We start from the raw sequence: 72,089 nt of genomic DNA, 5'->3' as shown, positions 1-72,089 counted from the left end.
ATGGAATAAAGAAGCTGCAAAGACAAAACTCAACACTATGAAGAATCCAAACCAATCAATAATCTAGGAACTTGCAACTACCCACGACACCCAAGAAAGCGGAGGAGAAGATGACGATGAGAAAACAACATAACACGTTGATTAGGGCTCTATTTTTATGTATTTTTCATACTTATGCAAATGACTTCGAGATATCTATCCCAAATATACTTTGTTAGTTTTCATAACTAGTTTGGAGGAGGTCAAGTTTTTAGGGAGACCTCCTCTATTCTAAAGACTATAAATTAGATTAAGATAGATGGAGTAAGGGTTAGATTTTGGTTAGAATTTTGTTAGTTTACTTAGTTTTCTTTCTAGTTTTAGAAGTTTTGTTTTGTTGAAGGAAGTCATCAGACTTCAAAAATCTGAAATCGAAAAGGACTTAGAGATGTATTGTTGTGTCTTTGTCGCATAATATATATATATATAAGATCACGTTGTTTTTGGGAGAAGGAAAACCTTTGAGTTTTGAATCTATGTAGTGATATATCTTTGCATGTATTGATCTAATCAAACGACAATGATCGCCTTTCCAATGTAGAATATTATTAATATTCTGGGAATCCTTCCTGTGAGATTTTAAAAGATATGTGTTTGAAAAGAGATTTTATTTCTCTCATCTATTTTTATTGCTGAACTGTTAAACTGGTGATTTGAACTTTGTTTTGATCATTTTTGTTTCTCATGTTGAAGCATTTTGAAGAGCAATTTTTCTCTGAAATATGTATGAACCATTAGCCTCTCATCTAAGAATGAAGTAGGTAGCCTTACATCCTTTCAGGTTAAAAGCATACCAATCAAAATTAATTAGATTATTCCCTAAATAACTAATGGAGGGAGCTGTACCTATCAAAAAATCAGAGGGAAGTAGTATATTCTACACTTACCCAACTGTTTAGTCAAACTTTGTCTTTTAAATAAGGCGACAGAGTGTGAAATTAATTAATTTGAAGAAAGGCAAAAATTTGTTCACTAGCAGATTTTTGACGACTCTGCTGGGGAGACGTTGAACATTCAATAGATCAAGGTGCTACGAGCATGTTAGAATTGAACTCATAATCAACAATATCCATAGGTTTGATTTGTCTAAGACAAATTTCCATAACTCAGGAATATTGCTGAGGTCGAAAGAATTGTTTATAGATCTTAGAAACCCTAGGGACGACAACACTGGATTCTCGTCCTTATACCAGATCACAAAGGAGAGAAGGAGCAACTGATAGTTATTTTGAAGAATTTCAAGGGTTATCATTTGCCACAAATTTCACTCCCAAGAGGAACGCTAAAAGTAGACCTTCCTCTCCTATCAGAACCACTTCTATACCTTCCTCTTCTAGCCACTAGCAAGCACTAACGCTTACTGGAGTTCAAGCCACTCCTCTTGTAACTATTTATCCTATTGTCATTATGGCCCAACCATGGGGTGCCGCAATTGGACCTCTTGCCCTCGAAGCCCATAATCCACTTCCAAAAGGAGCAAGGGATGTTTTACCTAAGTTTAATGGGGATGGAAAAGTCATGGTTGTAGAACACTTGAATTCTTTTAATGTAGCTACTAGGATATTGGCAGTACAGCATGAGGATGTGGTTGTCAAGCTTTTTGCTCAAATCCTTACCGAGGGGGCAGCAAATTGGTTTAGTCATCTGCAAGCGAGATCTATAACTGATTGGCAAACAATGAAATCTACTTTTGAGAAACAGTTCAAGAACACTGATGACGAGCACTCACTATTGGCTCAACTTACACAAATGAAAATTGAGATTCATGAACCAATGAGGGACTATGTAGCCAAGTATAATAAGATTATCCATAAAATTCCTCACGCTAAAAGACCAACTGCTGACAATCAACAATGTTTCTATTTAAACTTTATGCCTCCTGATGTTGGTTTCCATCTCAGAAGAAGTAGGCCAGCCGATCTTGATACGACACAAAATCAGGCTATAGAACTCGAAGATGACCTAATAACAGCTAGGAAATGGAGAAAGGATGTGTGAATTCCTCAAGGTCAACCCCAAGCTTCCACCTCTTCAACTAACCCAATTGTTCAAAGGCTAGTCAATGACATGATTGATTTAAAGAGGCAGATACCAAAACTTGGAGTTTCCTACCCACATCCATACCAAGATATAAGCAGAAAACAACCAAACCAGTATAATTATGGATGATCTTTGCAATTTCCTGCTGCCTCACAATGATTGCAAATAGAGGCCCCTCCTGATAGAGTGCTATGTGATTTTTTCACCTCATTACAGATCATGATGGGAGTTCTTGTCCTGATATGATAAGGCACGTTCAAATGAAAAACACAAAGGATGAACTAGGTGAGTTCACTGAAGTAGAGAAAATTCAAGAGGTACCTGGCGACTCTGGATCATTCTACCTTCAATATGAGTCAGATTCAGAAAGAGGTGGTAATATTTTAGCAACCCTTGAAGATCCTGCATGTGCAATCCTTACAAGAAATCAATGTGCCTCTCAACCTACTCCTTTTGCAAGCTCTTCTGGAGCTAATTTCAAAGGAAAATACCCCACAAGTAATGAATTTTCCTCTCATACTAAGACTCCCAAAGTTAAGATTTTACAAAGAAATCTTGAAAGTAAAAATGATTCTTCTTCTTTCTCCTCCTTTGATATCATTGAATATTGTAAAGCTTCAACTGTTCAACTTTCTACTGCTGAATATTTGAAACTGAACCCGAAGGAACTAGACAAACTGGTCAAGTATGTGAAAGGATATTCTTCTTCAAAGTCCTCTATACATAAATCTGTGGGTGATAGTGATTTGTTTACTACTGAGAAACCTATGTCTGTTCTGTGCCCTTCTACTAATTTGGTTAATCCCTATGCTTTTCACAATGTTGAAGATAGGCTTGACATTGAGGTTCTGAAACCTGAACCTTTTTACATATCCCTTCTCCTGAATGGTCAGAAGCTTAGCAATTGTATAATAGATTCAAGAGCATCAGATAACATAATGCCTTCATTTGTTGCTAGGTCTTTAGGTTTAACACTCACTAAGACATTTGGGAGATTTTTTTCAATGGATGGGAAGTAGGTACCTCTTATTGGACAGGTAAAAGATGCTCAGGCAGTGCTAGCAACATGTCTTGATAAAAGGGTAAAATTGACTATTTTGGTTGCTAACATTCCTGCAAGTTATGGGATACTCTTAAGTATAACTTTTTGTAAAGAGCTCAGAGGTGAAATTAAGATGGACTGGTCAGAAGCTATCATTCCTCTTGGGAAACAGAAAATCAAACTTGAACTCGAACTGAAAAATAAATACACAGTCTTTCCCTCTGATAATCCCAAAGCCCAGATTCTCTTCCAAGAATGTGAATTTGTAAACTATCTCATCCTTGCAACTAATAAAAAAAGAATTTGAAGAAGCAATTGATGAGAATGGTGAATTGTGGCAAATGGAATTTGATGGAAGTTGCGCCAACTCTGGCTTTGGAGAAGGAGTAGTTTTGCTATCCCCTGATGGTAACATTTTTCCTTTTTCTTTCAAGTTGGATTTCAAGAATACTAATAATACCGCAGAGTATGAGGCATTACTGTTAGAATTAAATGAAGACAAGTGTAAGGGTATTAAACTGCTCAAGGTTAAAGGAGATGCAGAGCTGATTGTCAAACAGGTAAGAAATGTCTATTCAGTTGAGAATGATAGATTGAAACATTACAAAATAGGGTTTGGGATGAGATAAAAAATTTTGATGCTTTCTCAATTGAAGCTATACCAAGGGATCAAACACTAGGGCAGATTCGTTGGCCATTTCAGCTTCTCTTTTGTTACCACACCCAGACTTTAAGGATGATTCTTATAGGATTGAAATGATCTATAGGCCTAGTGTCCCTGATAATGTAAACCATTGGCAAGTATTTGATACTAATGCTCAAATCAAAGACTTTCTGGAGTGCACTCGTTCATTTTCCCAATCATATTTTGAAGGTTCCGAAGATAGTTGCAAGGAATTTAGCCCAGATCTAGGTATTGATTCTGAAAAGAATTTCATTCATCTTAAAAGGAACACAATTTTGAAAGGGCTAGTGACTCTGGAGAGGTTTTTCACCTGAAATTATGTGTACATAGGCAAGAGAGCTCCTAAGGATGGTGAGAAAGAAAGTTGTGAAAAGATTAATCTTGGTGATGAATCTAATCCTAAAATGGCAAAAATTGGCAAATGTTTCTCTTCTGAGGAAAAATGGATACTTAGTGGGCTACTAAAGGAGTACATTGATGTATTCTCTTGGTCCTATGAAGATTTCAAGGAGTTTAGGAATGGGCATTTTCAACATCAAATTCTGTTGAAGCCTGGTGTTTCTCCTTTCGGACAAAAATTGAGAAATTTGAATCCCATGACGGCATACACAATTTTTAAAGAGGTAGATAAAATGCTTAAATCCAGAATTATATATCCAATTCAGCACTCTACTTGGGTAGCCAATATTGTGCTTGTGAGGAAGAAGAATGAGGAAAATCAGATTTGTGTAGATTTTCGCAATCTGAATCAGACAAGTCTTAAGGATAACTATGCTTTACCCAATATGGATCATATTTTGCAGACAATATCTGGGTCAGAAATGATGTCAATGTTAGATAGTTTTTCTGGTTACAATCAAATTAGCGTTGCAGAGAATGAGCAACACAAGACAACATTCATCACTCCATGGGGAACATTTGCATATAATCGTATGTCATTTGGTTTGATAAATGTCGGAGCAACTTTTCAAAGGGCCATGGATTCTTCTTTTAGGTATTTTCGTGACAGAATTATTGTTGTTTACCTAGACAACTTGACAATGTTTTCTAAAGAGAGGAAGAATCATCTCAAAGATCTGAGGGTAGTTCTGCAACGTTGTCGAGAACATGGAATCTCCTTGAACCCAAAGAAGTCAGTTTTATCTATAACTGAGGGCAAATTAATGGGGCATATTGTTTTAAAAGAAGGTGTCAAAATTGATCCTGAGAGAGTCAATGTAATTCAACATCTCAGCTTACCTTCAAACCGGACTAGAGTAAGGTCTTTATTTGGCCAGGTGAATTTCCTAAGATGGTTTGTACCTGAATTTGCAGAAACTACCAAGCATATCATCAGCTTGTTGAGTGAAAGGCATCCTTTCAAATAGACTGAAGAAGCCAAAGAAGCTTTTGAAAGAATCAAGAGTTCAGTTGCTAATGCATCAACTCTCATCAACCTGAATTTCAAAAAGGATTTCATTATATACTATTATGCCTCAGAGCATACGATGTCGGGAATAATGTTACAAGTAGATGAATTGGGGATTGAAGCACCTATAGCATTCATGAGTGTTCCTCTCAAGAAGCATGAGCTGAGGTATTCACTATTAGAGAAACAAGCCATTGCTGTAGTTAAAGATGTGAAACAATTTCGGTACTACATTTTGCACTCTCATTTTGTGGTTTTTGTTCCAGATTCTGCAGTGAAAAGCATTTTAACTCAGCAAGAAGTTGGACTTAATAAAAGAGCAACATGGGTGACAAAAATTTCAGGAATATGATCTAGACATTCACCCTCCAAGGATGGCTAAAGGACAAGGCTTATGTAAATTAATAGCAAAAAATAAGATGGAAACATAAAATGAGTTACCATTGACCCTATTTATTGGGTTATAAGATATGTTGTTTTCTGATGTAGCCTACTATTTGACTTACGACAGCTGCCCAAGTCATTTGTCAGCCAAGGAGCAAAGGAATCTTAAGTTAAAGGTAGCTAAGTATGTTATTTAGAAAGATGTTCTATATAAAAAGGGTTTGGATGGTACTTATTTAAGGTGCATGGATAAGCCTCAACAACAAAAGCTTCTAGAAGTTTATCATGATGAAGCTTGCGGTAGGCATTTCTCATCCTTTGTGACTACCTTTAAGATTCTAAGAAATTTCTTTTATTGCCCTGGTATGTTTCAGGATGCATATGTTCATGTTAAGGGGTGTGAAAAGGGCCAACTCTTTTCTGGGAAACCACATTTAGTCACTCTACCTTTAAGGCCTGTAGTAATAGATGAACCCTTCAAATAATGGGGTATTGATTTCATTGGGCAAATAAATCCTCATTCCAGTGTTGGTCATATGTACATTTTGACACCAACTGATTGTTTTACCAAGTGGGTGGAGGCTATTCCCACTAAAAAGGCAAATTCAAAGGTCGTGTGTAACTTTCTGAAGGATAGCATTTTGGTCCATTTTGGGGTCTCTCAAAAGATTGTTGTAGACAATGCATCGTATTTCTCCTCCAAAGAACTAACTATGTTTTTCTATGAACACCAAATTTCTTTCTCACATTCCTCTGATTACTTTCCACAAGGTAATGGATTGGCAGAATCAAGCAACAAGAACCTGATAGCCATTATGAAGAAGCTGGTTGATGAAAATGCTCAAAATTGGCATAAGAAAGTATATGAAGCCTTATGGGTGTACAAAATTACACCTAAAAGAGCCATCGGAATGGAACCTTTTGACCTTGTGTATGGGATTGGCGAGAAACTTTCTTTACCCTTGGAATTGTCGGCAGCCAAACTTCAAACAGTAATCGAAGATTATTTTTTCTAGAATGCTCTAGAGAAGAGGGTTATGTATCTAATGAAGTTGGAAGAAGAAAGAGAGATGTTGGTGGATAGAATTACGGAGCATCAAAATAGAGTGAAGAAGATCTTTGACATGAGAGCTCGGCCAAGAGGTTTCATTAAAGGAGATGAAGTACTATTATGGGATAAAAGGAAAAAACCAAAAGGTGCCCACGATAAATTTGACTCATTATGGAAAGGCCCATTCAAGATTTGTGAAGTGGTGGGACAAAATGCTTTTAGACTCAACTATTTCGATGGAACGGTTATGCCTTATACCTACAATGGGCAAGATCTCAAGCTTTACAAAATGTGAAACATGTGATGAGGAATTCCTCTATATAGTAGTTTAGGTGTTTTGTTTTGTGTCTATTTAGGTGTGAGTCTTCTTTTGTTCCCCTATCTATTTTTGGCTATGCGAAACAAGAGATTTAGAGTCCTTTGCATTTTCCTTCACAAAATACAATCCCTAGTCAGAGCCAATGTTACTATGTCATTTATCTTTCATAACAGGATTAAATCACCCCATAACATTTTATTTGAAGTCCTTGTCTTCCTTAGAATTCCTTGATTAAAATCCTTAATCTGTTTGTAGATTGTCTTTAAATCTGAAATGCCAAGTTTTAATGATTAGTTTGAACCCCGTGAACTCATTGAACCATTTTGAAGTAGGTTCATAAGGTTCATTTTGGTTCGATAGGTTCTTAGGTGTCTAGGAGGTTTTCATTCTAACATAAACTCAAAGTGTTTTGTAGTGGTTCTTTTATTGATCATGTTCGGTGATGTGTTATATCATCTCTCTCCAGGCGGTGAACTCCTTGAACCTAGTTCAAAGGGTTCGGGGGTGTTCAAAATGTTCAATACAGTTCAAAAGGTCAACAACACTTAACATAGTTAATCCTTTCAGAAGAGAGTTTTCCTGGGCACGTTGTATGCCTTGAACTACTTGAACCCCAGTGAAGTCCATTCAGAATGTTCATGAGTGTTCAAATCCGGTGGGTCCCATGAGCTAAAAGATTTGATGGTGCACTTATTGCCAAGTATGAGGAAGGGTGAACCATATCTCGGGTGATGTCAACATTTAAGTTTTCGAGGCAAGTAATCATTTTGGGAACTAGTGGTTACTTCAAAAATGCCACCATGCATTCAATGCGTGTGTGCGATGTCCAATCCACAAGCTTAGCACATTTAAACTGATGATTGGAATTAATTCACTTAATAAGTACATATAATTGCTTTTTCTAAAAGGTATGAAGGGATTAATCCTCTCAAAATTTGTTCTTCATTGCTACAGAGTCACTTTTCTTGGATAGAAGGTTTGTTTGCTGGTAGTCATTAGATTGCTCTCATCTATGAAGGTGAGTTTGTTTCATGTCCTCTCCAGTGATTTTTACTTTCTTTTCCTCTCTCATAGAGGTGGCAGCCTTCCCCCCAGCTATCCCTTTCCCAGAACTAGTTAGAGGATGTATTGCTAGGTACGATCCAGTTTCTGAAACCATCAGGAGAGATAATGGTGAAACCCTCCTTGCCATTAACCGTGAGGTAATTTACTCTATTTTCAAACTACATGATTACTAGTTCCTTTACTTTTCTCCCGCCCAATTAATCAATGAGTTCAATGTAGATTAAACTGAGCACCAAAATAATGTAGGAAAATATTGGTTGAAGGTTCCCCAAAGGGGTGGTTCCAGATTGCCCAAGAATCCTAACAAGAACCATATGCTCCCTCACATTCATGATGTCAAGTTACTGTTGCATTGAGTCAGAGGCTCAGTGGAAGCCTATAGTTTTGGCAACTGGATTTATTGCTATATACAGCTAGTATTAGAAGGAAAGCAATACCTCGATTGGGTAGAGTTGATTGCCGATTCCATGAAGGAGCAGCTGAGTATGGCCAAATAGTTTAAGCAGAATTTCTTCATGTCCTCATATCTTATATATTGTTTGGCATGTGTTAAGGAGATAGTAGGAATACCTAGGCAACTCACTGAGGAAGAGGTCTCTGTATATGATTTTTACCCTATGTTACAAAAGGATAATTCCTTGCAAGACTTTAGGAGGGTACATAATGCCTTCTTGGGAGATTTGTGTTATGAATTAAAGAACATGAAAACCAAGAGGATGTCTAACGATGCACAGGCATTGGTGAAGAGATTTGGTAGCTTCTTTATCCAGTTCCCTCGCTTTTGCTACATAGGAGTAGTCGGTTTTGAGGAAGAGCCTTTCAAGCTTCCTTATTTTTTTTCAGATTATTTTGTTTTGGCAAAGATTTGTAGGTAGCTGGCTATCGTGATTAAGAGGGCTCAGCCCAGGGATAGATGGGAGGATCATTTTCCTATTTAGTTGGGGATTTTATCCTCCAGTTCAATGTCAGATTCTTTGATCATTGGAGCGGACTTGAAAAACTTCAATTTCTCACTATACAACGAAAGAAAAGGATTTGATAATAAGGGTTTCTCCCGAAGTCTTGGTCTAATGACGTATCTCCCAATTCCACAATCAGAGGACTTCTGGGAGGATTGTACTGATGAACTCAAGGTGTTAAAAAGGGTAGACATGAGAATGGTGTTGGAGCAAGTTGTTTCATTGTAGGTAAAGCTTGACATAAATGGGCTTGAAGAAGATTATCTAGAACTCTTTGAATGTGGATACTTAGTCCAAGCTGAGACCAAAGTGTCCTATATCAACTAGAATAGAGAAGAAGAGGATGATATACAAATAAAAACAAAAATGGTTTTGGAGAGAACCACATAATGGGTTGGAAGGAAGAGAGGAGCGAAATTAAGCACCAAGTCTAAATCTGCAAGAAATAGTGAGGTCACTCTGCATTCACCAAAGTGTTTTTCTAATCTTGCTTCTATGCATACTCATGTAGGTAAGGATAAAAATCCATCTCACATTAAGCACAAGCCTAATCTAGCTCTGGACTTCCTTGCTCCTCAACATACCAGGTCATGAAGTGTTGCACAGAAAAGAATGGATCAAACCAAGGATTCAGAGGCGAAGGATAAAACTCTTGATGCTTAGATATTTAATGTTGAAGATCTTGATCGTGACATTGTTAACACCATGGATTCCCATGTGGTTACTATAGCCATGATGCCACCCTCTAAAGTGATCGGGGGAATAACCAGTTCAAGTGCGACTCCTAAGTGGCTGACCACTTTGGTAAACAAAAAATGGAGTTTCATTCCCATGACCATTCCAATTCAGGACATGGTAGTTAAGTACACAGAGAAGGGCCCCAAGCCAAAAAGGTTCAAAATAACTGCTCGACTAGATAGCGATAAAGGAATTGGAAAGTGGGTTGCCAAGATTGCCTCATACAAGCCCAAGGATGAAGATAAGGAGGTCAGTGCAGAGGATTTTGAGATCACCAAGGTGGAGCTTTGGAACATGAGTAGGGATTCGGATAATCATTTCTTTTAGGTATCAGTTAAGAAAATGTTGACCAGGTCAAAAAAAGATGGGCAGGAGAAGAGATAGCTAAAATGACATATAAACATTCTCGCTCAATTCATTGATAGCATCAGTTGCTTTGGAGAACTTCCCATATCCCACACTATAGAGAACTTTGATCCTCCTTCACTAGAAAATAAAAAGATGACAAGTTAGGTTCAACAAGCTAAAAGCATTGTAGAGGTTGTGGAGAGATGGATTGAAGGAGTAATTAAAGATGGGGAAAAATCTATCACAAGCTCCCAAAAGTTATGTGATGAGATACAAAACCTCATTGCAGAAATTTAGAACCATATTTCACCATGGGAGAAAGAGGAACATAAATGGGAGAATGTCCTGCCAATGCTCACTAAAATAAAAGAGTATGGAGCTACCAAATTCCTGATAGAGCATTCAATCAAGTTGGTAACAGTTGAATGCCAACTCTTCATATTGAACAAGACCATAATGTGGTGGGTACTCAACTTCAAATCTGTGATTTCCTATGCCAAGACTTTTGTGTATGAACTTCAGGACCTCCAATGCAGTTTAGTTAATGACAACAAAGTGGTTAATCCTGACCATGATTGGCAATTGGGGATTTGCGGGTTGAACACACAAGATGCGATAAAGGCTTTCAGGCTAACATGGAGAAAATTAAAGCCAAAGGAAATTTCACCCCTGAAGATATAACACAAGTTGCCTAGATCAAGTCCATGATGTTTGTCGGTAACGATCATTTATCGAAGCATACCGAAAAGATGGTGAATCACATATGGAACAAAGATGCTACAAAGGAAAAACTCAAGGCTATGAAGAATCTGAACCAATCAATAATCCAGGAACTTGCAACTACCCATGACACATAGGAAAGTGCAGGAGAAGATGACGATGGGAAAGGAGCATAACACATTGATTAGGGCTCTATTTTTATGTATTTTTCATGCTTATGCAAATGACTTTGGGACATCTATCCCAAATATACTTTGTTAGTTTTCATAACTGATTTGGAGGAGGTTGAGTTTTCAAGAAGAGCTCCTATATTCTAAAGACTACAAATTAGATTAAGATAGATGGAATAAGGGTTAGATTTTGGTTAGAATTTTGTTAGTTTACTTAGTTTTCTTTCTGGTTTTAGAAGTTATATTTTGTTGAAGGAAGTTATCAGACTTCAAAAATCTAAAATTGAAAAGGAATTAGAGATGTATTGTTGTGTCTTTGCCGCATTATATATATATATATATATATATATATAAAATTTCACGTTGTTTTTGGGAGAAGGAAAACCTTTGAGTTTTGAATCTGTGTAGTGATATATCTTTGCATGTATTAATCTAATCAAACCATAGTGATCACCTTTCTAATGCAGAATATTATTATTATTCTAGGACTCCTTCCTGTGAGATTTTAAAAGATATGTGTTTGAAAAGAGATTTTATTTCTCTCATCTATTTTTATTGCTGAACTGTTAAACTAGTGATTCAAACTTTGTTTTGATCGTTTCCATTTCTCATGTTGAAGCATTTTGAAGAGTAATTTTTCTCTGAAATACGTATGAATCATTAGCCTCTCATCTAAGAATGAAGCAGGTAGCCTTACATGCTTTTAGGTTAAAAGCATACCAATCAAAATTAATTAGATTATTCCCTGAATAACTAATGGAGGGAGCTGTACCTATCAAAAATTCAGAGGGAAGTAGTATATTCTACAGTTACCCAACTATTTAGTCAAACTTTGTCTTTTAAAGAATGCATCAAAGTGTGAAATTAATTAATTTGAAGAAAGACAAAAATCTGTTCACTAACAAAACCCATCTGGTTTCTCTATATACACTTCCTCTTCAAGTATTCCATTCAGGAATGCAGATTTCACATCCATCTGATACACTTTGAATCCCTTGAAGGCTTTATATGCAAGTAGCATTCGAACTCCTTCTAATTTAGCTACTAGAGAAAAGGTTTCTCCATAGTCTTCTCCTTCTTCTTGAGCATATCCCTTACATACCAATCTTCCTTTGTTTCTTACCACCATGCCATGTTCATTCAGCTTGTTTCTAAAAACCCATTTGGTTCGAATAACATTTTTATGCTTAGGTCTGGGTACCAAAGACCATGTACCATTCTTTTCTATCTGGTCAAGTTCCTCTTCCATAGCCTTAATATAGTCTTCATCTTTGTGTGCCTCTTTAAATTTTTTGGGCTCAAATTCAGAAATCATGCAAGAATTCTCTCTGACCTTTCTTCTTGTAAGTATTCATGCATCCTTATCCCCTATGATCTACTTTGGATCATGATGCAACTTTACATACCTAGGAATGCTCTTAACTGATTCCTCCTGCTTTTCCTCTTCATCCTCATCTTCATCAGCATCTACTGCTATAGGAGCACTATTACTTGTACTTGGTTGTTTTGTAACCGGTTCCCAAAAGGTTACATCTGGTTCATCTATCGCTCACTCACTATTGGTTTCCTCAGGTTTCTCAGAGGTTTCATCAACTCTAACATTGATACTTTCAACAATTCTCTAAGTCCTATTGTTAAAGCACTTGAGAGCTTTTCTCTTGGTGGAATACCCTAGGAATATTCCCTCATCACATTTTGCATCAAACTTGCTCTAGTATTCACTTCTCTTGATATAAAACTTGCTACCAAACATTCTAAAGTATCTTACTACTAGAGTCTTATGCATCCAATACTCATAAGGAGTTTTATCCTTACCTTTCTTGATGAGTACCCAGTTCATAGGGTAGATTGTAGTGCTCACCGCTTCTATCCAAAAAGTGTGAGCAACCTGCCCTTGAATCAACATCATTATGGCTGCTTCAACTATAGTTAGGTTTTTTCTTTCTACCAGGCCATTCCACTATGGAGTCCAGGGGGTAGACAATTGCCTCTTAATTCCATTCTCTTCACAGTACTTATTGAATTCTCCAGAGGTGAACTCACCTCCTTGGTTGGTTCTAAGGCATTTGATTCTCTTACTACTTTCCTTTTCAACTAGTGCTCTGAAGACTTTAAACTTTCCAAAACCTTCAGACTCGTCTTTCAACAATGTGACCCACATCATTCTTGATCAATCATTAGTAAGATTCATAAAGTATCTATCTCCCTGAACACTCCTAGTTTTCATAGGACCACACAAATCAGTATGCACAAGATCAAGTAAATTATCTACTATGAAAGATTTACCTTTGAAGGTTGAGGAAGACATTTTCCCCAGTTGACATTCTCTGCACAAAGGATTCTCTAGTTTGTTCAGCACAAGCAATCCTCTAACTGCCTTGATCTTTCTAGACTTCACAATATTATCAAAATTTACATGGCAGAGTCTCCTATGCCATATCCAACTGTCATCAAACTTAGCCATTAGACATTGACTGATATTTGTATTTAACTGAAATAAGCTACTTTTGGTCTGCATACTGGTGGCCATCAATTCACCACTCTTTGCTTTTATTTTGCACACTCCATCTTTGAATTATAGAGTGAGTCCTTTATCATTCAACTGAGCAACAGTCAAAAGGTTATTCCTAAGACCTGCTGCCCAATACACATTATCAACACTTCTTTTTCCATTTAGAGAGATGGACCCTTTGCCTTTTACCATACATGGTGCATCATTACCAAATTAAACTACACCTCCACCATACTCTTCCAGAGATAGAAACTTTTTCCGATCACTAGTCATGTGGTGAGAACATCCACTATCAATAATCCACTCATTATAATTATCAAAGTGGAAGACAAGATCCTTTTTGTCTGAGACATCTTCCTTAATGGCTACAAACACTATAGAATTTTCACTTTCTTCATCTTCTGATACATCATCAGTGACACCTTCATCGACTGCAACGAGATAGTTTCTCCTATTTCCTCCTTTGAAATTTTTAAACTTCTCTGTTGTGTCCTTATTATCACTGTTGGGATAGTTGACAATAATGTGGCCTATCCTATTGCAAGAAAAATATTTCAAAGGGAGATTACCTCTTTATTTTCTAGCTCCCTTATGAAGTCTCTTGGCAAGAAGAGCTTCAAATTCCATCAGGATTTCCTCATCATCCATATCCTTTCTTTGTCTAGGTTCACAACTAGTACTAGCTTCTTTTCCCTTTCTAGATAGTGCAACAAATGCCCTAAAGGCTAATTCAATCTTCTGAGCATTTCCATCATAATTGTTTATCTCATACGCAATCAAGTTAGCAATGATGGAATCTAGGGATACCTTTGTCTTGTCAATATATCTCAACTCCTGAATAGCAGCAACCCTTATTGGATAGACTGGTAATAAGGATCTCAAAACTTTGCTAGCAACGGTGGAATCATCCATTGTACCTCCTGCACTCTTGATGTCTCCAACAATAATTTTAATTCTTATCCCATATTGTTGAATGGTCTCTCCTTCAACCATCCACATGTCTTCAAATTTTCCTCTAAGGCTTTCTTCCTTAGCTTGCTTCACATGCTCATCACTGTCATAGATAGACTCCAGAGTATCCCATACATCTTTGGGATTGTCTTTATCCTAAACATCTATAAACTCCATATCAGATAGACTACTGATAAGAGCTTCCATGACTTGCCCATTCTCCTAAATTTCTCTTCTTTGATCATCAGTGAGAGTACCAGTAGGGACAACATAAGTATTATCAACATAGTTCTAGTGTTGAACACCCATAATTTTAATGTAGATCTTCATTCTGTCCTTCCATATCTTAAGTTATCTCTATTGAACTTAAGACCTTCCCTCTTCATCATTAGAATAGGATCTTTTCCTCAAGCAGTTAAGCTTACAACATAGAGGACCTCGAGGACGCTCTGATACCAATTGATGAATAATGATGAATAGTAAATAACCAACATATACAGAGAGGGGGGGGGGGGTGAATCAGTATAGACAAAAACTTCTCCAACAACCTTAACTGGTAAACAATATCACTGATCTAAATCAAGGCACTATCAGTAAAACATAGTATGACTACAAGAGACATAAACTGGTAACATCTAGTTCATCTCAAAACCTAATATCTCAACTCAACTTCACCCATATGCTTAAGCAAGTAAAACATTAGAGATACAATGACCATTAGATCAACATGGTTTACCACTTAACAGAAAACACTAAAACATCACATGTAAAACCATCACACATAACACACTAATTTTTCATGTGGAAACCCAACTGGGAAAAACCACAGTGGGGATGAATACCCACAAGTTGTTCTTGAACTCTTTTGAAGTCCGCTTTGTTAGAAGCCTAGTTCGGTTAAGGACTTTACATTAGGTTCTACTAGGAACCGATCCTGCTAGGGATCACCCAATTAAGGGATGGCTATATACCCGGTTAGAGGTTAAAACCCTATTAAAAGTTACCTTGTTAGAGGATTTGAAGAACTCAATGATTTTGAGTCACCCTGTTAAAGGATTTACAAAAATCCTTTTAAAGGTACATGGTAAAGGGATTTTCCAACTGCTGAAATGGTTAGAAGTCAACAGGTAATACACTGATTTGATAACAACACTCAATGCCAAGGTAGATCCACTTTAGTTCCTTTACATCTGCAATCACACTCTATAGATCTCTACTCACTGCTCTGGTCTGGCAAGAATCACTTCACATACATTCATTTGCCAATAACTTCAAATGAAAATCATCATCGACCTTATAGACAATAATTATGTCAGTGGCAAAAACCTAAAACCCTAAGCATCTAGGTTAACAATACAATCAGTCCAATCTTGGTTGTTTAAACACATTACATAGGGTAAAACAATCTTGAACAAATCTCAAGACATTCTGCATCATTCGTTATTTATTGCTTCTGGAAGTTGATAACACATCATGCGCTCTCTACCATTTACTAAGATTTTGCACATTCCTGAGGTAGATAGAATCAATCTTCTTCATGCAAGATCCTCAAGGAAATTCTTCATGTGCAGAAGGTTAACATGGCAACATGATCTGATCTTCATTTCAATTCTAACTCATCACAAGATATCATTAGTCGAATCACATAGACTTGGAATGCATCAACCAGAAACCCTGAAGCTAAGACTTCTAAATGGTAGTCATATCAAATGAAACCCATATACAAACTTTGCATATACCAATTCGCACTTCAACATACCGGTTCACCTTATACCATCATACCAGTTCTCTTGCCAGTTTTCTTACTTTAATATATCGGTTCATACTTCAGCATAGTGACATCAATGACAAATACAATATCATCATATCATCAAACTCTGAACATATGCCAACAATCTCCCCCTTTGGCATTGATGGCAATACACAAAGATATCTCTACATCGTCTTCCATAATACATCTTCAATACTGCAGATATCTTCTCTGCTTCACATCTTCTCCCCCTTTGACAACAATGCCAAAGTGGAGGCAGAAGCATCCATGATCTACTATGTTGTTCCCCCTGAGGAGTAGCATCCTTTAATACATGAATCCTAAAGATATTTGAGAAAGAAATACTTGACTGATGTGGAGCACATACCTTTAGTTCACCTCTTGAAGGGGCATCACCCTCAATTCACCTCTTAAATAGGTAAATATAGCCTTTTGTAGAGGCTTGGTGAATATATCTGGTAACTGCTCTTTACTAGAAACATGTTCCAATACAACCTCTTTGTACTAAACTTTCTCCCTCCAGAAATGATACTTGAGCTCAAAGTGCTTGGTTCTAGCATGCAATACTGGATTCTTGGAAATATTAATTGCACTTGTGTTATCACAAAATATACTCACCAGTTCAGATATGGGGACTTTGAAACAACTTAATACATGCTTCATCCAAATTGTCTGAGTATAGTTTATAAATTTTGCTACATATTCTGCTTCTGTTGTAGACTAAGAGATACAACTCTGCTTCTTGCTCAACCATGAGACTAGTCTACCCCCGAGAAAGAATGCACCACCAGTTGTTCTCTTCCGGTCATCCACATTACTAGCCCAATAAGCATCAGTAAACACTTTGTGATTGAAATCATTACTATATGGATACCACAATCCATAATCTATAGTTCCCTTCAGATATCTAAGAATCCGCTTGACTGCTACCAAGTGGGATTCTGTTGGACTTTTCTAAAAATGTGCAGCAATGCCCACTACATGTGCAATGTCTGGTCTATTAGGTACTACATAGTGCAACTTACCAATCATTGACCGGTATTCCTTCTCATTCACCAATGTTGAGTCATCTTCTTTTGACAATTTACAACTAGTCATCATCGGTGTACCAACCAGTTTGTTGTCTTCCATGCCAAAGGTCTTCAACACCTCTTTGACATAATTGGACTGAGTGATAAAGATACCATCATTCATTTGTTGAATATGTAGTCCAATGAACAACCTAATCTCTTTGATTAGTGACATCTCAAATTCCTTCTTCATTTCATCTGCAAACACATGGCTCATCTTGTCATCTGCACCAAAAATTATGTCATCAACAAACACTTCATAGATCAAAACCTCATCTCCTCCTGACTTCAGATAGATATTTCTATCTTCACTTGTTCTTTAAAATCCAATCTTTACAATATGGGAATGTAAGCGTTCATACCATGCTCTAGGTGCTTGCTTCAATCCATACAAGGCTTTATTTATCCTACACACCATATCATTGTCTTCTGATAGGGAAAACCCATCTAGTTGCTCTATATATACTTCCTCTTCAAGTATTCCATTCACAAATGTATATTTCACATACATCTGATACACTTTGAATCCCTTGAAAGCTGCATATGTAAGTAGCATTCAAAATCCTTCCAATCTAGCTACTGGAGCAAAGGTTTCTCTATAGTCTTCTCCTTCTTCTTGAGAATATCCCTTACATACCAATCTTTCTTTGTTTCTTACCACTATGCCATCTTTATTCAACTTGTTTCTAAAGACCCATTTGGTGCCAATAACATTTTTGTGCACAGATCTGGGTACCAAAGACCATGTACCATTCTTTTCTATCTGGTCAAGTTCCTCTTCCATAGCCTTAATCTAGTCTTCATCTTTGTGTGCCTCTTTAAATGTTTTGGGATCAAATTCAGAAAACATGCAAGAATTGTCTCTGACCTTTCTTCTTGTAAGTATTCCTGCATCCTTATCCCCTATGATCTGCTTTGCAACTTTACATACCTAGGAATGATCTTAATTGATTCCTCTTGCTTTTCCTCTCCATCCTCATCTTCATCAGCATCTACTAGTGTAGGAACACTGTTAGTTGTACTTGGTTGTTTTGTAACTAGTTCCCAGAAGGTTACATCTGGTTCATCTACTGCTCACTCGCTGCTGGTGTCATCAGGTTTCTCAGAGGTTTCATCAACTCTAACATTGATACTTTCAACAAATCTCTGAGTCCTATTGTTAAAACACTTGAGAGATTTTCTCTTGGTGGAATACCCTAGGAATATTCCCTCATCACATTTTTCATCAAACTTTCTCTGGTATTCACTTCTCTAGATATATAACTTGCTACCAAACACTCTAAAGTAGCTTACTACTAGAGTCTTAGCAGTCCAATACTCATAAGGAGTTTTATCCTTAGCTTTCTTGATGAGTACCCGGTTCATAGTGTAGACTACAATGCTCACCACTTCTCTCCAAAAAGTGTGAGCAACCTTCCCTTGAATCAGCATCGTTGTGGCTGCTTCAACTATAGTTTGGTTGTTCCTTTTTGCTAGGTCATTCTGCTATGGAGTTCACGGGGCAGAAAATTGCCTTAATGCTATTCTCTTCATAGTACTTATTGAATTCTCCAGAGGTGAACTCACCTCCTTGGTTGGTTCTAAGGCATTTGATTCTCTTATCGCTTTCCTTTTCAACTAGTGCTCTGAAGGCTTTAAACTTTCCAAAAGCTTCAGACTTGTTATTTAAGAATGCGACCCACATCATTCTTGAGCAATCATTAGTAAAAACCATAAAGTTCCTATCTCCCTAAACACTCCTAGTTTTCATAAGACCATAAAAATCAGTATGTACAAGATCAAGTAAATTATCTGCTGTGAAAGATTTACCTTTGAAGGTTGAGGAAGACATTTTCCCCAGTTGACATTATTTGCACAAAGGATTCTCCGGTTTGTTCAGCACAGGAAATCCTCTAATTGCCTTGATCTTGCTGGCCTTCACAATATTATCAAAATTTACATGGCAAAGTCTCCTATACCATATCCAACTGTCATCAAACTTAGCCATTAGACATTGACTGATATTTGTATTTAACTGAAATAAGTTACCTTTGGTCTACATACCGGTGGCCATCAGTTCACCACTCTTTCCTTTTATTTTTCACACTCCATCTTTGAATTCCAGAGTGAGTCCTTTATCATTTAGCTAAGCAACACTCAAAAGGTTATGCCTAAGACCTTCTACCTAGTACATATTATCAGCACTCCTTTTTTCCATTTAGAGAGATGGACCCTTTCCCTTTTACCATACATGGTGCATCATTACCAAATCAGGCTACACCTCCATCATACTCTTCTAGAGATATAAAATTTTTCCAGTCACCAGTCATGTGGTGAGAACATCTACTATCAATAATCCACTCATTAGAATTATCAAAGTGGGAGACAAGGGCCTTCTTGTCTGACACATCTTCCTTAACAACTACAACACTATGTCTTCATTTCCCTTGAAGTGTTCTTTCTTGGGGGCATTTCATAGTGGATTCATTTTCTATAGTAGTAGATGAAAATGAGGATGTGCCAGAGGTATATACTACTGATACCATAACATCATTTCCTATATCTTCTCATATTTCTAGTATAGGATGTTGCAGACCACATTGGTGGTGAGCGACGAAGAACTGATTCCCTTGAAGATACAAAAGGTTCCAGGTACTTTAAAATTATTATTATATATAGTGTAATTGTAATTTACTTACTAATCACTCATTTTGGACTAATTATCCCGTGATGTTTGTTTAAGAAATGATATTTTTAATAAAAATCTTAATGACATTACATTGCAGATGTTTGGGCCCACCATATGTAAAAGGTGGAACACCATATGTGAACTAACCCTAATCCATTATTTTTATTTCACATCATTTCTAGAATAGTTTTCCTTTGATCCATTTCTTGAACTATATTAAAGATATCTTCCATTCATTTCTAAATCTAATAGGTTTGTTTTTGCTTAAAAGGTGGAATGACCAAGAAAATAGGTTAAAAGATGAACTCACAAACCATATGGTTGAGTTGTTCAGAAATGACACATTCAACAAAACCAAGCTCCTTGAAAAAGATGGCACATATCTAAAGTATGTGAGGGACTAGTACAAGACACATTTAGAGAAGAATGTAAAGTACGAGCGTCACCCCATGATTCCAGAGAGGGAGTGGAAGGACCTAATTTTGGATGCGAAGGAGAGATTTGAAAGGAAAAAAGGAAATCCACCACTAGACGCTAGAAGAAGGTATGTGATACTATTAGGAATGTAATTATGTACTAATTACTCTTTGTATTTATATAATCTAATATATTTCACACTTTTCATAGACTAAGTGACACATCAAAGGCAGCCAAGGAATGACAAGAAAAGCACGAGCAACACAAACTCGACTCTGGTGGTTATATGAAACTTGCCAAACAAATTGTAAGAGTCTGTAAATGAAATATTGCATCAAAATATTTATAAATTGTAAACAATTTTTTTTGAGCAAACAATAGAAGCAAAATTCGCGATACTAAGAAAAAATGCATGGCTCTAAATTCAATAGAGCACCCATAGAAGATGACAAGAGAATTTCCTACCAGCAAGACTATACAATCCTGGCTGAATGACTATGAGAATTAAGTGGGAAACATGAGATTCTAGTGCATCCATCACATAGGTAAATAAGCTATATGAAAATAATTTCAAATTGAATACCTTACCAATAATCTATTTGATGTTAAGTTCCAACATATAGTGAATTTATTTGTTTTAATTAAGTAAGAAATAATAACAATGCACATGACATTGGAATGTAGTCCGATAATCGTGGAACACAACCTCCACATGAAGGTCCAGATGTGCATCCCAATAGTGGAGGTATTCATTTGCTATTCAATTTTTTTTATGTAATTATTAATACAAATAAACATCTTAAATTGTAATTGGTGTAAAAATTAATGTAACCTTTTTTGTTAATATTTTAGAGCATGTAGTTGGTGGTGACCCAGTGGAGCATGATCCGGGTAGACAACATTAGGAATGTGATGTTCCCCAATCAGGTAAAGAGGATCATGGTTATTCACTTAAACATATTTAATTGCAATTCATGTATTGATTAATGTAACCTTTTGTATTTCAACTCCAGAGGATATAGAGGGTGTTCAACATGTTGAGGTTGAGGCTAGAAAAAATGATTTCGGAGATGATGTGGCCCCATCAGGTAAAGAGCATCACGGTTATTTTCTTTAAATTAATAAAGTACTTGTAACAAAAATAAAAAAAATGATTTGAATTTAACCCATTTCTTTGTTATTACAGAGGAGACCCCTTTGCATCACTGTCCTCGTCCTTAGAAGAGGACTAGACATACATCAAGATCACGAACAGAGGGCAGAACAACTGAAGAGGGGGGAAGTGATGAAGAAAACGATGGTCCACTTAGACTTTTCATAGCTTCAAAAAAAATAAAAATGATTGTAATCTACATTATTTGATAATGACTAATTTTTATGTGTTAATGAATGTAATTATGTGCTAATGAATGTTCATGAATGATATGTGTTAAATAATATTGATGAATGTTGCATGTTAATGAGTGTTAATGACTATTATGTGTTATTGAATGTTATGTGATAATTAATGAATCTTATATTTTATTAATGGATGAGACAATAAATGAATGTTAGATTTTAACAAGGAATTTAGAGTGATGTCAGGGGGGAGGGGCCAAATGAGCTTCCACCTTCACATGGTTGGACCCGTTAAGTAGAGAATATTAAAATATTCTTGAAACCAAGCGAAGCTCAATAAGATAACACACTTTTCAATATTTCATTATTTTGCATGGTTAATCTTATTGAATAATGTATATTGAATCTTAATTACAGGGTCCAACAGAGCCAACACGAACAACAACACCACAAGTAAGTGGTTTGTTTTTTAAGTTTTTTTTTCATGATAATCTAGGAAGGTTCATCTCTAGTGTTATGTGTAACTCTGAAGGTGAGAAATTTATATTTTTTGTGATTCAGACATTTTTTTTTTTTTCCAGGTGGATTACTTGGAAGAGGTTAGCGATTACTATCAAAACAGGGGTAGGTTTGATGAACTCATATTCCTATTTGTGATGAGTAGCAGCACTGGAAGGAACTTACATATTTATATATTCAAGATGATGAATATGATAATGATACAACTACTATCATGAACCATTCTCTAGAGGCATGGGATCATATGCAATTCAAAGATGTTGTAGTTAAAGTGGCCAAGGTTGAATTGTACTACAAAGTTGTACACTTTTATTTGCAAGAATACCCAGATCTTATTAATGACCTCTTGAATGTCCTTGCCCTTAGGGTAGACCACACACTAGTGGTTGACATAATGCATAAGGTATGGCTCTAAACTCTTTTTTTCTACTACCATTTTTAGGATTACCAAGATTTCTTCCACTTGGGTATTAAGTTTTTCTAGATGTTCTGTTTAGCAGCTATTTGGTTTGGAAAAAAATCATGACTAACTTTTGTTCTGTTGTATTTGTTATCCTTACTGGACATCTCCATCTTGTGAAGTCGTACATGGTTGCATTAAAGAGAAAGAATGTAGATATTGTTAATGAGGCTTTGAAATAAATTTATGTAGAAGAGGAAGATTATGATAGGCTTCAAGAACCTATAGATATGCACGATAAATTTGATCAAATATAGCTTGCTCAGAGGGTGAGAGGAACTTCCCTATTCGTTCTTTCATTTAAGTTAAAGAGGGATGTAATTTAGCATTGGAATAGTTTTCTAATGATCTTCAATTTCAATTAGGTTGAGAAACATGAACTTCTTGAATTCTGGTTAAAGGATTTTCCATAGCGAATTTTTGAGGAGGCAAAGGATTCTTGAATTATGTCTTGTTATATTTATTGCTTGCTGAAAATTATGAAATGCTTAATTATAGATGTTTATGAAGTTGTTCCTGTATAAATTAAAAGTATGATTCCTTGATGAAGTTTGCTTCTAAAAATACCTGATTTAATTATATTAGATCAAAAACAAACCAGTGCCTTCATCCCTTACTGATTTCATACTATTTCAAATTGAAAGATCCTACGTATAACCATGGAGACAGTTTTAATAACTTGTTTTCAAAACAAGAACATCACATCAAAAGCATCTATATGGATTGTAATTGAAATATAAAATGTAGTTAGTCTTATTCAATTTTAATTCTGCTCTGAAAGACCAATAAGACAATTTGAAACTTGCCAACCAACCTTTCAAACTGATGCTCAAACTAGAAATTAGTCTCAATCACAATAGCATAAGATAGCACATTGACGCAATCTAATAAAATAGATTTATCACATAGAAATAATCAATCAATTGAAAAGCATATACCATTCCGAATGAAGAACACTTGAAATTTATATTGAAAATAGATAATCAAACCAGTTGATTTCAATATGTATCATCCATGAACTTTGATATTTTCAGAAAACAAATTACATAAGTGTTGTATTAAATTGTCTTGATAAGATCATTAAACTTGAGGTTTCTCCCCCACTTGTTCTAAAAGATCCTTCATTTATAAATGATGATTCAGTTTGAAAGTGAAAGGGCATACCCTTTCATTAAAACTAAAACTAACAAAACTAACTAAAAACTAACTTCCTAAAAATTGTCTTTACAATATGAACATATTATATAAAATATGGAAAAATATGACTCTGAGCTCCAACTTAGACATCAAGTTTGGTCTCCCAACATCTTTCCACAATTCTTGATATGCTCCAAGTATTTCTCTGACTTATATGTGTTTGCATCATAGATGATATCCCTGAAAATGACTTCCATCTTGAGAAAGTTTTCCATCTATTTCACAGTCTCTTTCAATTCAATTTCATCAATTTTGGCAATATAAAGGGCAGCATTGAGAAGACTACGACATTCTGAGATCCATAGATATTTATCCTTTATCTCACCCTTCTGATCAATTAACTATGGGAAACCATGTTGAACAATGTCTTTTCATTCATCATATTCAAATTCTAATTGTTCATCAAATTTATTGTGTTTAGCCAACAACCTCTTTATTTTTTCAATTTCTTATGTTTCTGCTTTGGCCATTGTTTTATCATGCAACCTTGTTCCCAATTTGTTTGAAATTTTGTTGTGTGAAATTGCATTGTCCATGTTATTTTGTAATAGTGTCTAGAATTCTTTCAGAAAGGCTTGTAAAACCTCAAATCTTTTAGTTAGGAATACACCAGTAGTATCTACCCTCGCACTTTGCATTTGTTTTAATATCGTTTTATTTTCTTGCTGCAACTTCTCGCATTTTTTCTTCCATTGAAATCTATCTGGAGTAAGAACCATTGGCATCTGTTGCCCACTTCTCCTTAGCATGTCTTCATACAATGCCTTGTACTGGTTCCTCTCCCTCACTACTCTGACCATCTGTGCTTTATTGAATTTTGAAATATCCATTCTGATATCATCAGAAACAATAGGATCAATTTCACCAACTTTTAGTGTTAGCATACGGCCAAAGTCCTTGTCAACATCAATGATCTTTGGCCTCTTGTGGGGAGGGTACAGAGCCCATAACCACAAAGATTCCTCATTTTGATAAAATCTTGAACCAATAAATACATAATTTACACCTTGTATATCCAATTTGAATTCCTTGTTTTCTGAATGCAATAAACTATCAAAGATAAAAGAAGCACTGAGGTCCCATCCAGGAAACAAAATCACCCCAACCTCTGTAAGAAGTTGTCTCCCCTTTTGAGGGGTCATTGTGGTTATCTCTGCATCAATTTCTTCTTTTAATTTCTTTAACAACTTGGCCTCATTATCAGGTTTTATATTGGGAATAGAGTCCCTCAATTTCTTCCCTTTAAAATTGTACAAGAATGTTTTAAATTATTTGGAATGAATAAAAACATCATCAACAACTAAAGTAGAAAAATCCTCTAAGCGAGAGTCAGCATGAAATTCTAATGTTTTCTTTATTTGGGCCCGCATGTATGGCTCTTCTTCCTTCTCTGGCACTTGCCATCTAGAGACAACTGCATTCTCATCAGATTCACTTTATGCCTCCTCCTCCTCGGTTTCAATTTCATCGAGTCTCCATCTCTTTTCTTCTAGTTCATTATTCAATTGATCAATTACCTCTTTGGCCTCTACATCCTCCATGTTCCTGAAGATATCTTCAAACTCAATACTAACATGCAGATAACCTACCAACTTCTGGCTCTTCTTGCAAGATTGAATGTATCCTTCGTGATCATAATTTTTCTTGGCATAATGCTCATACAAATTGTATTCTTCTATCAACTTCTTATCAATTATTTAATAAGCTTTGGTTGACACTATGGTGAAATCACCAAAACTCAATGTCCTAGGTAGGAAGGTTTGCTTACACATATCCGCAAAATGTTTGACATTGGAAACACTCAATTGCCTCACAATCTCTAGATAAGCTATTTTGTGTGGTACTAGTTTTGGCAGCATGTTGGGGCTCCCATCAAATCCATATAGTCTAAAACATGTAAAATACTTATTCACAAATGAGTCCCCCTAGTTATGATCAACAGTGTGTCATTCATCATAATCCTTGGGTCTTAGGAACCTCTTGATCTCGTCAAAGATAGACCCTTCACATAAAATCCCATACATTCGATACAATGGCATCATGATAAGTTCTTCAAACTTAATATAGTTGGATCTCATATATCAAGAATCCCAAAGAGTTGTCCACAATTGGATGGGCTAGTCCTCACCTTCCCTATTCTTGGTATTTAATTTTAGGCCCTCGGGCCAAAAACCCTTTACATATCCATAAAATAACACTATATGCATCAATTGTGAATAAAATTTGAAATTGGGATGAGTATCATCCCTAAGGTTTAAAAAACCTTCGTGCAACCTCTCCACTGGATATGTTGCACAGTCAAAAGGCCTAGGTTCATACATTTGTATATCAGAGGCTATCACCAGTGACCTATTGAAATGTGGCGACTGATCAGCAAAGTACTGTACACTCAGCACATATCCTCTCTGGGGTCCGGGGCCAGGCCAGGCCCTAGGCAGGAATTCGGGGGCGGCAACCCCCGAGAAAAGCGGGGGCTCAGGGGCAGGAGCCCCCGAGAAATTTTTTTTTCGCCATTTTTTGTTGATGAAAACTGACATTGTAATAAAACCCTAAAAAGGCCAACTTTGTTTGTTGCCCTAAAAACACATGTTATAAGTGGCTGGGATGCTTAAGGCATTGTAAGGTTCATTTGCTGGATAATAAGAAAGATTGGATGGCTGTGTATGGTGGACGTAACCCATTCTACGTGAGCCACGTTAAATATTTGTGTTATCTACATCCTATTTTATTTCTTTATCTTTTGTATTTAAATTTGCATATAATTGTTAGTTCATATTTTCTTCGGGTCTGCTTGAAACCCTAACACTTGGTATCAGAGTGAGGTTTTCTATAAATTGGCAAGACTTTCAGATTTGAGTGGGAGCAATGGAGGATTCCAAATTCAAGGTCGAAAAGTTTAACGGCCAGAATTATCAGCTATGGAAAATGCAGATGGAGGATTACCTGTATCAAAAGGATTTGTGGCGGCCATTAGAAGGAAAGGCAAAGAAAGCGACCATAATGTCAGATGAAGAGTGGGAAATTTTAGATAGAAAGGCACTGAGATCCATTCGATTGTGCCTTGCACCATCTGTAGCATTCAATATAACAGAAGCAACAATGACTGTAGATTTGATGGCGACATTGGCTAAGTTGTATGAGAAACCCTTGGCTTCGAATAAAGTATTTCTTATGAAGCGTCTGTTTAATTTGAAAATGAGTGAGGGAGGATCTATAGCGAAGCACTTGAATGAATTTAATACAATTACCAATGAATTGTCTTCAGTAAAAATTACTTTTGTAGAAGAAGTTAGGGCTCTCTTGATTTTATGTTCTTTACTAGAAAGCTGGAATAGCTTGGCTATGGCTGTAAGTAACTTTGTCTCTTGTAAAAATACTTTGGTATTTGACGACATTGTTGGTGTTATCCTAAGTGAGGAAATGCAAAGGAAAAGCATAGGTGAGACTTCAACATTAAGTCAAAGAAAGGATGCTCTCAATATAGAGGAAAGAAAGATTGCTGGTACTGCGGAAAGCCTGGTCATCTAAAGAAAGAGACAAAAATGAAAATGACAGTAAGGAACCTAATATTGCAAGTAATACTTTACAAGATGCTTTAATCTTATGTTTGGATAATGTTAATGATTCCTGGGTAATAGATTTTGGGGCTTCGTTTCATGCTACACCCCATAGAAAATATTTTCTAGATTATGTTCAAGGTGATTTTGGACAGGTATATTTGGGTGATGATGAGCCCTATCAAATTGTTGGAAAAGGAAAGATAAAGATCAAGTTGCGGAATGGAAATGACTGGTTTCTGCAAAAGGTAAGACATGTTCCTAATTTAAGAAGAAATTTAATTTCTGCAGGGCAACTAGGTAGTGAAGGTTGCATAGTTACCCTCTCAGATAGTATGTGGAAGGTCACTAAAGGATCATTAGTAATAGCTAAAGGTGCGAAGGTAGGCACATTATATCTATGTACTAGTAACACTTACTCTACTTTAGCTGCTACAGATAAAGTTACTACAGGGACAACAACAATAAATGTTGCAAGAACAGATTCGATAATGTGGCACCATAGGCTTGGGCACATAAGTAAGAAAGGGATGAAAACCCTTCACTCCAAAAATCTATTGTCAGGACTAAACAAGATTGATTTAGAGTTCTGTGAAAATTGTGTTTATGGTAAACAGAAATGAGTCAGATTTCTCAAGGTTGGGAAAGAGAAGAAGAGTGAGAAGTTAGAGCTTGTACATTCAGATGTATGGGGACCGGCTCAGGTATCATCTCTTGCTGGCTCTTGTTATTATGTTATTTTTATTGCTGACTCAACTAGAAAAACATGGGTATATTTCCTAAAACAAAAATCAGATGTTTTTGAAACTTTTAAGAAATGGAAAGCTTTGGTTGAGAATGAGACAGGAAAAAAGTTGAAGTGTCTCAGATCGGATAATGGAGGTGAGTATTGCAGCAAAGCATTTGAAGATTACTGCTCTTTAAATGGGATTCAAAAGTAGAAGACAGTTCTAGGAACTCCACAGGAAAATGGCGTGTCAGAGAGAATGAATAGGACTATCATGGAATGCATGAGGATTATGAGATTGCATGTTGGATTGCCCTTACATTTTTGGGCAGATGTTGTACATACTACTATCTATTTGATAAATAGAGGACCTTCAACCCCTTTGGATGGTGGTATTCTAGAGGAGGCATGGACTGGTAAAAAGGTAAATTATTCTTTTCTAAAAACTTTTGGTTGCGAAGCTTTTGTCCATGTTGATAAAGAAAATAGAACCAAGCTTGATGCTAAATCTCAGAAATGTACCTTCATCGGATATGGGATAGATGAATATGGCTATCAATTATGGGATTTTGAAAATAAGAAAATAATTATAAATAGAGATGTTATATTCAATGAGAAGGTTATGTATAAAGAATAGATGCAGAAAAAGAAGCATGAACAGGACAAACAAGAATATGTGGTGTTGGATGAGATTCCTGAAAATGAAATGCCATAGGTACCTGATGCTCAGCAACAATAGATTGTGCCACAAACTCCTGCAAGTGTTAGACATTCTACGAGGACAAGTAGACCCCCTGAAATATTTTCTCCTTCTTTGTATTCTATTTTATTAACGGATTCTGGTGAACCAGAAGAATATGAAGAAGCAATGCAGGTAGATGCCAAACAACAGTGGGAGCTAGGCATGAAAGAGGAGATGGAATCCTTGATGAAAAATAAGACTTGGGACTTAGTTCGTTTACCTGCAGAAAAAAGAGCCTTGCCTAACAAATGGGTTTATCGGCTGAAGGAGGAGGAAGGAGGTCAGAAAAGATATAAGGCTAGACTTGTGGTAAAAGGTTTTGCACAGAAAAAGGGTATATATTATGATGAAATATTTTCTCTAGTTGTAAAAATGACTTCAATTAGAACTGTACTTAGTCTTGTGGCTAGATATGATTTACATCTTGAACAATTAGATGTCAAAACAAATTTTCCCCATGGAGATTTGGAGGAGGAAATTTACATGTTGCGACCATAGGGATATGAGGTCAAAGGTAGGGAGAACTTGGTGTACAGGTTGAAGAAAAGTTTGTATGGCCTAAAGCAAGCACCCCGACAATGGTATTTAAAATTTGATAGTTTCATGGCTGAACACGGTTATCATAGATGTCATTCTGATCATTGTGTATATTTTAAGAGATTTGATAATGGCAGTTATATTATCCTATTGCTTTATGTTGATGGCATGCTTGTTGCTGGGTCTAACATGCAACATATAAATGATCTTAAACAAAAATTAGCCAGGTCATTTGCTATGAAGGATTTGGGTGCAGCTAAGCAAATTCTCGGTATGAGGATTACACGGGATAGGAAAAATAGAACCTTGAATTTGTCCCAAAGTGAGTATATAAAGAAGGTGTTGGAAAGATTTAACATGCAAGATGCAAAAGCAATTAGTACACCTTTGGCTAGTCATTTCAAATTGACTAAGGAGATGTGCCCAAAGGCACAGGAAAAGGTTAATAAAATGTCTACAACTTGTATTCATCAGCTATTGGCAGTCTGATGCATGCAATGGTATGCACAAGGCTAGATATTGCACATGTAGTGGGAGTTGTGAGCATATTTGTGAGTAATCTGGGTATGGAACATTGGAATGGTGTGAAATGGATTCTTCGGTATTTGAAAGGAGCTACTACGAAGGCATTATGTTTCAAAGGATCTAATGCTACTCTAAGTGGATTTGTTGACTCTGATCTGGCGGGTGATATTGATTCACAGAGGAGTACTACAGGGTATGTTTTTACTATAGGGGGAACTACAGTCAGTTGGATTTCTAGGCTGCAAAAGGTTGTTGCACTTTCAACCACTGAAGCTGAGTATGTTGTTGCTACAAAAGCCAGCAAGGAGATGATTTGGTTGCAATGTTTTCTGGAGGAATTGGGTCAGACACAAGAGGATAACCCATTGTATACTGATAGCCAGAGTGCCATTCATCTTGTGAAGAACTCTACTTTTCATTCAAGGACAAAGCACATTTAGCTCAGGTACCACTTCATTCGGACTGTTTTGGAGGAGGGTCAGTTATGGCTTGAGAAGATTCACACAAGTGAGAATCCTACCAATATGTTCATGAAGGTAGTTCCACAAGAGAAGCTAATTTCTTCATCAGTTTCTATTGGTCTTCTTGATTGATAATTATGGAATTTATACGAGTTTAGTCCTAGTGTTTTATCCAGCGGATGCTGGATGTATAGTGGTGTCATGTAGTATTAGTCTCCAAGTGGGAGATTGTTCAGTGTGGAGCATGATCAGTCTCCAAGTGGGAGATTGTTGAAATGTGGCGACTGATTAGCAAAGTATTGTACACTCAGCACGTATCCTCGCCAAGGTTCGGGGCCAGGTCGAGCCCTGGGCAGGGGTTCGAGGGCAGCAGCCCCCAAGAAAAGCGGGGGTTTGGGGGCGGGAGCCCCCAAGAATTTTTTTTTTGCCATTTTTCGTTGATGAAAACTGACATTAATAAAACCCTAAAAAGGCTGACTTTGTTTGTTGCCTTAAAAATGCATGTTATAAGCGGCTGGGATGCTTAAGGCATTGTAAGGTTGATGTACTATTTTTGCTGGATAATAAGAAAGATTGGACGGTTGTGTATGGTGGATGTAACCTATTCTAGGTGAACCATGTTAAATCTCTGTGTTATCTGTGTCTTGTTTTATTTCTTTATCTTTTGTATTTAAATCTACATATAATTGTTAGTTCATATTTGCTTTGGATCTGCTTGAAACCCTAACATGACCCAGTTCTTACTAGATCAAGCACCTCCACCTCTCCTACTTGCCCACATGACATATATGTGTACTGCAAGTAGTGTCTGAACAAATCAATGCTGAATGGTGGCCTATCTTCCTCTATTAATTTTCTTGCCTACCTCTTGTGAATGGAAAAATTTCCAACCAGTATATGTAATGTCCATTCTGAGGTATTCTTCCTCCAACTCCCTAAAGGACAAGGGCTTAACAGGATTGGGGTCTATATTGAAAACCTCATTTATGGTACCTACATAAAATCTAATAAATGCTTCCCCATTTGGGAGCTGAATGTACCTCTTCACTGAATTATAATTCCTCACCAAAACCTCTAGCAATCTTATGTTTATTAAAACATTAGGGACTATTAGCTTACCTAAATTTTTCATCCAAGGATTGCAAAACAACATCTCCTTGCTCCTTCTCAAATAGTGGAACATAAACAGTTCATGTCCCCTTACCTTGGTCCAGACATCTCTGACCTCTCTATACTTATCTTCTAATTGGTCTCTCCCCAATAGGTGTTGCTTCAACCTTCTAGATTTTGGGTCGGGTGTCTGCATTTGGTCTATCATGTCTTGGTTTAATTTCCTAACTGGAGGCACCTCTTCAGTTTTTCCTTTCTTTGCCTTAGAGTCAGGGCTCTTGGCTAGCCATTTCTTTCCTGTTGAATTTGAAGCTTCCATTTCTACAATTACAATCCTCTTCTTTGTTTTTTAATGGTGCAATGTGTTCTATCTATGTATTCTTCTTTCACCAACGTAGTATTTAGACAAGTCAACTTCTAGTTCCGCCATATTCTTTTGCAGTAATGAATTTCTCATTAAATTTGCCTCATGTGAACTATAGATACATATCTACTACAAGTATTAAATAGAAGACTTAAAAATTTTGGTTTTGAATTTTGATATGAAAACGAATTGTTGGCATATGTCTCCCCGATGAATATTTCCTTTTTGGCACTCTCTAAATAGACCTTTATCTTCTTTGACATCTTAATTTCTCTTACTAGGATACCTTAAGCCGATGACTCCTTTTCCTCCTCATCGATATATCTCAAACTGATATTCTCATCAGGCGTCAGGCGAGCTCATTTAGCGTTATCGTGATAGGCATTGTTTCCCTGATGGGCTTCACCATTGGCATAGATCTTCCCAATGCAACCATCTTTATCGCTATGAGTCTTCCTGATAATGTCTTTGCTCCGCTCAATCAGTCTGCTCCATCATCGGGTATCGGGGTAATCTGAAATGAAACATACCTGTACACACCTAAAATTGTCCTGTCTAGTTAAATAAATATCTCTATTTACTTAATTATTTAAGCCCAAGTCTTCTATTAATTAAATAAATCTTTATTTATTTAATTGATTCATTTATCCTCTTCTAGCCTTATTTCTCATTTAAATAAATACATTTATATATTTAAATTATCCTTTTCTCTTAAATTAAATAAATATTTTATTTATTTAATTGATCCCACTTCCTCTATTAATTAATTAAATCTTTATTTATTTAATTAATTCATTAGCCTTTTCTACCCATGAAACATGTCATTAATCTCTTAATTCCTACACTACCTACCCTCTCATTATTTTCTTATTTCCTCTACCTACCCTCTAATCATTACCGACCATTTATCTTTTACACCTCTCAATCTTATCCCTCCATTTTCTTATAATGTCTTCTATATAACGAGATTCTTCCTTCATTATCAACCCTAATCAAGCCCAACTATGCTTTTGAACTTTAATATGTGATCAAACCTACTTGCAATCACATTTCCATTCTTTGTTGAGCTCTTGTGCACACATAAAATCCGAGACCAAATATATCAAGCAAGATCAATGGAGATAGGAAGAATGGAGATCCAAACTTTATTGGACATGTGATGGTATAATCTTTGTGATTTCATTTGATTTTCATTGTCTTAGGTAATCTTCATATGTTATGGTGGATCTTTGTTGATTGTTAGGCTATGTTTTTGTGGTTGAATTCATTTAGTCTTTCAATATTGTTGTTTCCATTTTTACCATAAACAATATCGATAAGCAAAGTCTTCCCAATAGAGCATGTTTCATTGGTATATGTTTCGCCGATGATTTCTTTAGGCATCGGGGTGGCTCAAAGTAACGCATACCAATTACTTTGGCTATACTGATACAACCGGCTTCATCACCATGAGTCTTCTCGATAGTGTCTTCGCTCTGCTCATTCAGTCTGCTCCTTCATTGGGTATCGGGGTAATCTGAAATGAAACATACGGATAAGAAAAGTCTTCCTGATAGAGTATGTTCCATTAGTATATGTTTCATCGATGATTTCTTTAGGTGTTGGGGTGGCTCAAAGTAACACATACCAATCACTTTGGCTATACCAATGCAATCGGCTTCATCGCCATGAGCCTTCCTGATAGTTTCTTCGCTCCGCTCAATCAGTTCTCTTCTTCATCGAGTATCGGGGTAATCCAAAATGAAACATACTGATAAGAAAAATCTTCCCGATAGAGTATGTTCCATTGGTATATGTTTCACTGATGATTTCTTCAGGCATCAGGGTGGCTCAAAGTAATACATACCAATCGCTTTGGCTATACCAATGCAACCGGCTTCATCATCATGAGTCTTCCCGATAGTGTCTTCGCTCCAATCAATCAGTCTGCTCCTTCATTGGGTATCGGGGTAATCTGAAATGAAACATACTGATTGCTTTGGCTATACCGACGGACTCTTGTTTTTTCCACTCTTATTGGTATAAGTCTTATCGATACCCTCATCGGCTATCCGCAAGACAATTATCCACTATTGCCACTATTGTATCCTATTTTGATGGGTCATATCAGTATAGTTTTTTTCGATGCGTCAATTATCCTCAAATTTTCTCCTTGATCGGTATAACTTTTGTCGATGAGTATAACTCCGGCTTGCTACACTCTCTCATCGATAGATGGTATCCCGATGCCTCCTCACCTCAATCAGGTGATCCTGAACTTGCAGAGGAATTGGTGGTGTATTTTGTGAAACAAGTATACAATATTGTCATTGTGTTGTCATTGATGTCAATTGGTATGGGATGACCACCGGAAGAAGAGATGTATGTGCAACACTGTTATGAAGGAATATAGGATATGATATCTTGGATATAACCTTGTAATATTGAACACTGGTAAAGATAAGGAAGATGACCTTAGAGGCCATTAGTACACAAGCTAGTGCCTAACTTGTATGAAGAGGTGGAGAAGTGTTGTGAGCAGTTACTTGGGATGAAGATGCAAAATGTTATCTAAATCACTTCAACACTGGAAGAGAAGAATGAACCGATATGTTGTGAGGTTGTAGAATAGTAGGACTCCCACCGAAAAAAGTTGCAGCAATTTTGAGAAGAGTCAGAGGAAGTCTGAAGTGTTTGTCACCCTAACAAACCGGTAGAGGAAGGAACATCCTTGATGAGGAAGAAAGGATGTAAATGTAAGTATAAGAATCTAATCTCTGTGAAAGAAGATAGGAGTATTGTAAAGACTGATAACATGATGTAATCAGGAGTGGTAACCAGTATATGAGTCCATCTATTGTATAAGCATGGTGAAGTAGTAGAAGATATCTTGGACATATCTATCTAGAGACCAGTTTAAGAGTTCTATCGACAGTTCAAGATGAGAGTAGAAATGACAAGATAACTGGTAGAATGGTTGAGACCGAAAGGGTTAGCAAACTGGCTGAAGTGAGGAACTAGTAAGGTGTTTGGTTGGTGATCTTACTCGGACCTCCTTGAAGTGCCAAGCTGGTAGATAGTTGACATGGAGTCAACATGGCAAACCCGCGATTGGATAAAGATGGAATATACAATGATAAGGTTGTTGCAGGGTTGGTCAGCTTTAATAAAAGACTCCTCAAATCATTGACTTGCTGTAGAGCGATTGCAGGGGTTTGGGTTTCGAGGTCTAGAAGACAACTATGAGCTAGTTAAGAGATATTGAGAAGATCGAAGTGATGAAGGAAACAATCTGATAGATCTTTCATGACTGACCGAAGGATTTTCTGTGTGGGTAAAAAGCAATTCGCCAGGAATGAAGGGTGTGATCAAGAAAATGTGACTATGACGGAAATATGCATTCAGATGTCAAAAAGATCAGATCATGCAAGATCTGATTAGATTTGGTTTTCCTCGAGGATGGTAAGGAAACCCTAACCGCTTGAGTTTTTGAATTGGCATTTGGCGGGAAATATGAACTATAAGTAAAAAGGCCTAAGATATTGTTTGGGGCTATTGAATAAAGAGAATATTGTATTATTGCAAAGTTGTAGACTTCTGCAAAAAAAGGAAAAGGTCAACCAAGTGCTCAATGAGCAAGAAAGGGAGAGTGAACCTGGTTGAAGCTTTCAACCGATTGGAGAGAAGAACCGGTAGTGACTACACTAGCAGAGTGTGAAATCGGTGATGTGTAGAGAGTGAGATGTAAATCCAGTTGAGTTGCAGTAGGTGCAGAGTAGGAAGAAGAGTGAGTCAGTAGAAGAGAGAAGTACTTCATTGATAGAGTTATACATTTGATAAGGTTGCAAGATTCACTTGTAACATGATAATAACTTATGTATTTGAAGTTTTCTTTATGAACATTGAGTTGTAGCTCGGTGCAGGGGCTGGTTCTCCTTTGGGTTGTGGCCCATAAATTTGTTAGGGGATATAGCTCCTTGGGTTGGTTCCCTAAAGTCGGGGGTTGTAGCTCCTTGGGTTGATGCCCTAAAGTCAGGGGTTGTAGCTCCTTGGGTTGGTGCCCTAAAGTCAAGGGTTGTAGCTCCTTGGGTTGGTTCCCTAAAGTCAGGGGTTGTAGCTCCTTGGGTTGGTGCCCTAAAGTCAGGGGTTGTAGCTCCTTGGGTTGGTGCCCTAAACTATGTAACTATGTTTAACTGTGAGGTTGGATTGGAGCAGTAGACTCCAGCAACATTTCTCACTGAGGTTTTTGATGCAAAGCCTTCCTTGTATCCTGCCAAACACCTCCAAATGTATGACACTGGTCCCTCAACCAAGAATGGGATCCTATCAATACAAGGCTCTACAACATTAGGTAGAACTTCTCACAATCTTCAAGACCCATGCCAACACAATAGGGATATCTTGCTACAACAGACTCCATGATACCTACAAGGGTTACACTTCAATTTCATACTAGGTTTAGGTCATACAAGATTCATCAAAGTCAGACAAAGTACCGGTTGCAAGGTTTCATGCCCATTGCTTAAGAACCTCACACAATTAGGCCTAGTGGCTTGTAGCCCTATTTAGCGGGTAAAGGGAACTTAAGTCCAGATTCTCCCAAACACCTTGGTAAACACATTATGGATTCAAATACCTTTTGAAAGTTACACAACTCCTTAAAAGGAAGGATCAGGGTCTGCAAAGTAAGGGTCTTTTCCAGTAGGATGTTGACTATCTTATAGGGATAATTAGGCCTCTTTTGTGAAGAAACTATGATCACATGAGTGATCCAGTTAACTAAAACCACTTGGGCATGTGGGGGACCATACATCATGAGGGATTCCAGGGTTACATTCCTAGAATCATCGCCATTTGTACACAAAGGTGATCTATCTGTTCAAGGTCTAGGTAGCCACATAGAGATGTCTACCTAAGATCACCCCAAGAACACTTCTTCCTTGCTTTCCCTACAAAACACTCTTGTAATCCTACAATAAAATAACCATAATTTCCTTCCACCAAATTCCATGAGTCTCAAACTGGTGAAGTGCAAGATATGGCCATGGAAGAATGAAAACTCAAGGTAAACCCTAGTTTTCCAGGTACCTACAAAAAAACTTGAATATCAGGAGAAAAACACACAATCAAGACTTCAACTCAAAACCAAAACAAATTTAACTCTCCCCTTCAACCTATTCACATCATTAGGAATGGGTACCAATCCGTACAGAACCGTACCACGGACAAAAACTTCAAACATGCTAGAAAAACTCAGAATTTTATTAGTTTGTTGGCCTCAAACTCTCCTCAGTACAACCAATCCCTAGGAATTAGATCCACCAGGTTCAAACACTACTCTAAAAATTCTCTCAACCAAAAACCAAGAGGTTAGAGTCATTGGAGGAGTTTGAAATATCAAAAATACAAAAAAGTGCATAAGAGTTGCTCATGACAACTTTTGCAAAAGTTGTCAAAATGTCATCTTTTGCCTCCTAAGCCTTGGGTCAAGTTGAAACCCTCCTAAAACATCTTAAAACACATGAAATCAATACATCTGATCCCCTATTGTCTAAAAGTCCTAATTGGCTCATAGAAATGCCAAAATAGGAGTTTAGCTCACAAGATGGGGTTCCTTATTACAAACACAGAATGCATGATTAAAAACCTATACAAAACATCCTAAAGACATATTTAATGCCTTATCATCCCTTCTAAGAGTCTGACTTATCATTATGAAGGGTTTGCTGGGGTGCTCCTGCACCATACTCCTTGGAATAAGAAATCTCAAGTCCACTTGAGATGAGAGTCTGCAGGTCTACACCATGATCTTTGATCTGTTGTTCAGTCATCCATACTACTTCAGAATTAGATTGCCCTTTCCAAGCCACCTATTACCACATCATTTATCCCTCATGGCAAGAGTGGTTCATCTTTTCTTTTTTATGTTGGAGTCCTAATTCGTGCTATATTACCTTGGTTCAAGTATTTAATGCATCTTCAAATCCTCTTTCTAGTCATTTAAGTCAAGTTCAGACAATTGATTGAACTCTGTGAACATGTCGAACTATTTTGAACCAGGTTCAATAGCTTCATTAGGTTCCACAGGTTCCAAGGTGTTCAGAAAACATTTCTCATACTAATATTTTCTCTAAGTGTTTTGCAGCGGCTCTTCCAAAAGTTCCTCCTGTTCGGTGATATAGCATTTGATTTGAACTTATTGAACTGAGTTCAAAGGGTTCAAATATGTTCAACATGTTCAACATAGCAAGTGGTCAACAATTTGACATGGCGTACATCTTGAACTACTTGAACACTCAAGAAGTCGGTTCAAGATGTTCATATGGGTTCAATATTGGTGGGTCCCATGGTTTCTAATGTTTTGGAAAGTGCATTCATTGCTAAATACAGAGAGGCAAAACCATATCTTAAAGTGATGTCATTCTTTGGCTTTTTCGAAGTAAGTAAACATTTCAGGAACTGGCAGTTTCCTAAAGCATGCCGCCATGCATTCAATGCATGCGTGCGAGGTCTAATCCATCAACTTGTCGCGTCCAGACTGAAACTGTGAAATCATTGCACTTAATGTATTTGTATCATTACCTTTCTCAATAAGGTGTACGAATTACTTGTGTTCTGAATTTGTTACTTGCTGCTGGACCTTTGTATATGTTATCCCTAGATAGGAGTCTTTCTTGCTGCTAGTCGTCATCCGATTATACAACTGTGAAGGTGAGTCTTTCCTTATTTTCTCCAGTGTTTTCCCTTGCATTTTCTCTCATACAGAAGGTTTCACTACAATCAAATTTAGGTTTCTTGTTTTGAAGTTATGAAGTCCACTTTACATTTGTTTGGAAACGTCTTTAGCTTGGCATCCACAAAAGCCATAGTTAGTGATACTGATCTGAAAGGAGAGAACCTTGAAGAGTTGAAAGAAAGGGTGTTCAGGGGTATTGATAAGTCTTTTTGTATAGAGATTTTGAGTAGTGGACTTTTAGTAGCCGTAGCCTTTCCTCTAGCAATTCCTTGTCCAGAGTTGGTTCGGGAATGTATTGCTAAATACGACCCAGTATCTAAAACTATTAAGAGAGATAATGGCAAAACCCTTCTTGCCATTAACCGTGAGGTGATTGCTTCAGTTTTAAAGATACCGGATTACCAGTTTTCTAATTTTTCTCCTGCCCAATCAATTAGTGAGTTCAATGTAGACAAAACCAGACACCAAAATAATGTGGCAAAATTCTGGTTGAAGGTCCCTCAGAGAGGGGGTTCTAGGTTACCTAAAAATCCTAACAAGAACCACATGTTGACACATATCCATGATGTGATACTTTTGTTGCATCGAGCCAGAGGTTCTGCCGAAGCTTATAGCTTTGATGATTGGATTTATTGCTATGTGCAATTAGTTCTGGAGGGAAAACAATATTTGGATTGGGCAAAATTAATTGCTGATTCAATGAGAGAGTAGTTGAGTCTAGCCAAGTAGTTTCAACAAAACTTCTTCATGTCCTCATATCTCTTGTATTGTCTAACCTGTGTTAAAGAGTTAATGGGTATACCAAAGTAGCTCATTGAGGAGGATGTTCCCATGTATGAGTTCTATCCTATGCTGCAAAAAGACAAAGCCCTATAAGATTTCAGAAGGATACTCAGTGCTTTCCTGGATGATATGTGTCATGAATTGAAGAGTACAAAGGCTAAATGGATTTCGGATGATGCATAGACCTTGATAAAGAAGTTCAATAGTCTTTATATCCAGTTCCCATGCTTTTTCTATATACGGGTAGGAGGCTTTTAAGAAGAACCCTTCAAGCTCCCTCACTTCTATTCTGATTGTTTTGTTCTAGCAGAAGTATGCAGGCAACTGACTTCTGTGATAAAAAAGGCATAGCCTAAGGACAAGTGGGAAGGTCATTTTCCCATACAATTGGGAGTGTTGTCTTGTAATTCAATGTCTGATGCACTAAGTATAGGAGCAGACCTTAGGAATTTCAATTTTTCTCTGTTTTTTGAAAGAAAAGGGTTTGATAATAAGGGATTTTCTCGAAGCCTTGGCCTAATCCCTTATCTTCCCATGCCACAATTAGAAGATTTCTAGGAGGATTGTATAGATGAACTTGAGGTTTTCAAAAGGGAAAACATGAGATTGGTGCTAGAACAGGTTGTCTTTTTGCAAATAAAGTTAGACATTAAAGGGCTTGAAGAGGATTATCTTGAATTGTTTGAACCAGGATATTTAGCGCATGCAGAGACTGAAATGATCCCAATTAATTGGGATGAGGAAGAAAATGATGATATACAATTGAGGACCAAATGAGTTCTAGAAAGAACCGTGGCATGAGTGGCTAAAAAGAAAGCAATAAAGTCAGGCGCCAAGTCCCTTTCTGCAAGAAATAATAAGGATCCTCTATCTTCACCAAAATGTCCTTCTAACAGTGCTCCTATTCATACAAGTAAGAATACCAAGTTGCCTCAGCCTAGATGCAGGTCTAGTGCAAGTCTAGATTTTAGTACCCCTCGACATACTCGATCACGAAGTGTCACCCAGAGGAAGATGGACCAGGTCAAGGATATGGGAGTAAAGGATGCTGTGCTTGAGGCTCATATTTTTGAAATTGAAGATTTGGATGGTGAATTTTCTAGTGCTCTGGACTCCCAAACAGTGACTGTAGCTATGACGCTACCACCAAAGATGACTGAAGGAGCTACTCATTCCGCTGTGAGTCCTAAATGGTTAACAACCTCAGTGAACAAGAAAAGGAGCTTTCTTCTTATGACCATTCTGATTCAGGAAATGGTTGCCAAGTACACAGAGAAGAATCCAAAGCCGAAAAGGTTGAAGACCGCCACTCACCTGAACAATGATGAAGAGACTAGAAAATGGATGGCATAAATTGCCTTGTACAAACCTAAGGAGGAAAACAGAGAGGCTGTTGGCATTATGTGAACTGGCACGAGCATTATGTGAACTGGCATGAGCCTTGTGTAAACTGGCATGAAGACATAATGATATTTTATGTTGTCATTGATGTCAATATGAGACATAGTTTGAACTGACACATGAGATAAGTGAAGAAAGAGGTACCAGCATATGTGTGAACCGGTATATGCCAAAGTGAAGTGACACATTTGTTCAAAGTGAACCGGCATGCAGTTATGGGAATCGGCACATGGAAGCACTATATGATTACCGATTGGTAAGGCAACTTCCACTTCAGGGTTTCCGGTTGGACTATCTCAAGTCTATGTGACTCAATTGATGCTCTTTGTGTGATGAGTTAACAGTATGATGAAGGATAGATTGTGTTTCCACGTAAGCTCTATGCGCGTGAAGGATCTTGCATAAAGAAGACTATCCCTATCTACCTCGGGAATGTGTGAAGTCTATCAAATGGTGATAACGCGTGATGGGTTATTAGCTGCCATGAAAATGGTGGATAATGGATGATGGAGAATGTCTTGAGATCGACTCAAGACTGGTGCATTTAATGCTGTATATTTCAACAGTCAGGATCGAACCATTTGAATTTCCCAACCTAACAAGTTTAGGGTTTAAGGTTTTTGCTACCAACCTGCATGTTTCCTATAAGGTCGATGTTAGGTTTCTGTTTGAAGTTGCTAGAAAAAGTTGTGAGTGTGTATCCAACGAAAGTGATACAAGATTCTTGCCAGACCATAGGAGAGAAGAGATACCTGCAAAGTGTATGTGCAGAAGGAAAAGAGGAGCCTAAACGGATCTGTACTAGTATTAAGTGCTGTTAACAAATCATTGTAATACCTGTTGATCTCTAACCACTTCAACAGTTGTAAAATCCCCTAACAGGGTAGCCTTAACCGGCTTGATTCAAAATCCCTTAAATTAGGTGGTCTTAACTGGCTTGTTGTAAATCCCTTAACCGGGTAACTCGAAGCTAATGAGTTCTGAGAAGCTAGAAAAGTTTAGGAGATCCTTTCAGCTATTGAGTTATTAAAATACTCTAACAAGGTGACCCTACTGGGTTTAACCCTTAACTGGGTGATCCCGAACAGGATCGGTTCCTACCAGAACCTATTGTAATGTTCTTAACCGGACAAGGCTCCTAACAGAGCGGACTTCTAAAGAGTTCAAAAAGTAGCTTGTGGGTATTCATCCCCACTGTGGTTTTTCCCAATTGGGTTTCCACGTGAAAAATATGTGTGTCATGTGAAATGCTTTTTGATGCTTTGTTTTATCTATTATGCACATGAAAGTTTCTATGTTTTATGCCTATCTATAAAACATATCGAACTCACTGTTGTGAAGATTTGATGGTAAAGTCTACTAGTTCATGCATGTGAATATTATGATAATGTGGTATTGAGCTAAGAGAAAAGCATAGTGAGTGACCGATTCATGACTGATTGAGCTATATTGGATGCTACCAGTTGCACTCTATCTTACCGGTATCTTTGTTTATTAATCATTGTGAGTGTTTGCTATCAAACCGGTTTTGAACTATATTTGTGTCTATACTGATTCACCCCCCCCCTCTTAGTACCAGTTTGGTACTAGTGGTTCATCATTGAGTTATCAGAGGCTGGTCCTAATGATTTCGAGATCACAAAGGTAGAATTGGGAAAAATGAGTAGAGATACAGACAACCATTTTTTCCAAGTGTTAGCAAAGAAAATGTTGGGAAAAATGGTGTCTCAACCTTGCATTTATGCGAGGTTACTATTTATAGTAAGTTTTTATTTGAGCACGAAATGGTGCGAAACTCTCCCTGAAGCTTTTGGTTGGCTAGATAAGCATTCCGGTAAAGTTGCGTCGCAAGGTCACAGCTAGTTTTGAAGATATTAAAGTTTTCATCTTGGAGGGGTGCAATAAAATGTTTAAACTTAATTTTGGGGACTTTAGAGGCTCTGAAACACCCTGAAAAGTTGCCGTAACCGGCGAAGAGGGTTACGAGGTGATAGACCACTTCGCGAGCTTTCCGGCGCTTCAAACGGTTCATCAATCGGACACCCGGTTCTCAAGTTATGGCCTCCGGAAGTTTGTACTCCTGAAATAGGAAAAATAATTTGTATCGAATACATAAATGAGCTGTAAAAAGGGAGCGAAACGTGTTGATGTGTGCTTTAACATGTCATAGGGCATCTAGAAGGGAGATAAGGTCGGCTACACCTTATTGGGTGGTTTTAGCCCATGGTTTTGTAATACCGTTTGACGGTTTCTTGTATTGTATCTCCTATTTATGAGGTGTGTGAGATAGAGGTTGTGTGTAAGAGTCTTATGGCTATTGAGTTGCCTCTGAATCTCTGATTAGTGGTACTCCTGCGAAGAGCTTGCTCTGCAAGTATTTTGTAATCTGTTTTTGATTGCCGAATAAAATATTGAGCTGCTTTTGGAGGGTGGGGTTTTTCTCCCGAAAGGGTTTTCCCCACGTAAATCATTGTGTTGTGGTATGAATGTTATTATATCTATTTCTATTTTCTGTAACTGTTGTAATGATCTGAAAAAGTTTTGCATTACCCTCCTCTCAAGGTTAGTGTAGGAAGTTGTTTTCGCTACTTAACTTCCTTACAAGTGGTATCAGAGCTTGATCACCTTTGGTTTCAATTGTGGGCAGTTGGGTTTTTTGAACTAATCCAGATTTGAGTGGGAGCTTGTGCAGAAGACATTTTTTGATCTTGTTGCAGGAATATTCAGATGGCGAGTTCATCAGGGAGAATAGAGGTGGAGAAATTTAATGGAAGTAATTTTGAGATGTGGAAGCTAAAGATGGAAGATCTGCTAATAGATCGAGATCTTTGGGATGCTGTTGATGCGAATGTCCAAAGGCCCTCAGATCCTACTGCGGCAGCTCAGTATGATGTTATGGACCGAAAAGCCAAGGGTCTAATCAGACTGTGCCTGGCAGACTCTGTTCTAATCAATGTCCATGAAGAAAACTCTGCAAAGAAGCTATGGACTAAGCTTGGTGAGATGTATCAAGTGAAATCTTTATTAAATCAAATTTTCTTAAGAAAGAAATTGTATTCCTTGAAGATGGAAGAGGGTGGACGAATAGCAGACCACCTAGAAGCATTCAATATGATTGTGGCTCAATTAGTATCCGTCGGTGTTAAGATGGATGAGGAGGAGAAATGTCAGATCTTGCTTTGTTCTTTGCCTGATTCGTGGGATTCTCTTGTTATGGCTATCGGTAGTACTTCTGTTGTTTTGAAATCTGAAGACGTGGTGGGTGCCCTACTCGGTGAAGAGATGCGAAGGAAGGTATCCATCAGTTCAAAGGAAGCCCTAACCGTTCGTGGAAGACCTGAGGAGAAAGGTAAGAAGAATGAGAAGCGCGGCAAGTCCAAATCCAAAGGGAGATCGAAATCTCCTGGAAAGTCCAAAGTCATTTGCTGGAATTGCGGTAAACCGGGTCACATCCGTAAGGAATGCAAAGAAGAAAAGAAGAAGAAAAAGAAAAAGTTCGATTCTGATTCTGAGTCCGACAAGGAAGATGGCGATGCATTTATTGCGGCTTTGGCGACTCATGCAGGTAATGATGCCTGGCTAATTGACTCAGGTGCATCTTTTCATATGACTTCCAATAGAGATTGGTTTTCTGAATATGAAGGATTTAATGGAGGTAAGGTGTACTTGGGTGATGATTCACATCTAGACATTGTTGGTCGAGGTAAAGTTAGAATCAGGTTTTCTGATGGTAGAATAAAAGGAATTAATGGTGTGCTGCATATCCCTGGATTAAAACGAAACCTGTTATCTGTGAGCAAACTAATAGATGCAGGTGTGCAGGTAGTCTTTTCTGAAACAGGATGTAAGATGATTAAGGGTGCTATGGTAGTTGCTAGAGGTGTCAGGTTTGGCACTTTGTATAAGCTTGAAGCATACACTGTTGAGTGTAATAGCACTTCTGTAAAAAGTAAATCTGCGGATACTTCACTGGAAGATTTGAAGGTTTCACCTTCAGCAGATGGAAATGGTTTTTGGGTACCTAAGGGTGCTCTTTCGTCTGAAGCAAAGTTACCTGCAGAGAAGACTATGTTATGGCACCAGAGACTTGGCCACATTGGAGAAAAGGGTCTAAGGACCTTGAAAAATAAAAACCTTGTTGAAGGTTTGAATGACTGTAACCTTGACTTTGATTTCTGTGAGCATTGCATTTATGGAAAACAAAACCGCGTTCAGTTTTACTCGAGTTCTCATAAAACTTGTGGTGTTTTGGATCTTATCCATTCTGATGTGTTTGGTCCAGTAGATGTCTCTTCGATTGGAAAATCCACATATTATGTTTCATTTATTGATGATTTTAGTAGAAGGACATGGGTTTATTTTCTAAAGAGTAAATCTGAAGTTTTTAGTCGTTTTAAAGAATTTAAAGCAATGGTTGAATTGCAGACTGGAAAGAAAATAAAATATTTGAGAACTGATAATGGCGGTGAGTTTTGCTCTAATGATTTTGATAGATTCTGTAAAGACCATGGAATTAACAGGCAGAAGACAACTCCGTATTCTCCACAGCAGAATGGAGTTGCAGAAAGAATGAACAGGACACTGATGGAGAAGGCTAGGAGTATGTTGAGTGGTGCTGGTCTTGAACAAAAGTTTTGGGCTGAAGCTGTTGCCACTGCTTGCTACCTGATTAACAGGTCTCCTACATCAGCTCTTGTTGATAAAACGCCTATGGAAGCATGGTCAGGTCACAAGCCTTCATTGAGACATCTTAGAGTTTTTGGTTGCGAGGCATATGCACATGTGCCAAAGGAGAAGCGAACAAAGTTGGAGAACAAGGCTGTGAAATGTATCTTCATCGGGTATAGTTATGGTGTGAAAGGATACAAGCTTTGGGACCCTGTTGCACAAAAGGTAATTCACAGTAGAAGTGTTATTTTTAGAGAAATTAAGTCTCCTTCTGTTACATTGCAGCCAGAATAGACTAAAAAAGAAGATGTGATTCAACTTCCTTCTACACCTGAAAGAGTTGAATCGAGACCCCTAGATAGGCAAGAATTTGAGGAGAGCTCGTCTAGCTCTGAATCTTCAGAAGAGGAGGAAGAACCTCCAACTCAGCTTGTTCGAATGTCTACAAGACATAGACAACCACCTGAAAGGTATTCACCTGATGATTGGAGATGTATTTTTGCTCTGAATACTAGTGTGGATGAACCTAAATCTGTAGAAGAGGCATTAGGTATGAATGATGCAGAATCCTGGAAGATTGCTATGGAGGAAGAAATGGCAGCTTTGAAAAAGAATGATACATGGGATCTTGTACCATTGCCCGAAGGACGAAAACCTGTTGGTTGTAAATGGGTGTTCAAGAAAAAGATTGGTTCAGATGGAAGCATTGAGAAGTATAAAGCAAGGTTGGTTGCAAAAGGCTACTCTCAGGTTGAGGGTGTTGATTACGGTGAGATATTTTCTCCTGTTGCAAAAATGACGTCAATTAGATTTTTGCTTTCTATTGCTACTACTTATGATTTAGAGGTTGAGCAAATGGATGTGAAAACTGCTTTCCTTCATGGTGATTTGGAGGAAGATATTTATATGACACAGCCGGAGCACTATGTGGTGAAAGGCAAAAGTAATTTGGTCTGTAAATTGAAGAAATCTTTGTATGGCCTCAAACAAAGTCCTAGGATGTGGTACCAGAAATTTGATACATATGTGTTGAGTTTGGGATTTGAACGTTCTAAATCAGATCACTGTGTTTATTATAAATCTTATGGTGATCATTTCTTATTTATTGCATTGTACGTTGATGATATGTTATTCATTGGTAAAGGGAAAGGTATGATTTCAGAACTGAAGTCTCAACTCGCTGCTAAATTTGAAATGAAAGATCTTGGTGCAGCAAAGCACATTCTTGGGATGGAAATTAGAAGAGATAGGGCGAACAGAAAGCTATGGCTAGGCCAGAGTAAGTATGTGAATTCAGTGTTACAGAGGTTCAACATGCAGAATTGTAGACCATTGAGTGTTCCTTTTACAGTTGGAACGAAACTATCTGTTTCAGATTGTCCTACATCCCCATTGGAGATGGAAGACATGAGCAGAGTGCCTTACCAGAGTGCAGTTGGAAGCTTGATGTATGCTATGGTCTGTACTAGACCAGATATCGCCCAAGCAGTGGGAGTACTTTCTAGATATATGTCTAATCCTGGTAGAGTTCATTGGGATGCAGTCAAAAGAGTCTTCAGATATTTGAAGGGTACTTCTGAGTATTCTTTGTGTTATCATGGTAATTCAGTTGGAGACATGACTTCCCTTGATATCCATGGTTATGTAGATTCAGATTGGGCAGGTGATATTGATAGCAGAAGATCCACCAGTGCTTATGTGTTTACTTTGTTTGGTGGTGCAATTAGTTGGATGAGTAAGCGACAGGCTGTGGTTGCTTTATCCACTACTGAAGCAGAGTATATGGCAGCTACTCATGCTTGTAAAGAGGCCATTTGGCTTAAGAGACTGTGTTTGGATATTGGAATAAAACAAGGTACAGTGACAGTTTACTGTGACAGTCAGAGTGCAATTAGCCTAGCTAAGAACCCGACATTTCATGCCCGGACCAAACATATTGATGTTCAGTATCATTTTGTTAGAGATATGGTCGAAGATGGTAGGGTGAAGCTAGTTAAGGTGGACACTTTGATGAATGTTGCAGATGCTTTAACTAAGGCTGTGAGCACAGAGAAGTTCAGATGGTGTTCAGAGTCTATGGGCCTTATGGCCCCTAGCAATTGATTCATTGTGTTGACATTCCCTTCCGCTCATGCAAGGTGTTCGACAAGTGGGAGATTTGTTGGGAAAAATGGTGTCTCAACCTTGCATTTATGCGAGGTTACTATTTATAGTAAGTTTTTATTTGAGCACGAAATGGTGCAAAACTCTCCCTGAAGCTTTTGGTTGGCTAGATAAGCATTCCGGTAAAGTTGCGTCGCAAGGTCACAGCTAGTTTTGAAGATATTAAAGTTTTCATCTTGGAGGGGTGCAATAAAATGTTTAAACTTAATTTTGGGGACTTTAGAGGCTCCAAAACGCCCTGAAAAGTTTCCGTAACCGGCGAAGTGGGTTACGAGGTGATAGAGCACTTCGCGAGCTTTCCGGCGCTTCAAACGGTTCGTCAATCGGACACCTGGTTCTCAAGTTATGGCCTCCGAAAGTTTGTACTCCTGAAATAGGAAAAATAATTTGTATCGAATACATAAATTAGCTGTAAAAAGGGAGCGACATGTGTTGATGTGTGCTTTAACATGTCATAGGGCATCTAGAAGGGAGATAAGGTCGGCTACACCTTATTGGGTGGTTTTAGCCCATGGTTTTGTAAAACCGTTTGACGGTTTCTTGTATTGTATCTCCTATTTATGAGGTGTGTGAGATAGAGGTTGTGTGTAAGAGTCTTATGGCTATTGAGTTGCCTCTGAATCTCTGATTAGTGGTACTCCTGCGAAGAGCTTGCTCTGCAAGTATTTTGTAATCTGTTTTTGATTGCTGAATAAAATATTGAGCTTCTTTTGGAGGGTGGGGTTTTTCTCCTGAAAGGGTTTTCCCCACGTAAATCATTGTGTTGTGGTATGAATGTTATTATATCTATTTCTATTTTCTGTAACTGTTGTAATGATCTGAAAAAGTTTTGCATTACCCTCCTCTCAAGGTTAGTGTAGGAAGTTGTTTCCACTACTTAACTTCCTTACAGAAAATGCTTACCAGGTCAGAGAAGGATGGATGGGAGAAAAGAGAAATAAAAAGACACATAAGTGTTTTGGCTCAGTTCATCGATAGTATCGGTTGGCTTGGAGTAATTCCAATATCTCATGCCACTGAGAACTTTGACCCAACTTCTCTGAAAAATAAGAAGTTAATGAACCAAGTTCAACGGGCTAAGAGCATTGTTGAAGCGTTTGAGAAGTGGATTGAACAAATAATCAAAGATGGTGAGAAGTACATTACTGACTCCCAAAAATTATGTGATGAAATATAGAGCCTTATTTCTGAAATTCAAAACCAGCTTGTGTTCTGGGAGAAAGAAGAACACAAATGGCAGAATGTCCTGCCTCTGTTTACCAAAATAGAAGAATATGGGGCTACTAGGTTTCTAATAGAACATTCAATTAAGCTAGTGGCCGATGACTGTCAGCTTTTTGTGCTGAAGAAAACTATAATGTGGCAGTTGCCTACCTTCCAGTCGGTGATTACAGATGCAAGGACCTTTGTCTATGAACTCCAGGATCTGCAAAGTAGTATAGTCAAGGATAATAAGGTGGTTAATCCCGATCATGGCTGGGAGTTAGGAATCTATGGCTCAAGCACATATGAAGCAATCAAATCTTTTTGGTTGAACATGGAGAAGATCAGAGCCAAGAGTAGCTTCATGTTGAAAGATATAACCAAGGTGGCTAGGATTGAATCTATGATTTTCATTGGGAATGATCAGCTGCCAAAACACTCAGAGAAAATGGTGCAACATAGGTGGAATAAAGATGTGGCAAAGGCAAAACTCAATGCAATGAAAGTCCTGAGCCAATTTATTATTCAAGAACTTACAACTGCTCATGATGCCCGCGAAGATGGAGAAGATGACAATGATTGAATATGACATAATGCATCAATTTAGGACTAGTTTCCTTTATTTTTAAAAATTTCTCATAGTTATGCAAAAACTTTGGGACATCTGTCCCAAAATACTTCTTGTTGGTTTTGTAACTGTTTTACCAGGGAGTGGTCGAGTTTTTAGGGAGACCTCCCCCGTTGAGACTATAAAATAAGTAAAACAGATGGTAGAGGGGTTAGATTTTAGTAACTAATTTTAGTGAGCTTCGACTCAAGTTTTTTTTTGCTTTGGCATTTTTCTATTTTTAATCAAAGGAAGAATCAGATGGTTGGGACCTGTTATGGAAAAGGATTGGCAGATTTTTTTTTTGTGTCATTGTTGCATAAAGATATATATATCAAATCTGATCATTTTGTTTTTGGGGAGAAGGAAAATCTATTTATTTTGAATCCGAATAGATAGCATGTCTTTGCAAATGTTCATGTAATCAAATAACAGTAATTGATCATTCCATTGCAGTATTTCATTATTCCTTTGATGTTCTTTCCTTTAAATGTGTTGGTTACTTTAGAAAAGATTCATGATTGAGGGCAGATTTATCTTTCCTTGAGTCTATTCATCTTTTATTAGTTTGTGTGGAAAAAGTATATTGAACTTTGTTTCAGTTGTTGTAGTTACATGTATTGAAAAATTAAGGAAAAGAAGCTTTCCTTGTATGTGAGATATGTGAAAAATTTCAGCCTTTCATCCAAGAATGAAATAGGTGGCCTTACATGCTTTCTGGTTAAAAGCTTTCATTTAGATATAAAAACAAAACATATTCCATGAAAAATTAGGATAGGGAGATATACCTATGCAAAAATTCAGAGGGAAGTGATTTGAACAACACTTACCCAACTGTTCTGTGAATCATTTGTTCTTAGAATAAGGTAAAAAAGTTTAAGATTAATCATTTAAAAACAAAGAGCAAATATGTTCACTAACAAATTTTTGGCAACTCTACTGGGGAAATGAAACAAAGAGAAAACCAATTTGTTAGTAGACCAGTATGTCGTAGACATAACAAAAGTGAGCCCAAATTGGCAAAGTTGCTCCAAGTTCAGGAAGACTGTTGATATTGAGTCTCGTTTGAAGTAGTTTAGTTTTCCTATGAGTAATCACCCTAGATTCTCATCCATATACTAGAAAACAAAGAAGAGAAGGAGTAGTTGATAATTGTTTTGAAGAATTGCAAAATCTATCATTTGTCCCAAGTTTTACCCTAAAAGGAAGGCCAAAAGCAGACCTTCTTCTCCTGTTAGAGTTACCCCTATATCTTCTTCTTCCCCTTGGCAAGCACTAACACTTACTGGAATTCAAGCCCCTCCTCTTGTAACCATTCATCCAGTGTTCATTACGGCTCAACCCTGGTGTGCGGCTTTTGGACCTCTTGCTCTCACAGCCCATAATCCACTACCAAAAGGAGCAAGGGATGGTTTACCCAAATATAAAGGTGATGGGAAAGTTTCAGTTGAAGAGCATCTAAACTCCTTTAACGTAGCTATTGGAATCCTAGCAGTCCAATATGAGGACGTGGCTGTTAGGCTTTTTTCCCAAACTCTCACCAAAGGGGCAGCAGAATGGTTTAGCCAGCTGCAAGCAGGATCCATAACTGATTGGCAAATGATGAAAACTACTTTTGAAAAAAGATTCCAAAGCGCTAATGATGAACATATGTTACTGGCTCAACCCACACAGATGAAGAAGGAAATTCATGAGCCGATGAGGGATTATGTAGCAAGATGTAATAAGATTATCCACAGAATTTCTCAAGCCAAAAGACCAACTGCAGATAATCAGCGATGTTTCTTCGTATATTCCATGCCACCTAATGTAGGATTTCATTTTAGAAGAAGTAGGCCGACTGATCTAGAGACTGCACAAAATGAGGCTATACAACTTGAAGATGATCTGATAATAGCTGGCAAATGGAGGAAAGATGTACAAACTCCTCAGGGACAATCTCAGGCTTCTACGTCATCTACTGATCTGGTTGTTCAGCAGCTTGTCAATGATATGATTACTTTAAAGAGGCAGATACCTAAGCCTAGAAACTCTTATCCACAACCTTATCAGGATATAAGCAAGAGAAATTCAAATCAATATAACTATGGATGACTATTGCCACTTCCTACAGCTCCACAAAGATTACAGATAGAGGCACCTCCTGACAAAGGTGTCATGTGTTCATTTCATCTTACCACTGATCATGATGGGGTTTCATGTCCCGATATGATAAGACATGTTCAGATGCAAAACACAAAAGATGAATTAGGAGAGTTCACTAAAGCAGAAAGAATTCAAGAGGTCCCTGGCGACTCTGGAACATTCTACCTTGAGTATGAGTCAGATTTAGAAAAAGGTAGTAACATTTTGGTGACTCTTGAAGGTTCTTCATGTGCAATTCTAACAAGGAATCAATGAACCTCTCAGCCGTCTTCCTTTGTGAACCCTTCTGGAAGCAATTTCAAAGGCAAAGATCTCCCAGGTAATAGTTTTTCAAAGGTTCTTGAAGTTAAGATTTTGCAGAGGAACCATGAAGATCATAAGAGCCCTTCCTCTTCTTCCTCCTTTGATATCATCGAGTTCTGTAAGGCCTCTACCATTCAACTTCTTACCACTGAGTATTTAAAGCTTAACCCAAAAGAGTTGGATAAACTGGTCAAATGCATTAAAGGAGATTCCTTTTCAGAGTCCCAAGTACATGGGTGTATGGAAAATAATGATTTAGCTATTGCAGAAGGGTCTTCATCTGTCCTGTGCTCATTAGCTAATCTGGTAGATCCCTATGCTTTTCATGATACAAAGTTTGGGCTTGAGGTTGAGATTCCAAAACCTGAACCTTTCTATATTTCCCTTCTCCTGAATGGCCAGAAGTTAAGTAATTGCATAATTGATTCAGGGGCTTTAGACAATATAATGCCTTCTCCTGTGGCTAAATCTCTAGGTTTGACCCTCACTAAAACATTTGGGAGATGTTTTTCAATGGATGGAAAACAGGTTCCTCTTATTGGTCAGGTAAAGGATGTCTAGGCAGTGCTGGCAGCGTGCCCAAACAAAAGAGTAAGATTAACTATACTGGTTGCTGATATTCCAGCGAGTTACAGAATGCTTCTGAGTAGGACATTTTGCAAAGATCTTGGAGGTGAAATCAAAATGGATTGGTCTGAAGCCATCATTCCCCTTGGAAATTAGAAAATTAAGCTTGAACCTGAGCCCAAAAATAAGTACACTATTTTTCCCTCAGATAACCCCAAAGCCCAGATTCTATTTTAGGAGTGTGGGTTTGGAAACTATCTTGTTCTTGCACTTGGTGAAAAGAAAACGGATGAGGCAGTTGATGAACTTGACAGGCTATAGCAGATGGAGTTTGATGGAAGCTGCGCTAACTCTGGTTCAGGAGCAGGGGTGGTTTTGCTATCACCAACTGGTAATATTTTTCCATTTTCTTTCAAGTTGGATTTTAAGAACACTAATAATACTGTTGAATATGAGGCACTATTATTAGGATTAAGTGAGGCCAAATGTAAAGGAATCAAGTTGCTTAAAGTCAAAGGTGATGCAGAGTTAATTGTTAGGTAGGTGAGAAACATCTATACAGTTAAGAATGATAGGTTGAGGCATTACAGGAATAGAGTTTGGGATGAGTTAGAATTCTTTGATGCCTTCTCGATTGAAGCAATTCTGAGGGAGAAAAATAGTAGGGCAGATTCATTGGCCATGTCAGCTTCACTTTTATTACCACATCCGGATTTTAAGGATAACTCATATAGGATTGAAATGATCTATAGGCCCAATGTTCCTGATAATGTAGATCATTGGCAGATTTTTGATGCAGATGCACAGATCAAAGATTTCCTAGAATGTGCTCAGTCATTTTCTCAGTCATATTTTGAAGGCTCTGAGAATGTTTGCAAAAAGTTTAGTCCAAACCCAGAGGTAGATCCTACAAATAGCTTTATTCAGCTCAAAGGTAACAAAATTCCAAAGGGGTTAGTGACACTGGAGAGATTTTTCACCAGAGATGATGCATTCATAGGTAACAAAGTTCCCAAAGATGACAGAAAAGGAAATTGTGAGAAAATAAATTTGGGAGATGAATCTGATCCAAAAGAAGTGACAATCGGCAGGTGTTGTTATGTGGAGGAAAAGAGAGCACTTGGCACACTGCTTAAGGAATACATTGATGTTTTTGCTTGGTCTTATGATGACCTGAAGGAGTTTAGAAATGGACATTTTCAACATCAGATTCCACTGAAGCCAGGCGCCTCTCCTTTTAGGCAAAAATTGAGGAATTTTAACCCCATCATGGTGGATGCAATTTGTAAGGAAGTTGAAAAAATTCTTAAGGCCCAAATCATATATCCAATCCACCATTCCACCTAGGTAGCTAACATTGTGCCCATATGAAAGAAAAATGGGGAAATTCGAATCTGTGTTGATTTTTGAAATTTGAATCAAGCGAGCCTGAAGGACAACTATGCTTTACCAAATATGGATCACATTTTGCAAACAGTGTCTGGGTCAGAGATGATGTCGATGTTGGATGGTTTTTCTGGTTACAACCAGATTTCTATAGCAAAGCATGAGCAGCACAAGACAACGTTCATCACTCCATGGGGAACATTCGCATACAACTGCATGCCTTTTGGTTTAATAAATGCTAGAGCCACTTTTCAAAGGGCTACGGATTCCTCTTTCAAGGATTTCCAAGATAGAATAATTGTAGTTTATCTGGATGACCTCACGATGTTTTAAAAAAAAAGGACAGATAATTTTTCAGGATTTGAGTGCAGTATTGCAGCATTGTCGTGAGCACGAGATTTCTTTGAATCCTAAGAAATCAGTTTTTTGTGTCACAGAGGGAAAATTGTTAGGACATATTGTCTCAAAAGAGGGAGTTAGGATTGATCCTAAGAGAGTTAATGCAATTCAATGTCTCAGTTTACCCTCTAGTCGGACTGGAGTAAGATCGTTCTTTGGTCAAGTGAATTTCTTAAGAAGATTTGTTCCAGAATTTGCTAAGACCACAAAACACATTGTCAGCTTGCTAAGTGAGCAACATCCTTTCAAGTGGACCGAAGAGGATAGAAATACTTTTGAAAGAATTAAGGGATCGGTTGCAAATGCGCCCACTCTCGTTAATCCAAATTTCACGAAGGATTTCATTTTGTATTGTTATGCATTAGACCATACTATGTCTGGGATTCTGTTACAGTTGGATGAAAATGGGGCTGAATTGCCCATAGCGTTCATGACTACTCCGCTCAAGAAGCATGAGCTTAAGTATTCACCCATGGAGAAGCATGCCTATGCTGTTGTAAAGGCTGTGAAACAGTTTTGATACTATATTCTGCATTCTCACTCTGTAGTTTTTGTTCTAGATTTAGTGGTTAAAAGCATTTTGACTTAGCAGGAGGTTGGACTAAATAAGAGAGCAACTTGGGTGATGAAAATCCAGGAGTATGATTTAGACATTTGCCCTACGAGGACAATTAAAGGGCAGGGCTTATGCAGGTTGATAGCAGAAAATGAGGTGGAAACTAAAGATGAGCTACCATTAACTCTTTTTGTTGGGTTGCAAGATACTTGGTTCTCTGATGTGGCCAATTATTTAACTTATGGTAGCTGCCCAAATCATCTGTCAGCTAAAGAACAAAGGAATTTAAAGCTTAAAGCTACAAAGTATGTAATTTGGCAGGATGTTTTATACAAAAAGGGTTTAGATGGAACATATCTAAGGTGTGTAGATAAACCTCAACAACAAAATCTCCTGGAGGCCTATCATGGAGAGGTTTGTGGGGGACACTTCTCATCATCTGTTACTACTTTCAAAATTCTGAGGAATTGTTTTTATTAGCCCGACATGTTTCGGGATGCCTATATTCATGTTAAGGAGTGTGAGAAATGTCAATTGTTTTCTGGAAAGCCACATTTGGCAGCCTTGCCTCTAAGGCTTGTAGTGATGGCTGAACCTTTCAAGCAATGGGGCATTGATTTCATAGGCCCAATAAACCCTCATTCCAGTGCAGGTCACATGTATATTTTGATAGCAACTGACTACTTTACTAAGTGGGTAGAAGCCATTCCCACCAAAAAGGCAAACCTAGAGATTGTGTGCAATTTTCTTAGGGATTACATCCTAGTTCATTTTGGGGTACCCTAGAAAATTGTGACAGATAATGCATCATATTTCTCCTCTGAAGAGTTGACTATGTTTTGCTATGATCATCAGATTTCTCTCTCACATTCTTCTGATTATTTCCCATGGGGCAATGGTTTGGCGGAATCTAGCAATAAGAATTTGATAACCATCATAAAGAAGTTAGTTGACGAGAGTGCTCAGAATTGGCATAAGAAGATTTATGAGGCTTTGTGGGTGGATAGAACCACACCCAAGAGGGCCATTGGAATGGCACCTTTTGAACTTGTGTATGGTGTAGGAGTGAAACTTTCTTTGCCACTGGAGTTATCAACAACCAAGTTGCAGATAGTAGTTGAAGATTCCTTCTTTCAAAATGCTTTGGAGAAAAGAATTATGTATCTGACAAAGTTAGACGAAGAGAGAGAATTGTTGGTGGATAGAATTTCAGAACATCAGAGCCAAGTGAAGAGGATTTTTGACATGCGAGCTCGACCAAGAGGTTTCCTAGTAGGGGATGAGGTACTGCTATGGGACAAAAGGAGAGAGTCCAAAGGTCCTCACGGCAAGTTTGATTCATTGTGGAAAGGCCCTTTCAGAATCTATGAAGCAGTACGACAAAATGCATTCAGACTCAGTTATGTTGACGGAACGATCATGACTTATACCTACAATGGGCAAGATCTCAAACTCTATAAATTGTAAATCCTATGATTGAGATGTTTGTACATAGTAGTCTAGATGTTTTTGGTTGTGCTTCCTAATCATTTCCCCTTTCATTTTCCATTCTGTGAAACCAAAGTCTATGAGTTCTTTGCATTTTCCTTTGAAAAATACAATCCCTAGTCAGAGCCAATGTTACCGCATCATTTATCTCTCATGGCAAGAGTGGGTCATCTTTTCCTTTTTATGTTGGAGTCCAAATTCGTGCTATATTACCCTGGTTCAAGTATTTAATGCATCTTCAAATCCTCTTTCTAGTCATTTAGGTCAAGTTCAGACAATTGATTGAACTCTGTGAACACGTCGAACTATTTTGAACTAGGTTCAATAGGTTCATTAGGTTCCATAGGTTCCAAGGTGTTCAGAAAAAGTTTCTCGTACTAACATTTTCTCTAAGTGTTTTGCAGCGGCTCTTCCAAAAGTTCCTCCTATTCGGTGATACAACATTTGATTTCAACTTATTGAACTGAGTTCAAAGGGTTCAAATATGTTCAACGTGTTCAACACAGCAAGTGGTCAACAGTTTGACGCGGTGTACATCTTGAACTACTTGAACACTCAAGAAGTCGGTTCAAGATGTTCATATGGGTTCAATATTGGTGGGTCCCGTGGTTTCTAATGTTTTGGAAAGTGCATTCATTGCTAAATATGGAGAGGCAAAACCATATCTTAAAGTGATGTCATTCTTTGGCTTTTTCGAAGTAAGTAAACATTTCAGGAACTAGCAATTTCTTAAAGCACATTGCCATGCATTCAATGCATGTGTGCGAGGTCTAATCCATCAACTTGCTGCGTCCAGACTGAAATTGTGAAATCATTGAACTTAATGTATTTGTATCATTACCTTTCTCAATAAGGTATGCAAATTATTTGTGTTCTGCATTTTTTACTTGCTACTGGACCTTTGTATATGTTATCCCTGGATAGGAGTCTTTTTTCCTGCTAGCCGTCATCCGATGATACAACTGTTAAGGTGAGTCTTTCCTTATTTTCTCCAGTGTTTTCCCTTGCATTTTCTGTCACACAGAAGGTTTCACTGCAATCAAATTTAGGTTTCTTGTTTTGAAGTTATGAAGTCCACTCTGTATTTGTTTGGAAACGTCTTTAGCTTGGCATCCACAGAAGCCATAGTTAGTGATACTGACCTGAAAGGAGAGAACCTTGAAGAGTTGAAAGAAAGGGTGTTCAGGGGTATTGATAAGTCTTTTTGTATAGAGATTTTGAGTAGTGGACTTTTAGAATTCGCAGCCTTTCCTCCAGCAATTCCTTGTCCAGAGTTGGTTCAAGAATGTATTGCTAGATACGACATAGTATCTGAAACTATTAAGAGAGATAATGGTGAAACCCTTCTTGCCATTAACTGTGAGGTGATTGCTTCAATTTTCAAGATACCGGATTGCTAATTTTCTAATTTTTCTCCTACCTAGTCAATCAATGAGTTCAATGCAGATAGAGTCAGACACCGAAATAATGTGGTGAAATTCTAGTTGAAGGTCCCTTAGAGAGGTGGTTCTAGGTTACCCAAAAATCCTAACAAGAACCACATGTTACCACATATCCATGATGTGATGCTTCTGTTGCATCAAGCCAGAGGTTCTGCCGAAGCTTATAGCTTTGATGATTGGATTTGTTGTTATGTGCAATTAGTTCTGGAGGGAAATCAATATTTGGATTGGGCAGAACTAATTGCTGATTCAATAAGAGAGCAGTTGAGTCTAGCCAAGCAGTTTCAACAAAACTTCTTCATGTCCTCATATCTCTTGTATTGTCTAGCCTATGTTAAAATGCTAACGGGTATACCAAAGCAGCTCACTGAAGAGGATGTTCCCGTGTATGAGTTCTATCCTATGCTGCTAAAAGACAAATCCCTACAAGATTTTAGAAGGATACACAATGCTTTCCTGGGTGATATGTGTCATGAATTGAAGAGTACAAAGGCTAAACGGATTTTGCATGATGCACAAACCTTGATAAAGAGGTTCGGTAGTTTTTACATCCAGTTCCCATGCTTTTGCTATATACGGGTAGGAGGCTTTGAAGAGGAACCCTTCAAGCTCCCTCACTTCTATTCTGATTGTTTTGTTCTAGCAGAAGTATGCAGGCAACTAACTTCTGTGATCAAAAAGGCATAGCCTAAGGACATGTGGGAAGGTCATTTTCCCATACAATTGGGAGTGTTGTCTTGTAATTCAATGTCTGATGCACTAAGTATAGGAGCAGACCTTAGGAATTTCAATTTTTTGATGTTTTCTGAAAGAAAAGGGTTTGATAATAAGGGATTTTCTCAAGGCCTTGGCCTGATGCCTTATCTTCCCATGCCATAGTTAGAAGATTTCTGGGAGGATTGTACAGATGAACTTGAGGTTTTCAAAAGGGAAAACATGAGATTGGTGCTAGACCAGGTTGTCTATTTGCAAATAAAGTTAGACATTAAAGGACTTGAAGAGGATTATCTTGAATTGTTTGAACCAGGATATTTAGCCCATGCAGAGACTAAAATGATCCCAATTAATTGGGATGAGGAGGAAAATGATGATATACAATTGAGGACCAAATGAGTTCTAGAAAGAACTGTGGCATGGGTGGCTAAAAAGAAAGGAATAAAGTCAGGCGCCAAGTCCCTTTCTGCAAGAAATAATAAGGATCCTCTATCTTCACCAAAACGTCCTTCTAACAGTGCTCCTATTCATACAGGTAAGGATACCAAGTTGCCTCAGCCTAGATGCAGGTCTAGTCCAACTCTAGATTTTAGTACCCCTCGGCATACTCGATCACAAAGTGTCACCCAGAGGAAGATGGACCAGGTCAAGGATATGGGAGTAAAGGATGTTGTGCTTGAGGCTCAGATTTTTGAAATTGAAGATTTGGATGGTGAAGTTGGTAGTGCTCTGGACTCCCAAACAGTGATTGTAGCTATGACGCCACCACCAAAGATGATTGAAGGAGCTACTCATTCCACTATGACTCCTAAATGGTTAACAACCTCAGTGAACAAGAAAAGGAGCTTTCTTCCTATGACCATTCCAATTCAGGAAATGGCTGCCAAGTACACAGAGAAGAATCCAAAGCTGAAAAGGTTCAAGACTGCTGCTCACTTGAACAATGATGAAGAGACTGGAAAATGGACGGCAGAAATTGCCTTGTACAAACCTAAGGAGGAAAACAGAGAGGTTGGTCCTGATGATTTCGAGATCACAAAGGTAGAGTTGGGAAAAATGAGTAGAGATACAGACAACCATTTTTTCCAAGTGTCAGCAACGAAAATGCTTACCAAGTCAGAGAAGGATGGACGGGAGAAAAGAGAACTAAAATGACACATAAGGGTTTTGTCTTAGTTCATCGATAGTATCAGTTGCCTTGGAGCAATTCCAATATCTCATGCCATTGAGAACTTCGACCCAACTTCTCCGAAAAACAAGAAGTTAATGAACCAAGTTCAATGGGCTAAGAGCATTGCTGAAGCGTTTGAGAAGTGGATTGAACAAATAATCAAAGACGGTGAGAAGTACATTACTGACTCCCAAAAATTGTGTGATGAAATATAGAGCCTTATTTCTGAAATTCAAAACCAGCTTGTGTCATGGGAGAAAGAAGAACACAAATGGAAGAATGTCCTGCCTCTATTTACCAAAATAGAAGAATATGGGGCTACCAGGTTTTTAATAGAACATTCAATTAAGCTGGTGGCCAATTACTGTCAGCCTTTTGTGCTGAAGAAAACTATAATGTGGCGGGTGCTTACCTTCCAATCGGTGATTACGGATGCAAGGACCTCTATCTATGAACTCTAGGATCTGCAAAGTAGTATAGTCAAGGATAATAAGGTGGTTAATCCCGATCATGACTAGGAGTTAGGAATCTACGACTCAAGCACACAGGAAGCAATCAAATCTTTTTGGTTGAACATGGAGAAGATTAGAGCCATGAGTAGCTTCATTCTAGAAGATATAACCAAGGTTGCTAGGATTGAATCTATGATTTTCATTGGGAATGATTAGCTATTGAAACACTCAGAGAAAATGGTGCAACATAGGTGGAATAAAGAGGTGGCAAAGGCAAAACTCAATGCAATGAAAGTCCCGAGCCAATCCATTGTTCAAGAACTTACAACTGCTCATGATGCTAGTGAAGATGGAGAAGATGACAATGATTGAATATGACATAATGCATCAATTTAGGACTAGTTTCCTTTATTTTTAAAAATTTCTCATAGTTATGCAAAAACTTTGGGACATCTGTCCAAAAATACTTCTTGTTGGTTTTGTAACTGTTTTATCGGGGAGTGGTCGAGTTTTTAGGGAGACCTCCTACATCAACACTATATTTATAAAGAGTTAAGTCACAAACATTAAAGATAGGTGACAAACCAAGGTTGGATTGTAGTTTAAGTTCACGGGCATTTGGACCATATTTCTTCAAGATTTGGCAAGGGCCAATCTTTCTTTGCATCAGCTTTGTATATTTTCCTTTTGGAAGTCTTTTCTTCTTCAAGTCAACCTAAACCAAGTCTCCTACATCAAACTGAACATCTCTCTTCTTTTTGTCAGCATCAGCTTTATATTTCTCTACAGATTGTTGAAGGTGAGTCTTAACTTGGTCATGGATTTCTTTTATGGCAATAGCAAAGGTTTCTCCATCTGGACTAATGGCTTCTCCTTGAGGTAGTTCTCTCAACTCCATCACACCCCTTGGGTGGATACCATATACAATTTGGAAAGGTGACTTACCAGTACTCCTATTCACTATGTCATTGTAGGAGAATTCTACCTAAGAGAATATACTATCCCACCTTTCTCCATGCTGTTGTGTCAAACATCTTAGTAGATTCCCTAGTGACCTACTTACAACTTCAGTTTGGCCATCTATTTGGGGATGGTAGGTTGAGGAGAAGGATAAATTTGTTACAAGCTTCTTCCAAAGGGTCCTCTAGAAGTGACCAATAAACTTCACATCCCTATCAAAGACTATAGTCAAAGGTAAACCATGTATCTGGACAATTTCCTTAAAGAACAAGTCTGCTACATAAGAAGCATCACAAGTGGTTTTGCATGGCAAGAAATGTGCCATCTTACTAAACCTATTCACCACTACCAAAACACTATCATATCCTTTCCTTGTCCTAGGCAATCTTAAAACAAAATCCATGCTTATGCTTTCCCATGGTCTTGAAGGTATTGGTAAAGGCTTATATAGGCCTGCATTGGTGGACTTTCCCTTTGCCTTTTGGAAAATGACACATGTTTCCACAAATATCCTAACATTTGCTTGTAGTTTGGGCCAAAAGTAGTGTCTCTTCACCAAATCTAGTGTCTTGTTAAGGCCAAAATGGCCTACCATTGATCCACAATGTTTTTCCTTAATTATATTCAATCTCATAGAGCATTTGGGTATATATAGTTGTGCACCTTTAAATAACAATCCATCTTGAACCAAAAATCCAGAATACTCATCGAATGAAGCACATACATTATAGGCCTCTCCAAAATATTCATCACCCTCATACATGGATTTCAAAGAGTCTATCCCAACACTCTCTAACTGAATCTAATTTGTAGTTAGGACTCTTTTGCTCAAAGCATCTGCCACCTTATTCTTGACTCCTTTCTTGCGCTTAAGGATGAAAGTGAAAGATTGTAGTGTCTCTACCCACTTCATGTGTCAGTGATTAAACTTTTCTTGACTATTTATGAAGTTGAGGGCCTGATTGTCTGTGAAAACTATTAATTCTCTTGGTAACAAGTAGTATCTCCACTTTTTCAAAAATTGGACTAGAGCGTACATCTCTGGGTCATATGATGAATATCTTCTCTTGGCCCCATTCAACTTCTCACTGAAGAAAGCAATAGGTCTTCCCTCTTGAATGAGTACTGCTCCAATAGCCATATGACTAGCATCAAACTCCACTTGGAAGATTTTGTTGAAATCGGGTAGGGCAAGGACTAGCTTCTCTGCAACTTTCCTCTTCAAGGTTTAAAATGAGTTATCAGCTTCTTTTGTCCAACTAAACCTACACTTTTTCCCCCCCTTTATGGTGTCAAGCATAGGAGCACAAATATGGCTAAAGCCCCTTTTAAAAATCCTATAGAAGGTAGCTAAGCCATGTAAACTTTTGACATCATTCATTGTCCTAGGTGTAGGCCAAGACAATATGGCACTCGCCTTTTATTGATCCATTTTTAATTCTCCATATGAGATTGCAAAACCCAAGTAAATGATCTCCTCCTACATAAAGAAACACTTTTCCAAGTTTATCATTAATTTCTCTTCATACAATATTCTTAGGACTAGGTCTATATGTTTTAGATGTTCTCCTTTGGTTTGACTGAAAACTAGAATGTCATCTAGGTAGACTATAACAAATTTCCCTATGAAATCTGATCTGATTAGGACCAAGGCAACGATATACTAAGTGAAACAAAATTGCAGAATAAGTGTACAGATGCTTAATGTCTAATGTTTAATTGAAAATACATTAAACATTAAGAATGACATGAACTAGATGGAAGGTAATTACAGAGAACTGAATATTCAGAAATACCCCCGATGTGCTAGTGCAATATACAAAAGAAAGTTAATTAAAACTCAAAAAGCACATTAAAGCACATGAAATAGAGAAAGAGAGAGAGAACCGGTTTGATCTCGGAGTTCGTCCGGCTGAACAGACTACGTCTCTGGGTCTAGCTCAACTGAGTGACCGATTAATTAATAATGCTCCAAAAGTTGATTACAACATCTTGTAGTCCATCCACAAAGTCATCATACAAAATCCTTACTCAAACCACCTTGCATACAAGCTCTCAAAGCCGCAAGTCTGGTTTCTAAAAGAGCAAGAAAAGACTTTGCCTGAAAGGATTTACTACAACGATCGAGCTTTATTACCTCTTATTCTTCTCCTACAAGAATTCTTCTCATAAGAGAAACTCTCACTTTCTCCTAAATCCCTCTAAAATATTCTCTCACAAAAGCCTCTCCAAGACTAAGAGAACGGGATACAAATGGAGAATGATCAACTAATGGATCCCCCCTTTTGGAAGACCCTGCTAGTCCCCTTTTATACATAAAAATAAGCCAAAATTGGGTTAAAACAAATTGTTTAAATATAGGGCTTATTAATTAACCCCATATCTGAAATCCCCCTTTGGCTATTTTACAACTTCGGCTTAAAACCAATTTGGGGTATAAAATCCCAACCATATAACAAAACCCTTATTTTAACAAAGGGTTGGCGGGTTTGTTAAGGATTAAAAATAACATTTACCAAACATATTTCAAATCCCGTGAATGGCGCAACGACCCCCATTAATTTTGGGAGGCCGGCGGTCGGGGGTTCAATCCCCACCGTCGGCTTTTTATGGTAAATCCCGACCATGCAAAAACAAAAGAAAACCGCTCCCACTCCATGTATGTATGACTGCCTTTGTGGAATGGCAGGTGCGCTTAGCTTTAAATAGGAGGTTGGGGATTAGAATCCCTCCGACCCAAAAGCTTTTTTTTAACAATGCCTCTGCCACGTAGGTGCCACGTGGCACCAAACTATTCGCTCATTCACCACGTCGATTACCGTGTCGTAACCCCACGTGTCATCGATTCTAACTGCCATGTCACTTGGTTTGTTGACTGTACATGCCACGTCACCATGCTGACATCATCGTATGGAATGCCACATCATCAACTTTCCCTCAAGTCAACTGAACTTTGACTGCCAATAACTTGAGCATACGATGTCGGATTTCGACGAAACGAACACCGTTGGAATCGTGACGACAAGACCTTTTCGATGATGCCAACTTTGACTGATTTTGAGGAGTTTGGATTTTCACCTTTTTGGTGACCTCTATATCTGGTTTGACCCAACTTTGACCATGCATAACTTAAGCAAACAGATTCCTTTTTCGCCCGTTCAAGTTGCACCGGATTCAGAATTCTGTGCTCTACGCAATGGCATTGCTTCTGAGAGAAACTAGAACACTTCAATTTCAGGTCCTGAAGATCCTCCTGGATCAAACCTCCCCACTGAAGAACTTTTGGTCCTCCAAAAGTGTATAGTTCCTTCAAAACATCTCGCATTCAGCATCTTGCCACTCGCCACAATTTGAATCTCTCAGACACACTGTCGCATCTGCCTGTTGTGGCCTTACACTTCGACAATGCAGGAAGTCACAACTCCTCATGATGCAGTTCAAAAATGGAACTTAAAATACCTAAAGCAAGAAGTAAAAACTGAGTATGATAGACCTATCCCCCAGTGCTTCTCACAAGTAGTTCACATTCTACATCTCTCACCATCTTCGGCATGCTTCTATTGCTCCTCCAACTAATCAAGCATGGTATCTGCACCTCAGCCTAAAATATTCCTTCACCTTTGTACGTCAGAATAGCTGATTCAAGGCTCCACCACATAGCTCGGGTCACATTCATCTAAATCAATGAGGTCATTGATAACAACCTTCAAGAACTTCAACTGAGTTCAGACGTATCTTCAAAATGGCCTCAACGAAGTCTTCAAACTGAGAACATGCAAGGTTGCTATTGACCATTCTCAGCAACTTTAGGGGACTTGCGCTTCACTCATACTAGGACTTCAAAAAGGAATGCAGTACAAACGGAACTTTGATAAACCATAAAGTAAGAAGAAAAACTGAGCATGATAAACCTGTCACTCAGTGCTTCTGACGATGGTAGCTCACGTCTGCATTCTAGCCTAGTCACTTTTGATGCTCCTTCTTTCTTGCAAACTGCACGAGCGATGGTAACAAAGCCTCAGCTTGAAACATTCCTTCACCTTTGTACTTCGGAAAAGCTGACTAAAGGCATCACCATAAAGCTCCAAATAGTTACATATGCATCAAAGTCATGGTAAAGACCTGAAGGAACATTGGTCACCAACTGACCATCTTTAACTGAGTCATAAAGCGAAGAACTTTAAAGGCATTTGTTAGCCATTCTTTGCAGCTCAGAATCACAATAGTTGTAACAGGTGCTTCTTCTGAGGAGCCTCGCACCAAACAAATTCTGTAATAAGAAGTTCAAAGTATCCTCCTATCTGGATTACAAGAGATATGGCTTCCAATAGTCGTACAAATATCTCAACCCTAGGACTATACAACTTCATTACATACAATTTTATTTAAAGTCATATACTCAAAAACATACTAGCTTACTATCAACAATTACCCTAAAAAGGTAATACTCAAAAAGCTGATACTGCTAGTTTGCAGAAAATTGTTCCCAACTCTTACGGAGTTGTTCAACGGAACTTCCCTTCTTGGGTATCTCACTCCTTTGTTGCGCTTCCACTAGGACTGCTTCAGGAGCGGGGGAGACTACGGGTGCTGACTGTGCCCTAGTCTCTTGCCTGGTGGTATCGGGTGCCACCTTAACCCCCTCCCTGTCTGCTTTGGGCTGACTGGATTCTGCAACAAACTTAGGGAGGTGTCGAAGTTCTGGGTGCAACTTCCAACACTTCTCTATCCAATGGCCGCTTATCTGGCAATGGTTGCAGAAGTTCTGGATCTTTTCATGCATCTTGACCTTCTTCTCCAAAGAAGACTCAGCCTCAGCATAGTCAAGAGAATTTGTCTTCAACAAGGCTTCAGAGTTCTTATCAGTTTCTCCGAATCCTTTTTTTTGCCTCAAAAGGATGGGTTATTATCTGCTCACGGATGCCCAGGCCTTTGCCACTATATCCCATCTTGGACATTAGTTTCCCACCAATGCCCTTTGTGTGCTTCTCAAAGCTTCCAATGGAGTGATGTTCAGGTTCTTGCTTCTGTTCAGATGCAGAAGATGCCTCTATCCAACCACTATGGTTGGTAGGGGCTTGAAACTGTCTCAAGTACTCCAGTTGTTCACAAAAAACACAGTGGCTAGCATTCTCCTTTGAGCCATAATTAGCCCATGTGCCATGGCCACAAGGGAATCCTTGCTTCGGCAAATACTTCACAGCTGACGATGCAGACATACTCCCAGGTGGGGTGAGTGGAGAGTATGAGGAACTTCCAGGGGGAGTAAGTGGAGAGTATGAGGAACTTCCAGGGGGAGTGAGTGGAGAGTATGAGGAACTTCCAGGGGAAGTGAGTGGAGAGTATGAGGAACTTCCTTCTACTCGTGGGCTTAGTGCATACATGCCCACACTCTCTGAACGAAGAGGACTCCTTCCAATGTTCTCCCTTCGGAACATTTCATGCAAGCTCTGCTTTTCTTGATTAGCTTCTTCTAGAAGCCTTCGAAGATTTGCATTCTCCAGTCGAAGTTGATGATTGGCCTCTTCCAATTCCTGGATCTGATCATCTTCTTTTTGACGGTCTTGAATGAGCAGTTCCACTTTCTCTGTGATGGAGTGAATACTCGCCATCATAGATGGAGTTAATTCCATCTTAGATGATTCTCCCTTTTCTGATGTCATTGTGCAAAGTACACCTGCAATCACTTCGTATACAATTTGCCAAACTAGGCTCTGATACCAAACTTGATCTGATTAGGACCAAGGCAACGATATACTAAGTGAAACAAAATTGCAGAATAAGTGTACAGATGCTTAATGTCTAAAGTTTAATTGAAAATACATTAAACATTAAGAATGACATGAACTAGATGGAAGGTAATTACAGAGAACTGAATATTCAGAAATACCCCCGATGTGCTAGTGCAATATACAAAAGAAAGTTAATTAAAACTCAAAAAGCACATTAAAGCACATGAAATAGAGAAAGAGAGAGAGAACCGGTTTGATCTCGGAGTTCGTCCGGCTGAACGGACTACGTCTCCGGGTCTAGCTCAATTGAGTGACCGATTAATTAATAATGCTCCAAAAGCTGATTACAACATCTTGTAGTCCATCCACAAAGTCGTCATACAAAATCCGTACTCGAACCACCTTGCATACAAGCTCTCAAAGCCGCAAGTCTGGTTTCTAAAAGAGCAAGAAAAGACTTTACTTGAAAGGATTTACTACAACGATCGAGCATTATTACCTCTTATTCTTCTCCTACAAGAATTCTTCTCATAAGAGAAACTCTCACTTTCTCCTAAATCCCTCTAAAATATTCTCTCACAAAAGCCTCTCCAAGACTAAGAGAACGGGATACAAATGAAGAATGATCAACTAATGGATCCCCCCTTTTGGAAGACCCTGCTAGTCCCCTTTTATACATAAAAATAAGCCAAAATTGGGTTAAAACAAATTGTTTAAATATAGGGCTTATTAATTAACCCCATATCCGAAATCCCCCTTTGGCTATTTTACAACTTCGGCTTAAAACCAATTTGGGGTATAAAATCCCAACCATATAACAAAACCCTTATTTTAACAAAGGGTTGGCGGGTTTGTTAAGGTTTAAAAATAACATTTACCAAACATATTTCAAATCCCGTGAATGGCGCAACGGCCCCCATTAATTTTGGGAGGCTGGCGGTCGGGGGTTCAATCCCCACCGTCGGACTTTTATGGTAAATCCCGACCATGCAAAAGCAAAAGAAAACCGCTCCCACTCCATGTATGGATGACCGCCTTTGGTGGAATGGCAGGTGCGCTTAGCTTTAAATAGGAGGTTGGGGATTCGAATCCCGCCGACCCAAAAGCTTTTTTTAACAATGCCTCTGCCACGTAGGTGCCACGTGGCACCAAACTATTCGCTCATTCACCACGTCGATTACCGTGTCGTAACCACATGTGTCATCGATTCTAACTGCCATGTCACTTGGTTTGTTGATTGTACATGCCATGTCACCATGCTGACATCATCGTACGGAATGCCACATCATCAACTTTCCCTCAAGTCAACTAAACTTTGACTGCCAATAACTTGAGCATACGATGTCGGATTTCGATGAAACGAACGCCGTTGGAATCGTGACGACAAGACCTTTTCGATGATGCCAACTTTGACTGATTTTGAGGAGTTTGGATTTTCACCTTTTTGGCGACCTCTGTATCTGGTTTGACCCAACTTTGACCGTGCGTAACTTAAGCAAACAGATTCCTTTTTCGCCCGTTCAAGTTGCACCGGATTCAGAATTATGTGCTCTACGCAATGGCATTGCTTCTGAGAGAAACTAGAACACTTCAATTTCAGGACCTGAAGATCCTCCTGGATCCAAATCCCTTAAGACTTCATTCATTAACCTCATAAAGGTACTATGTGCATTAGATAAGCCAAAGGGCATGAATTTCCACTCATGCAACCCCTCATTTGTTTTAAAAGTAGTCTTCCACTCATCTCTCAGCCTAATCCTAATCTGATGATAGCCACTTTTCAAATCAACCTTTGTAAAATATTTAGCACCCCTCAAACAATCTAACAAATCCTCAATTCTAGGCATTGGAAACCTATACCTGATAGTAATATTGTTGATAGCTCTTGAGTTGGTGCAAAGCCTCCAAGTACCTTCTTTTTTGGGTGCCAATACTGTAGGGACTACACATGGGCTCAAACTTTTGCCAATCAATCCAAACTCCAACAATTCTTTGACCTGTTTTGCCATCTCAACATTTTGATCTGGTGTGAGCTTGTATGATGCTTTATTAGGCAAGGTGGATCTAGGTATAAGGTCTATACAATGGTTTATGTCTCTCATGGGAGGTAGTGACCTTGGCATGCCATCAGAGTTGACACCCTTATATTTTTCTAGTAGCTGCTGCACTACAGGGCCAATCAACCTCAATTTGTCCCCTTCCTTGTCTTCACACCTCTCCACCTTTGTTATTGTGGGAATAGGGATAAGGGCATAACAGACCATGCCTTCATTTGTCATGTTCTTTATGAACTTCTTCTCTCCTAACACCAACACCTTGGCCTCCTTTTGTTTGGTCTCCTCATCATCCTCCATTAAAGGTAGTAACTCAATCACCTTACCATCTTTGGTGATGGAATATGTATTCCTAACACCATCATGTTGTGCCTTCAAGTCAAATTGCCATGGTCTCCCAAATAGGAGGTGGCAAGAATCTATCTTTGCAATGTCAAACATCAACCTATCTCTATAGGATCCAATATATAATTCTACCCAATCCCGCTCTTCCACAAAAGCTTGTTGTCCTTGTGTGAGCCATGAGACCTTGTAGGGGCAAGGGTGAGGTAGTCTTCTCAACTTTAGTTTTTCCACCATCTCTATGGACATAAATTTCTTTGTTAAATAGGAGTCTATTAGGACATTGCATACTTTTCCACTTGCTTTGCAAGTGGTCTTGAATGGAGACTTCCTCTGTGGGGGTTCTCTATCAGACATCTTCATAGTGGTTACTACTCTTCTGATCATCAAAGCTTCTCCTCTTTCAGGGAAGCCATAACTGTCAGGGGTAATGACACTTTGGTAGGTGTTTTCACTTGCCACACTTTGGTAGTTAGCCTCTAAGATCAAGTTACTTCTCCTTTCTCCCATGGAACTAGTAGGTTTATCTAGCCAACTATTCGCCTTGTGTCCTTCTTGATTGCAGTTATAACATATGATTGGACCTTTACCTTGAGATCTTCCTCTAAATTGTGGCCTTCTTCCTCTAAAGTTACATCTCTGATTGTATCCTCCATTGTTATTGGAACTACTCTCTCCTTTAGTGCCTTCTTGACTGGTTTCACTTTGGGCTCCAAAACCATTTCCCTTACTTCTGAAAAAATTTCTTCCACCCCTCTGTTGTCTTCCTCTTCCTTTGTTATTCTACTCTTGTCTCTTTTTGATCTTTTCTTCCACCTTGATAGAAAGTTGATGGCATCTACCAATGGTATCCAGGTTAAGAAGGTTGAATTCTTCTTGAATGTTGTACCTTAGTCCATTTAGGTGCAGGGAAAGTTTCTCACTCTTTTCCTCTTTTGTTTTAGACTTCATGCATAGCCTTTGGAACTCCTTGGTGTATGAGTTCACATCCATCTCCTTCTGCTTGAGATTTTGTCTCCTCTTATGGAGTTGTATTTCATAGTCTTTGGGTACATAGGCCTCTTTGATCAAGGCAACCATCCTCTTTCAAGAAACAATCTTCGGCTTGTTGTCCTTATCTCTTTCTTCTTGGACAAAGTTCCACCAAGTTAGGGATGCTCCCTTCAACTTGGACTTAGCAATATTCACCTTTTGGTGTCCTGGAATGTCTTCACACTCAAAGAAACTAGAAAGGGAGTCTATCCAATCCATCATAACATCTAGTTCCATCTTCTTAGTGAAAGTTGGCAAATCAATCTTCTGCTCCATGGTTCTCCTTTCCATGCATTTGAGGGCATTAAGGAAGTGCCTCTGGTCAGGAGGAATCGCCTCTTCCTCTGGCATAGGGATCTCATTCTCATCCCCTTCATCACCACTATTGGTGCCTCCATCTTCCTTCCCATCTACTCTACCTCTCAGCCTCTCAAGCTCCCTCTGCATTGCCTTGCAAGCAGTGGCTTGCTCTCTCACAATATTTTCCAATTCCATGTTGGTGATTGGTCCTCTAGGGACCTCTTCCTCTTGTCCTTCTGACATCTCTCAATTCTATGTCTTCTTACCAAAGTCATTCCTAGCACTGATACAACTTGATGCAGAGCCCTCCTTGTATCCTGCAAACACCCCTAAATGTATAACATTGACCCCTCAACCAAGAATGGGATCCTATCAAGACAAGGATCTACAACATTAGGTACAATTTCTCACAATCTTCAAAACCCATGCCTACACAACATGGTTATCTTTCTACAACATACTCCATGATACCTACAAGGGTTACACTTCAATTTCATACCAGTTTTAGGTCATAAAAGACTCGTCAAAGTCAGACAAAGTACCCATTGCAAGGTTTTGTGCCCATTCCTTAAGAAACTCACCCAATTAGGCCTAGTGGCTTGTAGCCCTATTTAGCGGGTAAAGGGAACTTAAGTCCAGATTCTCCCAAACACCTTGGAAAAACAATTATGGATTCAAATACCTTTTGAAAGTTACACAACTCCTTAAAAGGAAGGATCAGGGTCTGCAAAGTAAGGGTCTTTTTCTAGTAGGATGTGGACTGTCTTATAGGGATAATTAGGCCTCTTTTGTGAATTAAATATGCTTAGATGAGTGATGCGGTCAACTACAACCCTTTGGGCATGTGGGCGACCATAAATTATGAGGGATTCCAGGGTTACACGCCTATAATCATCACCATTTACACACAAAGGTGATCTATCTGTTCAAGGTCTAGGTAGCCACATAGAGATGTCTACCTAAGATCGCCCCAAACACACTTCTTCCTTTTCTTTCCCTACAAAACCCTCTTGGAATCCTAGAATAAAATGACCATAATTTCTTTCCACCAATATCCATGAGTCTCAAACTGGTGAAATGCAAGATATGGCCATGGAACAATGTAAACTCAAGGTAAACCCTGGTTTTCCGGGTACCTACAACAAAACTTGAATATCAGGAGCAACACACACAATCAATCCTTCAAATCCAAACCAAAACAAATTTAACTCTCCCCTTCAACCTATTCACATCATTGGGAATGGGTACCAATCCGTACAGAACCGTACCATGCAAAAAAACTTTACACATGCAGGAAAAACTCAAAATTTTATTAGTTTGTTGGCCTCAAACTCTCCTCCGTACAACCACTCCTTGGGAATTAGATCCACAAGGTTAAAATACTGCTCTGCAACTTCTCTCAACCAAAAACCAAGAGGTTAGAGCCATTGGAAGAGTTTGTGTTGGCAATATAACAAGGATATTGAGAAGGTTGTTGATGATTATGGACATAACTGATTAAAGATGTTTTACTGTCTTGATATTATTATTTTGTCATTGATGTCAAGAAATTGATTTTCTAATTCAGTATGATGTTGCCATATCTTAAGAAATATGATATGAAGATTATAAA

At 38.2% G+C, this 72,089-nt stretch overlaps 1 protein-coding gene across 1 annotated transcript; it reads left to right on the top strand.

Annotated features, from left to right (window-relative positions):
- Positions 1–40,406: 40,406 nt before the first annotated feature.
- LOC131876286 (uncharacterized mitochondrial protein AtMg00860-like) lies at positions 40,407–54,754 on the top strand. Its single transcript, XM_059221194.1, has 2 exons — positions 40,407–40,571; positions 54,182–54,754. Exons 1-2 carry the CDS (start codon positions 40,407–40,409, stop codon positions 54,752–54,754), a joined length of 738 nt encoding a protein of 245 aa, XP_059077177.1.
- Positions 54,755–72,089: the final 17,335 nt, after the last annotated feature.

This window comes from Cryptomeria japonica, chromosome 5, assembly GCF_030272615.1.
Source record: "Cryptomeria japonica chromosome 5, Sugi_1.0, whole genome shotgun sequence".
Lineage (NCBI taxonomy): Eukaryota > Viridiplantae > Streptophyta > Pinopsida > Cupressales > Cupressaceae > Cryptomeria > Cryptomeria japonica.
This window is presented reverse-complemented; position numbering and strand designations above follow the sequence as displayed.

Bases quoted from the DNA above. Each gene is read 5' to 3' on its own strand.
- LOC131876286 (XM_059221194.1), top strand. From the start codon at position 40,407: ATGGACCAGGTCAAGGATATGGGAGTAAAGGATGCTGTGCTTGAGGCT. The intron at 40,572-54,181 runs GTGAGTCCTAAA...AAAAAAGGACAG, and splicing joins AAGGAGCTACTCATTCCGCT to ATAATTTTTCAGGATTTGAG.